At 38.0% G+C, this 72,089-nt stretch overlaps 1 protein-coding gene, 2 non-coding genes and 4 pseudogenes across 3 annotated transcripts in view; 2 read left to right on the forward strand and 5 right to left on the reverse strand.

Moving 5' to 3' along the window:
* Positions 1-6,596: 6,596 nt before the first annotated feature.
* LOC119536735 lies at positions 6,597-7,525 on the reverse strand (annotated as a pseudogene).
* A 1,616-nt stretch (positions 7,526-9,141) lies between these two features.
* On the reverse strand, positions 9,142-9,242 carry LOC119538888 (annotated as a pseudogene).
* A 10,473-nt stretch (positions 9,243-19,715) lies between these two features.
* LOC119536736 lies at positions 19,716-20,626 on the forward strand (annotated as a pseudogene).
* A 23,581-nt stretch (positions 20,627-44,207) lies between these two features.
* Positions 44,208-44,309, reverse strand: LOC119538897. The gene has a single exon (XR_005217683.1). It is a non-coding gene; the product is annotated as a U6 spliceosomal RNA (small nuclear RNA).
* A 12,751-nt stretch (positions 44,310-57,060) lies between these two features.
* LOC119538883 lies at positions 57,061-57,167 on the reverse strand. Its single transcript, XR_005217671.1, has one exon. It is a non-coding gene; the product is annotated as a U6 spliceosomal RNA (small nuclear RNA).
* Positions 57,168-64,017: 6,850 nt separating this feature from the next.
* On the forward strand, positions 64,018-65,076 carry LOC119538131 (annotated as a pseudogene).
* A 6,518-nt stretch (positions 65,077-71,594) lies between these two features.
* The window catches only part of LOC119538257 (putative olfactory receptor 5AK3), a 930-nt gene continuing 435 nt past the window's right edge, over positions 71,595-72,089 (reverse strand). Inside the window, exon 1 of the mRNA XM_037841094.1 lies at positions 71,595-72,089. This exon is cut by the window's right edge and continues 435 nt beyond it. Coding sequence (XP_037697022.1) covers positions 71,595-72,089 — 495 coding nt within the window.

A 72,089-nucleotide genomic window follows, 5' to 3' on the forward strand; every position in this document is an offset into this window, starting at 1 on the left:
GTCTGTGTTAGGTCACTCATCCTGCTCTTTGGAGTCTAGATTATAATAGCCAAATTGAATTTAAGAGACAATTCACAAGCCCTATCCTCAAATCCAAGTGGGAGATAATGGCAGCTTGGATTAGGATGTCATATGGAAAAGGGAGATAACTCTATTTAATTGTACAATTTTGAAAGTGTAGTATTTATAGGAATTGCTTCTGTATTGAATTAGAGAAGTGGAAGATGGCATTGAAGTTTGACTCCTAGATTCATGTTCTGATGTTTTCTGTGTATGATGGGGCCATTTAAGTGTGATGGACAGGATAGAATGTTGAGTAGGCTAAAACAGAGTTCAGATAAAGCAGGAAAGAACATGGCCAAAAAGAAAAAAAAAAAACCTAAATACTTGAAAAATAAAAGAGATAGAAATGGTTTTGTAAGGCATTTTCTCAAAGCTGCAAATTGCTAAAAGCTTAAAACAGGGTTCTCCAGGGTTTTGAGGAGTTGAAGAAAGGATTCCTTTGGTTTTTAAAAACTTCTCTTTGTAGGTGAGTCATGAAGTAAACACATCCATGGATCAACAGTCAGCAGCATGGGGCATTTGGCAAAAGTTGCAGTCTGTTGCAAAGACGAAGATATTCCAAGCAACACATCCTCCCCCTCCATCTGTCCCCTCAGCTGATTAAACTGCCTGGGAGATTGTGTAGAAGGGAAGCTGGTGTCCTTTCATCCCTGGTCAGTCCCTTGGAAACATGAGAACCAAGGTGCCTAATTGTCATTCCTACAACTTGGAGGGAGCAGTTGTAGCTGGTCTCCAAGCCCTTCCTTTCTGACAGTCTATAGCTTGTTATTGAGGTACCATAACTGTGTATATTGGTTGTTGTCTTCTGAAATAACTATTTGTTCACTGTCATTCTTCCTGTAACAAAGAATCTGAGGCTTGCATGAGCATTTCCTCCAAATCATTTAGTCACTCTTTGTCATCTGATAGTATACTTTGGCCTCAATTCCTAGAACATTTTCTTTTTTGGAGCATTTCTTAAATAATGTTTTCATGAATGTTTCAATAGTTCCCTGAAAAAAGAAAGCGAGATGTGTAGTAATATAATTTTCCTGGTATTCATGTCTCCTGATTTCTAATCACCAAGAGATTAGGGACAAATTATCTGTTTCTTTGCCTTTTTTTTTTTCAAATTTGAAATTTACTTTATTTGTCACATTAAAAAAAAAATCCAAACAAAACATATCAAAGAAATGGGAAAAACAAATATCCTGAAATAACTTCATTCCTTCCAATATACACCTACCATACAGAAAGAAAATTAGTGAACCATAGTCACAACTGAGCATTCCCATATCATTGAGATCAGCCTCAATATCTTGTCTGTTCTTATTAGATTATTGTTCCCCCTTCACTAGCTTCTGTCTATCTCTATGCCCCTTATATTCTACAATATAATATTCTACAATATTATATATATTCTACAACATAGGATACTTATTTTACAGTTTCACAGAGTGGTAACATACAGTCCTTTTGTGTCTGGCTTATTTCACTCAGCATACTCTCCTCAGTATTCATCCATGTTGTCATATGTTTCATGACCTCTTTCCTTCTTACTGCTGCATAGTATTCCATTGTATGTATATGCCACATTTTGTTTATATACTCAAGTGATGGAGGTAATTTAGGTTGTTTCCATCTCTTGGCAATTGTGAACAGTGCCACTATGAAATATCTGTTCATGTCAGTTGCTTTCACATCCTGTGGGTAAATACCAAGAAGTGAAATTGCTGACTCATAGGGTAGCTCTAATATCTAGTTTTCTGTGGAATCACCAAATTGTCTTCCAGAGTGGCTGAACCATTATACAATCCCAACAGCAATGAATAAGAGTCCCAATTTCTCTACATTCTCTCCATCATTTGTAGTTTCCTGTTTGCTTAATGGCAGCCATTCTTATTTGTGTGAGATGATACATCATTGTGGTCTTGATTTGCAGCTCCCTAATAGCTAGCAAAGAAGAATATTTTTTCATTTGTTTTTTAGCCATTTGTATTTCCTCTTCAGAGAAATGCCTTTTCATATCCTTGTACATTTTATAATTGGATTGTTTTTACTATTGTAATTGAGTTGTAAGATTTCTTTATATATACAAGATATCAATATCTTACCAGATACATGGATTCCAAACATTTTCTCCCATTGATTTGGCTGCCCCTTTACCTTTTTGACAAATTCTTTTGAGGTCAGAAGCATTTAATTATGAGGAGTTCACATGTATCTATTTTTTTCTTTCATTGCTTGTGCTTTGGGTGTAAGGTCTAACACTAGTCCTTGAAGATGATTCCCTAGATTATCTTCTAGGAGTTTCATAGATCTGTCTCTCATATTGAGATGTTTGATCCATGTTGAGTTAATTTTCATGTACGGTGTAAGGTAGGGGTTCTGTTTCATTCTTTTGGATATAGATATCTAGCTCTTCCAGACCCATTTGTTGAAGAAGCTGTTATGTCCCAGTTCAGTGGATTCTGGGGCCTTATCAAAATTCAGTTGATCACAGATCTGTTTGTTTGCCTTTTGCGGAGTCTAGAGGCTGCCCACATTCCTTGGTTCATGGCCCCTTTCCTCCTCCTTCAAAGCCAGGACAGTTGCACTTCTCTGACCATTCTCCTGTAGTCACCTGGCCCTCCACCTCTGATCTCAGCTGGGAAAACTTCTTTATAGGAATATTCTGATTAGGCAGGATCTACCTGGATAATCCAGGATAATCTTCCCACCCCAAGGTCCTTAACTTTATCGCATCTGCAAAGTTACTTTTTCCATGTTAAGTAACATTGTCCCAGATTCAGGGTATGAGAATGTGGACCTCATTGGAGAACCATTATGGTTCCTAATACAGAAATACACCTATGAGTGAAGTGGTTGGATCTTTATGAAAATATTCTGCATTAAAAGATAATGCAATTTATTTGCTGAATTAGTTTTAATGCTTTATACTAATAAAAGCATTGTATAGTGGGCATTACTAAGACAAATATTTTTATTATTGTCAGAATTTTTGTCATTTGCCAATTCAAAATATATGAATTGGTATTTTACTATCATCTGAATTTTCATTTCCCTGGTGATAGTAATGTTGAGAATCCTTCAAATATTTTTAGCCAAATGATTTACCTTTTTGTGATGTTTCTCTTTATATTGTTGATTCTATGTCATTTTGCTATGTTGTTGATACAAATCCTACATTAGTTATCAGTGTTGCAAAAATTCTTTAGTAAATACAAATTCTCAGTTTGGAATGCTGGAGTTTATCCAGTTTTTGTCCTTTGACTTAAAACTTCTCTTACATGGAGGTGTGAAACTAGAGTATAAAAGTTTGTTTCAAACATTTACATTTGTATTCCATTTGACCTGTTATAGAAAGAGTTTGACAGCTCCTGCTCTAGAGCTTTAGAAATCTTCAAGAAAGCTCCTCTCTTTGGGCTTGCAAATGACTCAACATGATGTTTTCTGGCAAAATTACTCTCACCCAATGGGATCTGTGGAATCTTAAGAGCAAGGTGCAAGCTTCTCTCATACTAAAGCTTGGATATTCTTTGGAGCCCTCTTTTATTCTTGTTCCCAACTTTCAAGCCACCCAATAACTGGTTTGGAGCAGAATTCTCAAATGTGTTACATGCTGCCTTTAAAACCCAGTGATGCCTAAAAAGAACTCTGTGTCTTTCATAGTGGTAGGAATGTCCAGCCCTAATATGTAATTTGTTATCCAATATCTATTATTAAACTATCCTTAGGGAGTTTCTCTTTTAGTAGTTTCATGCCTGAAATGGTAGTACCAGTCAGTGGCTTCACAAACTGTTACAGTATTAGACTCTCCTTGGAAAATTTTAAAATTTCCCCTTATTAAATGTACAGTTTCCAAATCCCCAGGAACTGTTATCAGAGTTCTGTTCTTTTAAAAATTCCCCAGATGATTGTTGCAGTCAATACAGATTGATATTTGGGTAAAATGGTCACTGTCCATGTGATTGCTTCTACCACATATTGGTTGCTAAATATCTACTGAGGGTGAAATTAAGTACTAGGTGTAAAAGGGCTATAAAATTTGATGTCTGGGATGTACTTCAATACACATCTATTTCAAACCTATTAAGCCTATGACCTTAATGCTGAGACCATTGAAATTCTGCTGCTTATTTCCTTATGGTTTGTTATATTCTGGAACTTTTCTGGGTCATTCAGAGCCAAATGTACCCAGATATTTGACATGGTGTGTGTATCTGTGAAAGTTAAATTCAAGAAAAGGGAAACATACAAGTTGTTTCAAACAGAAAAAGATTTAATAAAGGAAACTTTATATTTAAAAATATTTGCAGTTGATGGAAGAATAGGCATCAGGAACACATCAAGAGTGCAGGGACTGAAGGGTCAGGAATCTGCATCTCATATTCTGAGGTCAATAAATAGACCTTGGAATCCCCAGTCTGGCAATTGAACCACATCTAACCACTCATGTCAGTACTGCTTTGCTGGCCAGAAAGAAGAGACAGCATTTGGCTCATCAGGAAATTTAGTTCTGAACTTTCTAACTTCATCAATTAGAATTAGGTTGGAATGGAAGTGGAAAGGCACTTTTCAGAATATTTACCCCCCAACATGAGATAAAGATTTTGCTGGTTACTACTTAGTAGGGTTCCTGACTGATGGTTTAGCTTTGGGCTTCTGATTCAGGCATATTTTCTCAGTCTTCATCCTGCCTTCCCCTCCTGCTACCTTTCTAATTCATTATCTCAGGCTTCTGGCTTCTCTTTGGGTCTAGGAACGAGTCCTACAAACAAAATATTACTTCTTTTCTTGGGAAATAGAGGTTTATTTTTTTTTTTTTTTTTTTTTTTTGAACAATAACTCAGGTGTTTCTTTAGGATCTCCCTAGACATACTGTCTATTTCAATACAGTGGACTCACTGTGTGCCATCAGTAAATGTTTGAAACTGCACTAAATGAATGAATAAAGAAATGATCCATTCTCACTTAGGCTATATTTTTCTTCCTTCTCCTGTACCCAAATAGCCTAAAAGTGTAATGATTCATGATAATGCATAATTATTCAAATTCAGAACTTCCTATTTTACAGTAGTAGAAAGGAATGCTCTCTCTTTAATATAGGCTAACAATTGCTAATGAACCTCAAGCCAGAACCTACCACAATTGATTCCACCTTCAAATAAGCCTCATAGATGTGGCTACTTTTGTCTGTTTGTTGGAGATCCCATTTTCTTGGGATTTCCTTAATGTCATTATTGAATGCAAAGCACTATATGACATTCTATTCCCATGGTTGCCATTGGATGTTTACAGTCTTACATGAAGAAAAGGTTTTTTTAATGGAACACAGATTTTTTCCTACAGGGCCTAAGTTCATCTTTATTCTACCTTTCTAATGACCCTTCAGTAGTGTCTGGAGGTTCTGGGCATTGTAGATATTTGGACCCATCCTGGGCTTGAAGTTCCTTTCTTTTAAAATAACAAATTCTTTTGGGAGGAGAGTCTATATTGAATTCAGGTTGTTTTTTCCCCCTTTTATTTTATGAGGGATTTTATATTGAAAAATTTATATTTTTCTCTCACACAACTCTCCTCATATTTTTACTTATAAGTAGGCTTTTTGGTAGTTCAATAGCCTACCTTGTGTTACTTTGATGGGAAACTTGTTCTTTCAACCAGTTAGCATGGCATCTATAATATTCAAGTGGGGTTTTCTATTCCCTGCCCTCAATCTACTTGCCAAAGCTTTTCTGTCAACACTTCTTCCTGATTTAGAGAGCTCATGGACCTCATTGGAGTTCCCACTGACTTTCTGTAGTTTAAACTGTCTTAATAAAATCATTAGTGTGTATCTCATAATGGATGATGACTGTTTAGTATTATAGAGCCATCTACAGTCTAGATTTTCTATCACCATTGGAGAGAAAAAAGAGAAAACTGTTTCACCACTTCCCCTTCGCTAAGCAAGAAAGAGATAGATTCAGATCAAAGGGGGTAACTAATGAGAGAAATCAGGGTTTTCAAGTGTTAGGAAATGTCATTAACATGGGCATAATGTATAGAAGATAGTCTGAGTCATAAAATGCTTTTTAAGTAATAAATGTGCTTTAATTTTAGGTTTGTGAAATCTTGAAGACAATTTAAAAGAGCTTCATTTTAGATGGTTAAAGGAACTTGTAATTAATGGAAAATAATGATGTTTTAATTCTCTTTATTTAATCTTTTAAATATTTATTATATACAACCAAGGGCTTACTCTTTAAGAGTATATCTGTAATTTATTTGAAGTATTAATAATTTGTAAAATTTCTATATTCTTTAAAATTTAGATAGCCTTAATAAAGTTCTTTTCCAAAAGTCATGTCAGATATGTTTCTCAACATTCTTCTAGGCTTAAATAATTCCAGGAGATGTTTACTGTATTTCTCCCATTCTGATATGTTTCCTTTTGGGGAAAGTATCACTTATCTAGAGAAGAACACACTCTCAATTTCAGAAACATTAAATTACATGAATTCATGTCTTGGATGCTGTGAGATACTGAGCTTTAATAATTTGGTTCCAATCTAACACAAAGTCTTCCCTATTACTTTTAGAGGTCCTTTTACTTCCTTATTTCTCAAGCTGTAGATGAGGGGGTTCAACATGGGAATCACAATTCCATAAAATACTGAGGCAACTTTCATATTCTCCTGGGAATTATTAGAATGAGGCTATAAGTACATGTAAGTGAGAGTTCCATAGAAAATGGTAACTGCTGTAAGGTGGGAGGCACATGTTGAGAAGGCTTTTTTCTTCCCTGCAGTAGAAGGCATCTTTAAGATGGCAGATAGGATGTATATATAAGAGAAGATGACAACTGACATAGTGAATGTCAAGTTAAATCCCACAAAGACAGCAAGTAGCATGAGGTTGATGCCAATGTTGGAGCATGAAATGGCAAGAATTGGGGGAGCATCACAAAAAAGTGATTAATGGTGTAGGACTTGCAAAAGGACAGTGAATATGTAAAACCTGTGTGTACAGAGAAGTTTATTGAGCCAATGACATATGAACCAGCTACCAGTAGGATGCATACTGTATGGAACATGACTGTGGAATAGCAAAGTGGTTTACAGATGGTTACATAACAGTCCACTGCTATAGCAGCCAGGAGGTAACAGTCATTTGTAGCAAATGTTGCATAAAACCGTGATTGCATTACACATTCCATGAATGAAATTGACTTATTCTCTGATATGATATTATGCAACATCTTGGGAATGATAGCAGAGGTATAGCAGATATCAACAAATGCCAAATGTTGTAGTAAAAAGTACATTGGTGTTTGAAGTCTGAAATCAGTTTTGATGAGTAGGATCATTCCAATGTTACCCACCATGGAGGTCACATAGATCAGTAGAAATACAATGAAGAGGACATGCCATAACCTGTGCTGGGCAGCAAATCCCAGAAGAAAGAATTCAGTCACTTCAGTGCCATTTCCTTGTGTCATGGCTGCCAATGTTTAGGATTGTCCAAAAAAAGATGGGAGATCTTTGTAATGTCTGAAAATCAAAATATTCTCAAGTTTCAACTTACTTTTTTTGACTTGGATTTTCAGTCAAACACTCACAATTTTTCAATTATTTTGATTGAAATCACTGAGTAAGCAATTACAGTTTAGCCATGGATTCATTTTCAAAATTAAGAATATTTTCACAGAATAAGTCTGACTGCTAATTATGTGTGGGATTAAGAAACATATATGAACACACATTCCTGACTATGTTAAACACATGTCCAAGCTTGCATCAATTAATATGCAAATATGATTATGTACTGTTTAAAAAACTTATAATTTTTTTCAGCTATTTACTGCCTTTAACCTCATCCAAGCTCTTGACATTACTACCCTTAGTTACAGAGGAATTTTCCCTGAGGTATCTTTAAGTGTCACCGGAGGTTCCAGGTTCTCCCTAGCCAACCAGAACCAATTCCCAAAAGATTTTCAACCCCCTTACTTCTTGTTCTAGGGAAACTTTGGAAGCCTTATTTTAGATTTACTAGATGATTTATGCAACACCCAGTTAAATTTGAATTTCAGAGACACTACAAATAATTTTTTAGTGTGTTGCCTAAATATTGCATGGGGTACTTTTAGTGAAAAATTACTCATCATTTCTTGAAATTCAAATTTATCCAGGTGTCTTGCTTTTATACTTGCTAAGTGGCAACCTTACATGTGTTTCCATGGCTCTCTCCTTCACGCTGGGTTCCTGAATGACCATGGGCTAGAATGCTACTGCCCTCAACCCCTTCCTTTTTTGGTATTTTTTTAATATACTTTTTTTAATTAGAGAAGTTGTAGGTTTACAGAAAAATCATGTAAAAATAGTGTTCCCATATAGTCCTCTAATGTTGACACTTTGCATTAAAGTTTTACCTATATTACAGGCAGTATTAGAATAAAAAAACATTACCAGTAACTACAGCGTGTAGTTTACATTAGGTATATTTTCCCCATGTAGCACCCTAGTATTAACCCCTTGTACTAGTGTTGTAAATTTGTTACAATTCATGAAATAACACTCATATTTGCTCTATTAACCATAGCCATTGTCCACAAAATGGTTCACTTGTTACACAGTCCTATGTATTGTCTTCAAATTTTCCATGTACCTTCCATGACCAAAACATCCCCTTTTAGCTGCATTCAAAAAGACGATTCAGAACTGCTAATTACATTCACAATAATGTGCTACCACCATTGTTTCCAAACATTTGTAATCAACCTAAAGAGAAATTCTGCACAAATCACCTCAGCAACCCAGTTTCTACCCCCATTCAACCCCCCAGCAACCTATATTCTAGATTCTAATTATATGAGTTTTGCTTTATATAATTGCTCATAACAGTAAGAGCATAGTATTTGTTCTTTTGTGTCATGCTTATTCACTCAGCTTAATGTCTGCAAGGCTCATCCATGTTGCCACAGATGTCAGGACTTCATTCCTTCTTACAGTTGAATAATATTCCTGTGTGTGAATGTACCATATTTGTGTATCCAATCATTGGTTGATGAACACATGAGTTGCTTCATACTTTGGGCAGTTGTGGATAATACTGCTAAAATTTATGGACTGCTTCAGAATGTGTAACCATCCTTGTGCAGGGGCCATGTTAACATTCTCTTTATCATTCCAATTTTAGTATATCTGCTGTCAAAGCAAGCACCCTCCATTGGATTTTATGTATTTGGGATCAAATATTGTGATGTCATTGAGATTTGTGGTTTATTTTTACAGTAGCCAGTCTTATTTTAACAAACTCATAACAATTACATTTTCAAATATTTATAAGTTAACTTGAGCATCCTGACACATGTAATTTCTAATACTGCTAAGGTAGGAATTAAGTCCTGTCAGTTGTGAGTATGTTTTATGTCACATAATGCACTATTTATAAAAAAAAAAAAAAATCAAAAGGGGTGAAATTGATATATTTCAATGTGTTTTTTATTCCACTTTTAATTGTGGAGTATTATAATATTTGTGAATTTGGGCAGATATGAAATTAAGCATTTAAAGGGTTCTCTAAACCTAACCAGTTCAACTGGCAAAACTGGCATCATCTAGATATGGGTGTATCTGGGAGGTGTGGTTGCAAATTTTGCAGCAAAATGAGTTTTGTCCTGTTTGATGTGCACTGGATGCAGAATATTTAATGCCAGCAGTGATGCTTTTACCAAATGGTGTTTGAGAGTTGTTATTTGCTTGAGGTTATCAAATTGTGAAGTATCTTCTTGAACATAAATCATTAGTGCCATTTTTTAAACCTTGAGATGTATTCAAAGCAAATGAGAATAAAAATGGTGGAATTACTTTTGAAAGTTCCTTCAACCTTCTGCCCCATGCTGAGTAATGTAAAAGATAGTGAGAAAACCTGGACTGCAAAACTCCTGGAAATGTAAGATAATACGTAGCAAAGGTGACTGTAAAGGAGTACCAAGTTCACAACCTGGTAGGGAAAATACTTATCAACTGCACATTGAAAAGGAACCTGCTAACCAGTGTGGAGGTCCTGGCATGAGGCTTGTGCTGCCAGAAGGACTTTTTCCATCACTGAAATCAGACCTTGGTTTACAAAGCTAATTGGGGATACAGTATGATCCTCATATACACAGAGTGTATGGATACCAATATGGTGTAGATCCTTGAGGGCTACTATCTCAGTGAAGAATATTTTAGAGAAATTTATGATGGATGACAATACAATGGCAATAACAATATAACAAATGTGCACTACCCTAGGATCCACTTTGAAGGGCTACGTTCATTTAGATACGAGTGCAGTTGACGTTGATAAGGAAAATGGTCCCAGAATGCAACAAGCTCAACAAAATAAAACAGATTTATTTAAATGAAGTCACATCTCCTTTATAGGATGCTAGAGGTAAATGGATTTTAACCATTTTCAATATTAAAAAGTGTCAGTTTTGTCCAAAGAAAATTAAGCAAACTGCACAGACTGGAATGTCTGTTATAATGGTGAATAAGTTGCATTCAGTGTCTTCAAAATATTATAGTCAGTTTTTAGGTTTATCTTCTGTGATAAAAGTCAGGGTTAATTTTTTCAAAAGAGAAATGCAAAACAAATATTGAATGGTTTAATTTAAGGAAATATCTCAAGTGGTTTCAGGATCTAGAAAACTTACTTAACCTGTGGGGCTTTTAATTTTCCTCTAGATATGTATTTGTGGTTGTACCAGGTGGAGAGCCTAACTGCCAGGGAAGGCATCTCCTGTTTGAAGAAGTAACTTGAACAAAAGGATGGTGATGTTGCCCCACAACCTAAGGGGGAGAAGCAAAATGGACCCACAATTTAATACAGTTAGGGTGGGGATGCTCTAATTTTCAGCAATTTCTACCTTAAACTACACATGAGTTTTTCTGTACTCCTTTCTGAGATATTCTTAACTAAAGCAAACATTGAATCTAGACTTGGTCTCTTTTTACTACAGACTATTAGCTGGTTATTAAGAACAATTACTTCACTAAAAATTTTACTGGGCATCAAAAATATTTGATCCATTGCTTTAGGTGCTGAATGTCTGAAGTGTTCCTAACTCACCCTATCTGCAGTTTGCTACTCTATTTCCACTTCTGATTTTCTGAAGGTGAAATTCTGCAGAAAACCAAAAGTAAACTTCCTGGTGAATTTCTCCAACTTTTGTTCTTCATTTTCCTTCATACACTACAGAAATGTGTGTCTACTTAGAAAAAACTGTAATAGAAATTACTTCTTTAAAGCCATATTCATTGAGAATATTGCATTCTATACCTGCTGCAGGAAGGTGGATCCCAAGATGATATTTTTGTATCTGCAACCAATGGGAGTTTATTTTGATGGTTGTATTAGGACTTATTCTCAATAGAATGTATACTCCTGGCTGATTTGAGTGCATAGAGGTGAGATCCTCAGTTGACATTTTTTTTTTTTTTTTTTTTTTTTTTTTAATTTAAATTTTAAGTCCTTTGGGATTTTGTTTTGGTTCATCCATGATCTTAGGGAAAATCAGTGGTTTGGGATTCTGAAAGCATAGTTTGGAATCCTGGATCTTCTGCTCCTTTTAAATTTCAGTTTCATCATCTGTAAAATAGTCCAGTGAAACCATATGTTGTTGCCTTAGAGATGTTATAAAAGCAAGGAAGCAATGGTTCATACATGTACATTTTGATCTTGAATTGCCTTACATTTGAGCAGGATTGTCATTGTTAGGGTTCTCCAAATCTTTTGCTCCATGAGCTGTTGCCATTGCCACATTCTTCAAATATTGCCAAAGCCTGACATGTTTAAGATTGCAATGGAAGTTGAGTGCCCATCATCAGTGAAGAAAGACATTCATGTTTTTCTATCTTGGTTTATTCAGGCCTAATTTTGTTAACCCTCTGGTAGTCGTTAGCAGAAGGGAGTTCACAGGCATTGCCTTGTATTTCTAGAATTTATTCAGAGAGCTCTTTAAGTATCCTGCTTGAAATCAACTGTCAAGTGACTGCATAGGATTGAATCCCTTCTCTCCTATGGTGTAGATGCCCTGCAAAGAGTCTGGCTGAACACTAAAAGCTCATCTTAAATTCAAATTTTATTTTCTTTAATAGTATATTCTGTGATCTCTCATAGATTATCATATATTATGAAATGTCTGTCTTCCTTGATCTTCTCTCTAGGGGTATGAACCTGTTCATGAGATTCTATGGCAGAGGAGTTTAAATCACAAACTTTCAGCACCATTATGTCTGTTTTCCAGTGTTACTCCAGTGCTTATTAAATGAGTGAACATGGGACAGTTATTGAACCTTTTTGAGACTTCAGCATTAGGTTTCATGAGTTTAATAATTAAAACAATCATTCATTTATTTAATAATATTTATTAAAGTGCTCACTATTTTTTTATTTATTTCATGAAATCTAGCAAGTAGCAGACATGTTCTAGTTGCACTTTGATTGACCAAAAGCTGATTATATTAGAAGGAAATCCAGGTTGAACCATATGATTATAAACAGAGTTGCTTACAAGGTATCATATTATCCCAACAAACATCCCGTCATGTTTGACCACTTACTTTTCACGCTTATTCTTACCCCAAGTCCTAGTCATGCCTGAAGGGTAATTAAAATTCTCAGGTTTCAAAATAATGAGGCTTTGGTTTTTCTTTCCCAAGGACATTATCCATACTTCCCACAGTTCTACTTGTGGTCTTTATTCAAATGACTCACTAAAGCCAAGTTAAGTTTATTTCTCTTTCATATACTCCTTACTCTCCATCCCCATAGTCACTGTTTTACTTCATAGTAAGTCTGATACTTTGGCTGAGGATTATAACAGAAACCTATTTTTATTTTAAATTTATTAAGATTGTTCACATACCATACAATTATCCTAAGATCCAAAGTTTACAATCAATTGCCCACAGAACCATCATACAACTGTGCTTCCATCATCACAATTAATTTTTGTTTTCAATTTTTAGAAGATTTTCATTAGTCCAGACAAGAAATAAAGAAAAAAAAAATGATACTCAAATACTCCCATACCCCTAACCATCCCCACTCCATTACTCACTCATAGTATTGGTGTAGTACATTTGTTCAGTTGATGAAAGAATGTTAAAATATTACTAACTGTAATACATAGTTTGCAATAGGTATATTTTTCCCTATATTAACTTTTAGTTAAAGTGTCATATATTTGTTCTAGTTCATGAAAGAGATTTCTAGTATTTGTACAGTTAATCATGGACATTGCCCAACACAAAATTCACTGTTTTATACATTCCCATCTTTTAACCTCCAACTTGCCTTCTGGTGACATACAGGACTTTTCCACCACCTCACACAGCATTCAGCAATGTTAGTTTTTCTCACAAGGTGCTACCATCACTTCTGTCCATTTTGAAACATTTAAATTCAACCTAGTTGAACATTCTTTCATAATAAGCAACCACTCCTCATTCATTAACTTTGTTCTATATCCTGATAGCATATATTTCATGTTTATTAGTTTACATATTATAATTAGTTCATATCAGTGAGACCCTGCAATATTTGTACTTATGTGTCTGACTTATTTCACTCAAGAGAGCCCTCAAGTTTTCTTCACTAACTCATTTTTTAAGACTGTTTTGTTCACACACCATACTTTCTGCCCTAAGTAAACAATCAATGGTTCCCTGTATAGTCATGTATTTATGTATTCACCACCATCAGCACTGTCTATATAAGGCAATCTCCATTTATTCCACAAAGAAGGAGGGAGAGTCAAAGAAGGTAGAGAAAGAAAGGAAAAAGAAAAAAGAAAGAGAAGGAAAAAATGACAGCTAGGAAGCAACAACAGGAAAGATAGAATTAAACTAAAGTAGAATAAAGAGTCAGACAACATCACCAATGTCAAGAGTCCCATACCTATCCTTATGTCCCCCTCTTATATGCTTCTAGCTTCAGTATATTGCCTTTGTTACATTAAAGGAAGAATAATACAATGTTTCTGTTAACTACAGTTTCTAGTTTGCATTGATTGTATTTTTCCCCCGATACCACCCTATTTTTAACTCATTGCAACCTTGACATTCATATGTTCTCCCTCATGTAAAGCATATTTGTACATTTTATCACAATTGTTGAGCACTCTAGGTTTCACTGAGTTATACAGTCCCAGTCTTTATCTTTCCTCTTTCCTTCTGGTGTCCCACATGCTCCTAACCTTCCTCTTTCAACCATACTCACAGTCATCTTTGTTCAGTGTACTTACATTGCTGTGCCACCATCACCCACGATTGTGTTCCAGAACTCTCACTCCTGTTTTTTCTTATCTGTCTATAGTGCTCCCTTTAGTATTTCTTGTAGTGCAGCTATCTTGTTCACAACCTCTCTCTTTGTCTGTTTGTCAGAGAATATTTTAAACTCTCATATTTGAAGGAAAGTTTTGGCTGATATAGGATTCTTCATTGGTGGTTTTTCTCTTTCAGTATCTTAAATGTATCACACCACTTCCTTCTTGCTTCCACAGTTTCTACTGAGAAATCCACACATAGTCTTATCAAGCTTCCTTTGTATGTAATGGTTCACTTTTCTCTTGTTGCTTTCAGCATTCTCTTTGTCTTTGACATTTGGTAATCTGATTATTAAGTGTCTTGGCATAGGTCTATTCAGGTCTATTCTTTTAGGGTATGCTGTGCTTCTTGGATCTGTAATTTTATGTCTTTCATAAGAGATGGGAAAATTTAATTGACTCTTTTCTCCATTATTGCTTCTGCCTCTTTTCTCTTCTCTTCTCCCTCTGGGACACCTGTGACACATATATTCATGCATTTTATGTTGTCATTCAATTCCGTGAGATGTTGCTCACATTTTTCCATTCTTTTCCCTATCTGTTCTTTTATGTGTAGGATTTCAGGTGTCTTGTTCTCCAGTTCCTGGGTGTTTTCTTCTGCCTCTTGTGGTCTGCTGTTGTATGTTTCCATTGTATCTTTCATCTCTTGTGTTGTGTCTTTCATTTCCATATATTCTGCAGTTGTTTTCTCAAATTTTTGATTTCTACCTTATGTTTGCCCAGTGTTTTCATTATACCCTTCTTCTCTTTGTCATATTTCCCCCAAACTTTTTAAATTGATTTACTATAATTTGTTTCAATTCCTATATCTCAGATGAAGTGTAAGCTTGTTCCTTTGACTGGGCCATATCTTCATTTTTCTCAATGTAGCTTGTAGTTTTCTGGTGTTTAGGGATCTGGTTTCCTTAGTTGACCCAATCAGGTTTTCCCAGACCAGACAGGCTCAGGTTTTAGAAGGGAGAAATATTCAGTATCAGGTTTCCATGAGGGTGTGTCTTAGAAGACTGACATACCCTGTGAGGGCTTTAGCCACTGTGCTTTTCCTAACCTGCCCAGTAGGTGGTGCCTGTCAGCCTGTCGCTCCTGACTGTTGTGAGGAGGTGTGGCCCCCTTAGTTTCTGTTTTAGCTGTTTTCCCCCAGGTTTCTGGGTCTGATTCTGAATGGAAGGCCTGTAGTAGAGCTGGGCACCACCTCCTTCCTCTTAGAGAAGATACAACACCTAGAGAGTTATCATCTGCATTTAAATAGGCTCTTTCTCTCTCTGACTCTGCTATCTCCACCTTTGTCTGGGTCAGAGCACTGCAAACTGAAATGGCTGAGGCTTACTCCACTGAGTCACTCAGGTTGGGAGAGAGAAAAAGGGACAGAAAGTCCCCTTTCAGGGCCAGTCCTTGGACCCCCATTCTGACCTATTGGCCAGAGATAGCACATGGTATTCTGGGATCCCCTCCTGGTACAGAGGAGTCTTCTGGCTCTGTAAGGTCAGTCATCACTAAAAGCCTCAGTCTACTTATTGGGGATTCATAGCTTGTATCAAGTAGTCCATGTTTGTTAATTAAAACCCCAGTTGGAGCTGGACTGAGGTATATTCAGTTGTTCAGAGAGTGCTGCTTTCTACAACAGCAAGCTTTTGCTTTTCGGCCTGCTGTGGGGGAGAGGGCTCTCAGTGTGGTTTCACAGCTTTTCCTTACACATTTTATGCTGTGATCTCAGGCATTCCTTCAAATCCAGGTTGGTATATGATGTGTGGACAGTCACCGTTGTCCCCCAGCAGTCATTCCAGATTATTTACTAGTTGTTCCTGGTTGTTTATTAGTTGTTCCAGGGGACTAGCTAACTTCCACTGCTCTCTATGCCACCATCTTAGCACACCAACAGTAACCTTTTAAGTGTCTCCTTCTCTCAAGTCTTGCCATCTTACTAAAACATATATCAGGTGTTGTGTTTTCCTGGACTAAATTCCTTCAGTGACTACAGTGTGTTTCAGGATAAATTTCAATCACCTTGTTTCAGCTCATAACGCCCTGCACAATATGTTCACTGCTGCCAACTCCAGAATTAGCAAAAGCAGCATTGCCACTCTTCAAGTGAATGTTTTTTTTCTTGGAATGTCTTCAGAACTCATGTCCTCTGGCTTCCTTCCACTTCACTCCTGGTTAATTCATACTTATCCTTTCACTCTTGACTCAGGGATATATGTACCTGGTTTCACCCACACCTCTTGGGACTTAGATCTTCTCCTGTCTTCCAATTGTCATGTAGCTGGGCATATAAGTATAATTTTCTCTTTGTGGTAATTATATCATGAATCTCTGATTTACTCAAGATGGTGAGTTCTTTGAAGGGAGGCATACCCATTTGTTTTGATGAGGCATGTCCCTAGTATGGTGTTTGAAATCAGTATGCATTCAAATCACCATGGAACAAAAAATGAAACAAAAATGGATCAAGGCAGCATGTTCTTTGAATGGGAAATCTGGCCATCTAGATTTCATGAAAATTAATGAGTACACATAACCAACACCAGTAATTGTAATGCTGTTTCTTCTGGTCCTTGACATTTTGAGGTTCTAAGTGAAATACTATCACACGCAGTTCCTTGTTTTCCACACCAGAACTCTGTGGGTCAGACTGATAATATCTGCCTTTTACAGATAAAGGAGCTGAGGTTCATAGGTGTGTAGTGAGTTGGCTAAGGCCACATTAATAGTAAAGGCTGAAGGTTTGACTGCAATAATTGAATCTGAATTCAGAACTAAGATCTAGATCATGAGGCTGAACCAGACCAAAGACTGATATGAAACCAAATGGAGAAATCTTCAGTCTTCTTGAGGAAAATCATAAATTAAATATTGCAACAGTGTTCTATGCTAATGCAAGAGACATTCAGAACCTTCTGTATTCAAGCTACCATTCTATACACTGGGAACATAGAAGACACAGGAAAATATGGTTATGACTCTCATGGTTCTATGCATTCTAGTGTGTTTTACAGAATAGTAATAAAGACATCCCATCAGTGATCAACATAATTTGTATTGACAGGGTTAAGTGTTATACAGAAAATTAGATACTGTGGAGTAATGATACATGAGGAGACATACTGTCTAGGTCCAGAGAGATATCTATATGGAGATAGCATTTGGTCTGAGATATGAAAGATGAGAAGCATCCAGTGATTGGAAGATCTGTGTAAAATGCAAAATGAATGAGGTAAAAGATGGTGTAAAATCCATGTGGGACATTGAATGAGCTTGGCTTGTTTGCGTGTTCAAAGGATGAGAATGCAGTCTGAAGAGACTGAAGGAGAACATATTCCACATTATGTCAGAGACCCAGGCAAGGGTTTTATCATTTGGAACATTTGGTATCTTGGAGAGGAGTTTGGATTTTGTTCTCAGTGTGATAGAGTGCTATAGTAGGTTGAGTGTTGAAGGTGGCAGGGTATGTGTCAGGTCATTCCTCCTGCTGTTTGTAGTGTAGATTACAAAAGCAACAATTGATAGGGAGATTGTTCACAAGCCTCATCCTCAAATCCAAGTGGGAGATAATTGCAGCTTGGATTATGGTGGCATATGGAAAAGGGAGATAACTATATTTGATTGTAGAATTTTGAGACAGTAGAATTTACAGAAATCCCTTCTGTCTTGAATTAGAGAAGTGGAAGATGGCATGGAAGTTTGAATCCTAGATTCATGTTCTGATATGTTCTTTGTATGATGAGGCTATTTAACTGTGATGGACAATATAGAATGAGGAGTAGGCTAAAGTAGAGTTCAGATAAAGCAGAAAAGAACACTACAACAAACACTCTCAATATGTGAAAAATAAAAGGGAACAGAAAATGCTTTTTAAGGGAGTTTCTCAAAGTTGCAAATTGCTAAAAGTAGAAAACAGGGTTCTCCAGGGTTTCAAGGAGACAAAGACTGGATTCCTTCTTTATTTTTAAAAACTTCTCTTTGTAGCTATGTCATGGAGTAAAGACACCTGTGGATCAGCCTGCAGCAGCCTGGGGCATTTGGAAGACCTGGAAGTCTGTTGCAAAGATAAACACACACTAAGCAACACAAGCTCCCACACCTGCTGGCCCCACATCTGATTATACAACCAGGGGATGGTGTGGGAGGGAAGGTGGTGTCTGTCAGCCCTGGTCAGCTCCTTGGAGACATGAGCACCAAGGTGCCCCATAGTCAGTCCTGCAACTTTGAGGGAGCAGGTGTGGCTGGTCTCCAAGCCCTTCTTTCTGAAAGTCTATAGTCTGTTACTGAGTGACCATAACTAAGAATAAGGTCATATTCTTCTGAAATATCTATTTTTTCATATCCATTCTTCCTGAAACAAAGAATGTGAGGCTTATCTGAACACCTGGCTACAAATCATTTTGGTCACTCTTTTTATGTCTACTGATATTATATTTTGGCCTCAATTTCTAGACATTTTTTTTGGTGGGGCTTTTCTTAAATAATATTTCCATGAATGTTTAAGTAGTTCTCTTAACAAGGAAAGATGAAATACATAGTGGTACAATTTTCCTGGTATTCATGTCTCCTGGTTTCTTGTCACCAAGAGATTTTGGACAAATTATCTGTTTCTTTGTCATTTACAGAGTCTAGAGGCTGCCCAACTTCCTTGGCTCATGGCCCCTTTCCTCCTCCTTTGAAACAAGCAGATTTGCACTTCTCTGTCTATTCTTCTATAATCACATGGCCCTCCACCTCTGATCTCAGCTGGGAAAACTTCTTTATAGGAATACTCTGATTCCTTGGGGCCTACCTTGATATTCCAGGACAATCTCCCCACCTCAAGGTCCTTAACATTACAACTTCTGCAAAATTACTTTTTCAATGTTAGGTAACATTGTCTCAGATTCAGAGCATGAATCCTTGGGGAGACATTATTGTGCCTAATATAGTAGTACACCTATGAAAGGAGTCCTTGGTGGCTGTATGAAAATATTTCACATTAAAAGATAATGAAAATTGGGAGTGGGCAGTACTGCCACCTGGTGGCCAGGGCTGGAGATACTGCTGAGGCCGTCCAGGCTGCTTGCCATAGGCAGTACACTATAGGGGGCAGCTCCGGGGCCCATGCCTAGGTCTGATGCCCCAGGGACTGGGTTAGGTGGGGTCTTGGTCTGAGGAGCAAGGATGCAGCAGCAGGGCCCTGTCCTAGGTGGTGTTGATGCTTAGCTGCTGCCTGCTACAAGCTTTAGCAGAGCTTTAGCAGGCAGGGTCCTGGATCTCAGGGCCCAGGTGAGGGCAGTGGCTGGAGCAACCCACCCTGCAGTGCCTTATCAAGATCCTGCTGTTGGGCATGCAGGTGGGAGTGGCAGGTCTACCTTCCTCAAGCACACAGGGACCAGAGTGTGACCAGAAGGTGCTGCTCAAGTTCCAAGACACAATCTTTCACAACATCCTCAAGTCCTTGTTGATGCCAAGACAAGCTTGATATTCCTTGGCAGGACTCTGAAAATGAAAAGCATGGCATGTTCTTAAAGGCCTTTGAGATCAAAGCAGGGCTGCCAGTGGAGCCGCCACCTTCCAGCTGTTGTACCTGCTTTGAGTCCTTTCTGGAGGTAACTGGCATCAGGGAAGCATTCAGCCTGAGAAGTAGTACCAGCTGGGTGAATTACTGAAGTACTTTTGTATAACTTGGACCAGATTGGCCAACTGAGTTAATTTCCTTGTAAGCAAGACATCCTGATGGCTAGGATAGCCAACAAGGGAATTGTGGAACATGATTTCATGTCAAAAAAATCCCTTTTAAGATGGTGCATGTGGGTGGCCAGTGGTCTCAGAGCCAGAAGTGGTTCCAGTGTTTTGAGAGGATCCCGTCCATCCTGCTTATGGCGTTCTCTAGTGAGTAGACTAGGGCCTCATGGAGGACAGGTGCACCAACCAGCTGGTGGAGTTGATGAAAGTCTTTGAGAGCATAGTCCACAACAAGCTCTTCTTCAAAGTCTTCATAATTCTGTTCCTCAACAAGATGGACTTTCTGGTGGAGAAGGCGAAGATGGTCAGCATCAGGAAGCACTTCCTGGATTTCAAGGGTGACACCCACAGGCTAGAATATGTGCAGTGCTACCTAGTCCAGTGTTTTGACAGATACAGTATAAGCCATGGTAAGCCACTCTCCACCACTTCACCATTGCCATATGCTTCATGTTTCATGCTGTGAGGGACACAATCCTGCAAGAAAATCTGAATGATATTATGTTGCAGTGAAAGAGAAAGCCTACTTACCTTTATCATCCCTGACAGCCTCAGTGGATATGCGCGCAGATAATCTATGTGGTCCTTGAGTTGGTTTCCTAGGATCCTTGCCAGTGGCCCCATGCCTTACTGGAAAGCCAGTCAGACAGATGAGCTCTAGGCAGAAGGATGGAGAAACTGATGTGAGCTACTGAATCCTGGGGACTGGTAAAACTACTGAGAGCCAAGGGATCACTTTGGTATTAATTTGCGACACCAAATAACACAGCTTTCCTTCTTTTTACATAAACTTTGTTCCTTTGCTGACATAATTAAATTTGAGGCTTGTATGTATGTGTATGCATGCAGTAATGAGAGCATGGAAACCAAACTGCATTGCAGGTGGCTTCTCTAACTTGCAAGCCTTTGGTGAAGCAAACTAACTTGAAAGTGTTGCCTGACAGTTGTTTGGAGGATATCAAATGCATGCTGATGTTGCTAAACTCATGGGGCATGAGCTTGGCATCCACCCCCAGACATAGTGTGTGAATGCCACCTCCCAAAGTAAATGCCTTGCCTTTAAAACCTGTGCCATTTCCTAAGGGCCAGGAGTCTCAGTCTACTAGGTGGAGCCAAGTTGCCATGCCCTAGGATTCCCCTGCAGTTCTAGGGAATGTGACATAATGTTGTGCTGGCATCATCCTGCTTTAACCCTGGTGCCCCACATGAGGTCTTTCTTGCCTCATAGAATTACATGGAAACAGAGCATATAATTAAATGGGTGGAAATGGCATGCTGATGGTGAATGTTCCTCTCTGAAGGCATGCAGTGATGTGTTTAACTTCTCTCCCACCCCTTTCCTCCCTTCCACCCCCCCCCCCATGGCAAAGACATTTAGGCTAAGTATCCTTGCAGATGACTTTTTTGTTTTAATTGCCAGTCGTCTTCTGGCACCTACAATTGAGCTGTCCTTGTTTTGGAAATAGTGTGGAGCTTTGTATTACTCTTCTGGAGCTTCTGAATGCCTGCAGGATTACTGACAAAGCTCTAACTAATATAGCAGCTGGTTTGTGAGTGCCTCACAGTTCCCCTTTTAGGAAGTCTGCAAGCTTGGGAGGAATTGGATTTTCTCCAATTGCAGCTACCCCACCCTTGGACAGCTGATCCTGTTTTAGCCCCTTTAGTCTGTTTTATCCCCAGGTCTCTTCCTTCTATTAGCATTTACACACTACAGGTGAACACCACCAGGCAGAGCTTCCCTCTGGTGGGAGAGGCAGTTAATGTTGATGTGAACTGGTAAATCTCAAGCTCTGTTAACTGTCTGGTTACTGCCAGATGTCTTTCACTGTGTTTAAAAATATGTTGCATTCCAAATGGTTCCCAATTTGTATTACTCTACACTAAAGTCTGTCTGGTTTGACACTTTTCCTAGCATTAAAAAAAAAACAAGTATGTTCCTCCTGTAACTGGTACCACAAAGTCACTGCAGCTGACTAACATGCCCTGTGCCCCTGCCAGTGTTTTCCCTCACATCTTTTATAGTCTCACTTTTAACTGGCCAGGTAAACACCCACCATGTGGCACATGCTGACCCAGGAGAAGAGAAGGAAATATCTGCTGCTCAGTCATCCTTGTGATCCCAGTGTTTTCTAGTAGGAGACACCAGGGAGTTCTCTTTCTCTTTGGTGCTCAGGGGTTTGTGCCAGTGCATGCTAGGGTTTGGGCTCTTTTTTAATTTTGGCTGGAAAAAAACAGCTTTTCTGTGGCTCCTCAGAAGTTGAAAATATGTGACTTGGAATCAGTGCCAAGAGCTGAGTCTGAAAGGAGAAAGACCACCCCTGCTGGGACTCTCAGCTGGCACACTCCTGCTACAGCCAGGGGAACAAACTGTACCACCCAGATCCACTATTGTGTCTTCCAACTTTGCTAAGTGTCAACCCTGGAGGAAGTGGATGGTGTTTGTGGCCTGCTGGAGAAGGCCTTACTCATCATTGTGCAACTGGTGGGATTGTTTGAAACCTTTCATCATGGATCTTAGATCTGTCTTGCCACTGAGCATGTTTCCCTTTAGAGAGTCAGGTGCATTTACTCTTTCCCTTTCAAAACCAGAGCCTGTGAGTAAAGGGAATCCACAATTGTGACTAGAAGATGGGGTGGGGTTGCCAAAAGTCCTGGGTGCCCAGAGAAGCTTGATGGCTGCTCTGGGAGGGTCACAGAGACACCTAGCTTTGCTGAGCTTTTGCTGCCTCCTCTTGTGTAATGACCAGGGTAAATTAGAAGGTCCTTAAGGAACCCTCCGGCTCTATATACTGTGATTTATTTTTATTGCTGAAGAAGATAATTACTTGCAAGATGAAGCTAAAATTCTGTGCAACTTTTCTATTCATAGTTTGTAGCCACTTTGTCTCTGAAGCCTTGGGCTTTGTTTTTTTTTTTTTATTTCACTGTTATCCATGAATATTGTCTTTTTTTCCTTGAGATGTTGGAGAAGCAGGAGATAGTTGTGCCTCATTATACATATATATATATATATATATATTCAGTTTTACTGAGAAATATTCTCATACTGTACAATCATCCATGGTGTACAATCAACTGTTCACAGTACCATCTTATAGTTGTGCATTCATCACCCCAATCTATTTTTGAACATTTTCCTTATACCAGAATCAGAATCAGAATAAAAAATAAAAATTAAAACATTAAAAAAATTAAAAAATGAAAACATCCAAATCACCCCCCCATCCCACCGTACACTTCATTTAGGTTTTGTCCCCATTTTTCTACTCATCCATCCATACACTGCATAAATGGAGTGTGATCCACAGGGTTTGCACAATCACACTGTCACCCATTGTAAGCTATACTGTTATTCAATCACCTTTAAGAGTCAAGGCTACTGGGTTGGAGTTTGGTAGTTTCAGGTATTTACTTCTAGCTATTCCAATATATTAAAACCTAAAAAGTGCTATCTATATAGTGTGTAAGAATGCCCACCAGAGTGACCTCTCAACTCCATTTGCATTCTCTCAGCCACTGAAACTCCATTTTGTTTCATTTTGCATTCCCCTTTTGGTCAAGAATATATTCTCCAGCCCATGATGCTGGGTCCAGATTCATCCCTGGGAGTCATATCCTGCATTGCCAGGGAGATTTACACCCCTGGGAGTTCAGATGCCACATAGTGGGGAGGGCAGCCAGGTCACACACCAAGGTGGCTTAGTTAGAGAGGGCCACATCTGAGCAAAAAAGATACACTCAGGGGGAGACTCTTAGGCACAATTATAAACAGGGTTAGCCTCTCCTTGCAGCAACAAGCCTAATGGGGGCCAGCACCAAGACAGAGGGCTCAGGACATCAAGCTGTCTGTCCCTAATGTTTGTGAGAATATCAGCAACAATCCTAGTGGGGAATTCCAACACCTCTGCATCCTCCCCCAGCTCTTCAGTGGGACCCTGAATATATATTTTAATTCTCCACTCAAATTACTTTAGGATGTGTTGCTGTTCCATTCAAATCTATACAGACCTACCATAGCTCACTTCCTATTCAAAGTTCCATGTAATTATAGTGTTTGAGCAAACTGACTGTAGAAGTTATATTGTTTAGAAAATATAGATCCTACACCAAATAAACATCTCTTCCCTTTGTCTCACATAGAAGTTGAAGTTTGAACACAATCAGTTTCAACCTTTACCTTTTGGCCTGATTTGCTCTAGTCTTTACCAGATCTGCTTTATTCGTATCTCTAATTGAAGTCTGGGATCTGTTTCAGCTTTTTTTTTTTTAACAGTTGCTGTATGAGTAAATACTGATATTCATATCGGCCAAGCCCTAGCTCTGAGTTTCAGGTGTAACACATACCCAGTGTTCTAGAGACCAATCAGGTTATACATTAAAGGATCAACATCTCAGAGTTTGGAGATAGCCAATACAATTCAGGAATAGGTTTGACTGCTATAAGAGTTTACAATCTAGGGACTATTACAATAATCATTTCCCTGTTAGGCTGTGCTCTAAGATTTAATTCTGAGTTTATACATTGTAGTTAGTCCATATTGGTGAGGCATTATAGTGTTTGCCTTGGTTTCTGGTGTACTTCACTCAACATGCTGTCTATGGGATCCATTCAATCTTATTGTGTGTCTCACAGCTTCACTCCTTCTTGTAGTTGCTCAATATTCCATTGTGTGCATACATCACAGTTCAGCATTCTGTTCCTCAATCAGTGTACCCTTAGGCCAACCCCACCCATTGCAAATCATGAACACTGCCTCCACAAACACCAGTGTGCAAATGTCCCCGCATGTCTTTGTTACCCGGTCCTCCAAATACATACCCCACAATGAGGTCACGGGACCACATGGCCCCACATACTCAGCTTCGTGTGGAGCCATCACAGTGACCTCCAGAAAGGCTACACCATTCTGCCTCCTCATCAACAGTAAATAGGTACATCCCTCTCTCAACATTTTCTCCAGCACTTTTACCTCTATATGTATTCCTACAATCTTATAGACATATATTCACATAACATACAACCATCGAGAGTGTACAATCAGTTGTCAGTTGTTCACAGCATCAACACATAGTTGTACATTTATCACCACAGTCAGCACTTGAACATATTGATTATTATGAAAAAGTGTTTTCTTTTTTTTTGGTGAATAATAAAAAAATAATAAAAAGGAGAATAAAAATATGCAATACAATATAGTAGTAAGGACAAAAAATACCACTACCAAGAAACATATCCCTCCCTTATATCCCCATCTCATACACATTTAACTTTGGTATATTGCCTTTGTTACATTTAATGGAAGCATACTGGAGTGTTACTGTTGACCATAGATTCCAGTTTGCTTTGATTATGTTTTTTTTTTTTTTTTCAACACTCTGGATGGTTGACATTCATTTGTTCTCCCATGTGTGAGAACATTTTTATATTTGTACATTTAGCAACAGTCATTGGCCACTCCAGTTTTTGCCAAGTTATACAGTCCCAGTCTTCATTATCTGTTTTTACCTCTGATGTCATACATTCCCCTATCCCACCTCTTTCAGCTTTACTCACAGACGTCTTTGTTCCATGTACTTACAATATTGTGCTACCATCACACAGTATTATGCTATCCATTTCTGGATCTGTACAATCAATCCTACTGAACATCTCTGTAGTCCCTCAGCATCAAATGCCTGGTATCTACCCTCTTTCTGTCTCCTGGTAGCCTATGTTATTAGCTTTTAACTCTCAAAGTTTGCTTATTAGTGTTATTTCACACTAGTGAGAACATGCAGTATTTGTCCTTTTGTTTCTGGCTAACTTCACTCAACCTAAGGTCCTCAAGATTCATCCATGTTATTATATATTCCATGTCTTTGTTCTGTCTTACAGCTGCATAATATTCCATCATGTGTATATACCACAGTTTGTTTATCCACTCATCTGTTGATGGACATTTGGGTTGCTTCCATCCCTTGGCAATTGTGAATAATGCTGCAATAAACATCAGTTTACAAATGACAATTTGTGTCTTAGCTTTCAGTTCCTTCGAGTACATACCTAACAATGGAATAGCTGGGTCATATGGCAAATCTATACTTAGCTTACTGAGGAACCTCCACATTGTCTTCCAGAGTGGTTGCATCATTCTACATTCCCACCAGCAATGAATAAGTGTATCTCTTTGTCCACATCCTCTCCAGCACTTGTAATTTTCTGTTTTTTTGGATAATGGCTATTCTGTTAGGTGTGAGATTGTATCTTATTGTGGTTTTGATTTGCATTTCCCTAATAGCCAGTGAAGTTGAGCATTTTTTCATATGTTTTTGAGCCATTTCTATTTCCTCTTCAGAAAAGTGTCTGTCCATGTCTTTTGCTCATTTTTTAATTGGGTTGTTTGTCTTTTTGTTGTTGAGTTGTAGGACTGCTTTTTATATTTTGGATATTAAACCCTTATCTGATATGTAATTTCCAAATATTGTCTCCCATTCTGTAGGCTGCCTTTTTACTTTTCTAACAAAGTCCTTTGTTGTGCAAATGTGTTTGATTTTGAAGAGATCCCATTTGTCTATTTGTTTTTTGGTTGCTCACAATTTGGGTGTAAGGTCTAGGAATCTACTTCCTATCACAAGTTCTTTAAGATAGTGCCCTATGTTTTCTTCTAAGAGTCTTCTGGTCTTAACGCTTATGTTTAGGTCTTTGATCCAACTAGAGTTAATTTTTGTATAGGGTATGAGGTAGGAATCTTCTTTCATTCTTTTGGAAATGGATATCCAGTTCTCCAAACCCATCATTTATTGAAGAGGCTGCTCTGTCCCTGTTGATTTGGCTTGACTGCCTTATCAAAGATCAATTGTCTGTAGATGTGAGAGTCTATTTCTGAATGCTCAATTTGATTCCATTGGTCAGTATCTGTGTCCTTTTGCCAGTACCATGTTGTTTTGAGCACTGTAGCTTTCTAATATGCTTCAAAGTCAGGTAGTGTGAGATCTCCCACTTCATTCCTCTTTCTCAAGATATTTTTGACTATTCGGGGAACCTTGCCCTTCCAAATAATTTTGGTTATTGGTTTTTCTATTTCTGCAAAGTAAGTTGTTGGGATTTTGATTGGAATTGCATTAAATCTATAAATCAGTTTAGGTAGAGTTCACATCTTAATTATATTTAGTCTTCCAATCCATGAACATGGTGTGTTCTTCCATTTTTTTAGGTCCAGTTCAATTTCTTTTAGCAGTTTCTTGTAATTGTCTTTGTATCAGTCTTTTGTGGCCTTCATTAAGTTTATTCCTAAATTCTTGATTCTTTTGGCTGCTATTGTAAATGGATTTTTTTAGAAATTTCTTCCTCTTGTTGCACATTACTCATGTATAAGAGCACTATCAATTTTTAAATGTTGATCTTGTAGCTTGCCACTTTGCTGTATTCATTAATAGCTTTGCTGTAGATCTTTCTGGATTTTCTACATATAGAATCAAATCATGTGCAAACAGTGAAAGTTTTACTTCTTCTTCTCCAATTTGGATGCCTTTTATTTCTTTTTCTTGCCTGATTTCTCTAGCTAGAACTTCCAGAACAATGTTGAATAACAATGGTGACAGTGGGCATCCCTGTCTTCTTCCAGATCTTAGAGGGAATGCTTCCAGTCTCTTCCCATTGAGTACTTTATTAGCTGTGGGTTTTTCATATATTGCCTTTATCATACTGAGAAAATTCCCTTCTATTCCTATCCTTTGAAGTATTTTCATCAAAAAGGATGTTGAATTTTGTTAAATGCCTTTTCTGCATCACTCGAGATGATCATGTGGTTCTTTTGCTTTGATTTATTGATGCAGTGTATTACATCAATTGATTTTCTTATATTGAACCAGCCTTGCATACCTGGAATAAACCCCACTTTATTGCAGTGTATAATTCTTTTAATGTGCTGCTAGATTCAATTTGCAAGTATTATGATGAGGATTTTGGATCTATATTCATTAAAGAGATTGGTCTATAATTTCCTTTTTTTGTATTATCTTTGATTTTGGTATTACGGTGATGTTGGCTTCATAGATAGAGTTGGGTAGTTTTCCCTCCTTTTCAATTTTTTGAAGAGTTTGAGCAGGATTGGTATTATTTCTTTCTTGAATGCTTGGTAGAATTCACATGTGAAATCATCTGGCCCTGGACTTTTCTTTTTGGGGAGCTTTTTGGTGACTAAGCCAATCATTTTACTTATAATTGGTTTGTTGAGGTCCTCTATTTCTTCTTGGGTCAATGTTGGTCATTTATGCTTTTCTAGGAAGTTGTCCATTTTATGTAAGTTGTCTAGTTTATTAGCATATAGTTGCTCATAGTATCTTCTCATTATTTCCTTTATTTCTTTAGGGTCAGTAGTTATGTTTCCTTTCCCTTTTCTGAATGCATTTATCTCCATCTACTCTCTCTCTCTCTCTCTCTCTCTCTCTCTCTCTCTCTCTCTCTCTCTCTCTCTCTCTCTTTTGTTAGCCTAGCTGAAGGTCCATCAATTTTGTTGATTTTCTTGAAGAACCATCTTCTACTTTTGTTGACTCTCTCTATTGCTTTCCTGTTCTCAATTTCATTTATTTCTGCTCTGATCTTTGTTATTTCTTTCTTTCTGTTTGCTTTGGGGTTTATTTGCTGTTCTTTCTCTAGTTCTTCCAGGTGGACAGTTAATTCCTCAATTTTCACTCCCTCTTCACTTTTTTAAATGAATTTCTGGGTTCTTATTTTATTCTGTATTATAATCAGTTTTAAATTATTATTTTTTAATTTTTATTGGGATTGTTCAGATACCATACAATTATCCAAAGATCCAAAGTGTACAATCAGTTGCCCCTGGTACCCTCATACAGCTGTACATCCATCACCACACTTAATTTTTGTTCAATTTTTAGAACATTGTCATTACCCCAGACAAGAAATAAAGTGAAAGATGGAAAAAAAAAAGAAAAAAAGAAAGAAAAAGAAAAGGAAACTTGAATCCTCCCATATCCCTAACCAACCCCCTTCAATTGTTGACTTGTAGTTTTGGTATACTACATTTCTTACTGTTAATGAAAGAATGTTGAAATATTACAAACTGTAGTATATAGTTTGCAATAGGTATGTATTTCTTCCCTATATGCCCCTCTATTATTAATTTCTAGTTGTATTGTCATACATTTGTTCTGGTTCATGGAAGAGTTTTCTAATATTTGTACAGTTAATCATGGACATTGCCCACCATATGATTCAGTTTTATACATTCCCATCTTTTGACCTCCAACTTTCCTTCTGGTGACATATATGACTCTGAGCTTACTGTTTCCACCTCATTCACACACCATTCAGCACTGTTATTCTCATATCTTGCTAACAACACTTCTGTTCATTTTCAAACATTTAAGTTCATCCTAGTTGAACATTCTACTCATACTAAGCAACCACTCCCCATTCTTAAGCCTCGTTATGTATCTTGGTACCTTATATTTCATGTCTATGAGTTTACATATTATAATTAGTTCTTATCAGTGAGACCCTGCAATATTTGTCCTTATGTGTCTGGCTTATTTCACTCAGTATATTGCCCTTGAGGTTTTGACATCAACCCATTTTTTTTAAGATGGTTTTGTTCACACCCCATACATTTCATCCTAAGTAAACAATCGATGGTTCTCTGTATTGTCACATATTTATGTGTTCACCACCTTCACCACTATCTATATAAGGGCATCTACATTTCTTCCACAAGGCAGGAGGGAGTGTCAAAGAAGGCAAAGAGGGAAAAGAAAGAGGAAAAAAATGACAGCTAGGAAGTAGCAAAAGGAAAAGTAACTTTAAATCAAAGTAGGGTAAAGAGTCAGACAACACAACCAATATCAAGTGTCTAACATGCCTTCCCTATCCCCCCCTCTTATTTGCATTTACCTTGGTATATCACCTTTGTTACATTAAAGGAAGCATAATACAATGATTCTGTTAGTTACAGTCTCTAGTTTACATTGATTGCATCCCTCCCCCAATGCCTCCCCATTTTTAACACCTTGCAAGGTTGACTTTTGCTTGTTCTCCCTTGTAAAAGAACATATTTGTACATTTTATCACAATTGTTGAACACTCTAGATTTCACCAATTTACACAGTTCCAGTCTTTCTCTTTCCTCCTTTCTTCTGGTTTCTCACATGCTCCCAACCTTACTCTCTCTACCATATACATTGTTATCTTTTTTCAGTGTACTTACATTGCTGTGCTACCATCTCCCAAAACTGTGTTCCAAACCATGCACTCTTATCTTCTCCTATCACTCTGCAGTGTTCCCTTTAGTATTTCCTGTAGGGTGGGTGTCTAGTTCACAAAGTCTCTCATTGTCTGTTTGTCAGAAAATATTTTGAGCTCTCCCTCACATTTGAAGGAAAGCTTTGCTGGATATAGGATTCTTGGTTGGTGTTTTTTCTCTTTCAGTATCTTAAATATATCACACCACTTCCTTCTTGCCTCCATGGTTTCTGCTGAGAGATCTCCACATAGTCTTATTATGCTTCCTTTGTATGTGATGGATTGCTTTTCTCTTGCTGCTTTCAGCATTCTCTCTTAGTCTTTGACATTTGATAATCTGATTATTAAGTGTCTTGGCACAGGCCTATTCAGATCTACTCTGTTTGGAGTATGCTGCGCTTGTTGGATCTGTAATTTTAGATCTTTCATAAGAGATGGGAAATTTTAATTGACTACTCTATTATCGCCTCTGTCCCTTTTCCCTTCTCTTCTCCTTCTGGGACACCGATGATACGTAGATTCTTGTACTTTGTTTCATCTTTAAGTTCCCAGATACGTTGCTCATATTTTTTCATTCTTTTCTCCATCTGCTCCTTTGCATGTATGCTTTCAGGTGTTTTGTTCTCCAGCTCTTGAGTGTTTTCTTCTGCCTCTTGACATATGCTGTTGTATGTTTCCATTGTGTCTTTCATCTCTTGTGTTGCACCTTTTATTTCCATATATTCTACTGGTTGTTTTTTTGAACTTTCAATTTCTGCCTTACATATGCCCAGTGCTTTCTTTACAGCCTCTATCTATTTTGTGAAATATTCTCTAAACTTTTTGAATTGATTTAACATTAGTTGTTTAAATTCCTGTATCTCAGTTGAAGTGTATATTTGTTCCTTTGACTGGGTCATAGCTTATTTTTTCTTAGTGTAGGTTATAGTTTTCTGTTGTCTAGTCATCTGACCTCCTAGGCCACCCCAATCAGGTTTTCCCAGATGAGAACAGGTTCAGGTCACAGAAGGAGGAAATATTCAGTATCTGGTTTCCCTGATGGTTTTTCTTAGAGAAATAATACACCTGTGCTTTTCTGCTTGGCAGGTGCAGCCTGTCACTGCCTGTGTAAGAGGGTGTGGCCTGTGGCTCTCCTACCCCAGGCTTTGGAATCTGGTTCTGGAAAGGTGGGCAGTAGAGCTGGGCCCCTTCCTTTCCTCTTGGGAAGCTATGCCTCTTCAAGAGAGGTCACTGCATATCAATAATTTTTTTTCTCTGACTCTGCTGATCCAAGTGTTTTGATTTTGAAATGGCTGAGGCTGTATTACTGCAAAATGCTGCAGGCTGGAAGTGGCTGTGGTTTTCTCCACAGAGAGAGAAAGGGACAGAAAAGCTCCCAGGTTCACCCATCAGCCTCTGGGCTCTCAGTCCTGAGACAGATATGTCCCCCGACTCTCCCAAGGTCAGTTGTCACCAAAAGCCTCTGTCTGCTTGTTGAGGATTCACTGTCTGTATTGAGCAGTTAACATTAAAACCCCAGTTGGAGCTGTGTTGAGAGAGTGCTGCTTTCTAGCATTGTGAGGCTTCTGTGAGGGAGGGGCTCTTGGCTCTTGGCTCTCAGTGTGGGTGCACAGTTTTACTTACTGATTTTATGCTGCAGTCTCGGGCATTCCTCCCAATTCAGGTTGGTGGATGATGAGTGGACAGTTGTGATTGTCTCCCAGCAGTTATTCCAGATTATTTACTAGTTTTTGTTCATTTATGAATTGTTCTGTGGGGGACTAACAGTCTTCCACTCCTCTCTATGTTGCCATCTTAGGTCCTCCCCCTGCTTCTCTTTTAATATAGGCATTTAAGGCAATAAATTTCCCTCTCAGCCCCACCTTTGTTGCATCCCATAAGTTTTGATATGTTGTGTTTTCATTGTCATTTGTCTCAAGGTATTTACTAATTTCTCCTATAATTTCTTCCTTTACCCACTGGTTTTCTATAAGTGTGTTGTTTAGTCTCCATATACTTGTGAATTTTTCAATCTTCTGCCTGTTATTTGTTTCCAACTTCATTCCATTATGATCTGAGATAGTGTTTATTATAATCTCACAAATTTTAAATTTTTGAGGCTTGGTTTGTGACCCAGCATGTTGTCTATCCTAGAAAATGTACTATGAGCACTCAAGAAGAATGTGTATCCTGTTGTTGTGGGATGTAGTGTTCTATAAATATCTGTCAAGTCCAATTCATTTATAATATAATTCAACATCTCTGTTTCATTGGTGATCCTCTGTCTAGATGTTCTATCCATTGATGAGAGCAGTTTATTGAAGTCTCCAACTATTATTGTGGAATTATCTAGTTCTCCTTTCAGTGTTCTCAGTGTCTGCCTCACGAACTTTGGGGCATTCTGGCTTGGTGCATAAATGTTTATGATTTTTATGTTTTCTTTTTGAATTGACTCTTTTATTAATATATAGTGCCCTTCTTTGTCTCCTTTAATTGTTTTAATTTTGAAGTCTACTTTGTCTGATATTAATAAAGCTACTCCCACTTTTTTCTGTTTGCTGTTTGCATGAAATATCTTTTTCAACCTTTCACTTTCAGCCTAGTTTTTTCCTTGTGTCTAAGATGAGTTTCTTGTAGATGGCATATAGATGGGTCCTGTTTTCTAATCCATTCTGCCAGTCTGTGTCTTTTTATTGAGGAGTTTAATCCATTAACATTTAGTGTTATTACTGTAAGGGCAGTACTTTCTTCTATTATTTTGTCTTTTGGGTTTTATATGTCATGTCTTATATTTCTTCTCTCTCTTTTTACCCTTCCTGATAATCTTCATTTCTACACTCTTCTCCAAACCTCTTTCTCCTATCAGCCTGTAGCACTCCCTTTAGCATTTCCTGTCATGCTGGTCTCATATTCATGAACTCTATCAGTGTCTGTTTGTCTGAAAATATTTTAATCTCTTCCTCATTTTTGAAGGACAGTTTTGCTGGATATAGAACTCTTGGTTGGCAGTTCTTCTCTTTCAGTATGTTAAACATATCATACCACTCTCTTCTCACCTCCATGGTTCCTTCAGAGAAATCTGTGCATAGTCTTATTGAGCTTCCCTTGTATGTGGATTGCTTTTCTCTTGTTGCTTTCAGAATTTTCTTTTTGTCTTTAACATTGGACAAGCTGATCAGTAACTGTCTTTGAGTAAGTCTATTGGTGTCTATTCTGTTTGGGGTATGCTGTACTTCTTGAATCTCTAATTTTCTGTCTTTCATAAGAGTTGGGAAATTTTCAGTGATTATTTCTTCTATTATTCTTTCTGCCTCTTTTCCCCTCTCTTCTCCCTCTGGGAAACCCATAACACATATGTTTGTGTTTCTCATGTTGTCACTCAGTTCCCTAAGACCCTGCTCTTACTTTTCCATTTTTTTCACCATCTGTTCTTTCATGTCTGTGAATTCAGATGTCTGATCTTCCAATTCACTGACCCTTTCTTCTGCCTGTTCAAATCTACTATTGTATCTCTCTTTTGTCTTTTTCATCTCCTCCATTATGCTCTTCATTTCCATAAGTTTTCTCATTTGTTTTATTCAAGTTTATGATTTCTTCCTTATGGTCATTCAGTGTCCTTCTTATATCCTTCATCTCTTTTGCTATGTCTTCCCTCAGTTCATTGACCTGATTTTTTAATTGATTTAGATTTGTTTGAATATCTCTAACTAGTTCTTCCTTTAGCTCATTGAATTTATTAACAATATTTGCTTCAACTCCTGTATCTCAGTTGAACTATTAGTTTGTTTCTTTGGCTGATCCATATTTTCATGTTTCCTAGTATGGCTCATTATCTTAAGCTGTCTAGGCATCTGACTTTCTTGATTAGTTTATTGTGGAGTTTGTTTTCACTCTTTTACCTAGGATTTTCTTGTTGGTTGGCTTTGTTCTCTAACCTTTGGTGTTTAGTTCAGCTTATTCTAGACTTTTAACTTAGTTGATCAGAGTTTTTTACCTCTTGTTTTTCTCTTTCTTGCCCTGCCTCTATGTAGCCTTTTTGTGTGGTGACCTCCTCAGATATTGTCAGTGCCAGTCAGAGTTTCCTAGTCCAGAGAGGCCCAGGTCTTGGGAGGAGGCTATGGAGTTTCCTTGAAAATGAGACCCTTCTGTGAAGCCTTTAGACTCTGTGCTTCTTCAATGCTTTCCAGCAGGTGACACTTGCCAGCCCATAGTTCCCCAACAATATAAGGACATGGGGAGCCTTTAGTTCTCCAGGTGACCCTAACCCAAACTGTGACCTGGCTGACTGAAGCTAGTTAATGAATTCCAAACCCTGGGATCCGAGTTCCCAAAGTGGCTGGAAAGTTACAGTGTTTAGTGAATTTTCTCCACAGCTAGTCTTATTGCTTTGTCTCTCAGAGCTATCTTAGCTCTGCTCTTGCCTGGGCCCAAATTGCAAGTCTTTGAGGCTTTCTGTAGTGGGCTTCTTAGAGTACTTGTTTTAGAAAAAGAGAAAAGAGAGAGAGAGAAAAAAATGAAGGTCCCATTATGGATGATTTAGGGTCTTGGAGATCTAATGGGCTATTGAAATGCTAAAAGACCAGGAGTTGAGGGTGATTAAGGAGCAATCAAGAGAGCAGAGAAGCTGGCTTTTGAGACAAATGCTCTCCCTCCCTGGATTTGCATATGTGTCTGATTCTGTATGAGCCCTGGCCTTTCCCATATTATGTTTACCTGACTCCAAAAAGTCAGTTTTTATTTTGTTTTCTATTTTTTGCTGTTTTGCTAGCCCTATCTCCTCTCTGCTAGGCTGACTGCTCCCAGATTTTCTGGTGTCTTCTCTCAGTTTGCTCTCAGTATGGTTGCAGCCTTTGTTCTCCCTCCTTGTTCCCAGCATGGATGGCCCCTCCTCCCTTGGGATTGTGCCTGGCAGGAAGGGGCATGGTACCCCTGGCCATGGAACTTACAGATTTCACTGACCTCATCTGTTCCACACATTCATGGGTGTTGTATGAAGTTTATCCAATCCCAAATTCCTCTGTGATGTAGGGTCCACACAGTTCCTGGCTTTCTACCAACTGCCCAGGAGGAGTAACTACAACCTAGACCTCACCACTCCACCATCTTGCCCTCATATATTTTTGCAAAGATGTGACTGTAAACTCCCTTAAAATGTGATATATCCTCATAGTACACTATTTGCACATTAAAAACACAGGTAGGTTTTTGACTGGAATATATTTTTAACTCAAGTGTTTGCAGAGTAACTGTTTCAAAGATCTTGTGTAATATCTTTGTAATTTACAGAGATCTCTAGAATTATTCTTGTAGTTTATTAGTTTCTTTGTGAAAAGACATATGAGTTCATTTATTTTAACTCCAAGATCAAAAACTGGTCTTGAACTGAGATATTTTGTTATGACTGCCTGATGCACTCTGGGTTCCTGGGAACAGACACTGATGGAGTGTAAGTGTAAGATGGGACTGTGCACCCTTCACTTCATCCTTTGCATTAGCAGTGCCTGGGAGGTTTGAAGATGTGACCACTGGACTCTCCAGACATTTATTAAGATGAACCCTAGTTTTTCTCTGCTTTGTATAAAAGTTCACTCAGCATTCAAAACCAAACTCAAATTAATTTTTAAGTAGAATTCAGAGCAAATAACTCTCATTCTAATTTTACTTGAGGATTCCTTAATAATGGCAGCTTTTGTTTCCAAGCACTAAGTGATACCTGGCCCCCAAGAGACACATGCAAATGTTATTTCTGGTTTTGGATGGAAGCCTCTGGAACACTAAAACAGAAGACACAGCAGCACACACACCCAGCCAAGGGAACCCACTGTTCCAGGACCCAGAGAACCCCCAGGAGAAGTACCTGGCAGGATTGGCACCCAAAGTCCAGAGACATGTAGGAAGGCCAGTAATGCTGGGCAGAAGTTCTGTGTGTCATGCTTATTCCACCATCAGGTGAGGAGTCATGAACAATGAGCACTGTTCCCAAGCATTGACCCAGCTCAGGGCTCCTCCAAGGACCCCACAGGGACTGAATCTGCAGGGATGCACATGGCTACCCTTTCCATGTGGCATTCACTGGCCCTGGGCCACATGCAGGGCTTGATATGTCCACTGCTGGGCAAGGAAGAAAATGCTCCAGAAAAGTGTTAGCCAGGGTCCAACCTTGCTTTTAGCTACCCATGTGGCTGTGAGCTAAGCTGTATGCATCTCTGTTTCTTCATTTGTAAAAGTTCGCTGAGATCAGAGTGCTCAGCTCAGGCTACCCAGTGGGATCGCTTGAGGAGCTTCCAGAAGTGGCCTGTGCCTCAGCCAGCCTGGACCCATCAAATACCAATGTGGTGTATATGCAAAATTTTGTTTTTAATCCTAGGTGATTTTAATGTCCAGGCAGTGTGGAGAGCCACTGGAGTAGATGATATTCACAGCCCTTCAGGTGTGTGGGATCCTGGGTTCAGCATGGACCACAGAAACTGTCCACACCATGACCCAAGCTTCCCTAAGATACAGTGGTCATGGGCTTTCCTCTGATGAAAGTTCTGCTAAACCTTTTGCTGTTTTGGGCAGTGCTTTCAGAACTTTGATGCCATCTTCTGTCTCAGATACACCAGATGTGCTTAGCATTGTCATTCTTAAATGATTCCTTGGAACTTAGGTGGCTTTGGTTTGAAGAAAATGACAAACCATTTGGGCAAGGGGCATCCTTAACTCCTGCCCAGCTGCCCTAGGGAGATGAGATGAGGGGACCAGCTCTGGTGCTGCTGCTGTCCTTAAGTGTGCACCACTGGCATTTCCTTTAGGACCTGGCATTTAGGGGAAATGGCCCTGGGCTGTAAGTGGTGGCCAGGTTTGTTCTTGGAGGGCTGAGTGTTTATATGAAGGTGGCCCCAGAGAAGAGAATTTGCACAACACTGCCTGAAAGGGGATGGTATTTCTGAACTTTGGTTTTCATCTCTAGCTCCTTTTCTGAGGCACCATTTTGGACCTTGAAGACCCAGGTTTCATGTTCACAGAGGAAAGGAGCTGGTTAGATTCCATTAAATGGCTCAGAAGTGAAACCCTCTCTGTTAACAGGAATTTAAAGGCAGATGACCTTCCAGCTTGTGTTCAGAGAAAGAGGTTAAGGTCAGACACTTAGACATAGTGTGTCTGTGGAATCCCCTGCCTCAGTGTACCACAGCACAGTGTCCCTCTTTGGTCATTCTACTGAGAGAAGACTCCAGGTCACTAGACATCTGCTCACAGGAGTCTTCAATGTTTCACTGCTGTGGCTACCTTCAGAATTCTCTAGGACTTGGCTGTATTTTGCTGTTTGGGTTAGCCTATTATAATAGGTGGATTTGATTTCCAAGCTGCAGTGTTGCAGCATCTTCCACCTGCAGACATTCAGTGTGGACCTCCTGCCTGTGTGAAGCACTGCAGGGCCTTTCCCACATGTGGGTCATGTCAGGGGATCCCCCAGGTCCCCTGTACTATCTCTGAGGATTGCACAGTCACTCAGAACTGTGTTGCATGGGGGTTGCTTAGCCTGCACCCAGCTGAACCAAGCCCTGGAGGACTGAGAGAGATCCACTCCTTTCAACATTTGAATTTTCCAGGTCTCAGCAGGAAAAAACAGGATGTTACCACAAATAAGTGTGTTCTCAAGTGTTCTGGCAGGATGGATATTCCTAGGAATGGCTATTTGTGTGTTGTGAGGGTAAGGGAATGGGGTGGAGTTCAGAAATCAGTCCCAAAGCTGATTTGGATCCTGTGTGACTAGGGACAAAGCTGAGAATGGCTCTTATAGTTAATCCTGACCTTTGGAAATAAAAATCATTTTCAGCAGTGTTCACCAAAACCAAAACCAAAACAAAAAAAAAAAAAAATAGATAATGCAATTTATTTCCTAAATTTATTTCCTAAAAGCAATATAAATTTCATCTTACCAATACAACTACTTTTAATATTGTCAGAATTCTTATCTTTGCAAATTAAAAGGTACAAATAGGTATTTTGCTATCATTTTAATTTTCAGTTCCATTATGATAGTAATGTTGAGAATCCTTCAAAGTTCTTAGCCTTATGATTTGCCGTTTTTGGTAATGTCTGGTCTGTTTCTCTTCATATTGTTGATTATATGTGTTTTTACTATATTGTTGATACAAATCCTATATTAATTTTCAGTGTTACAATCATTTTCATAGATACAGATTCTTAGTTTAGTATGCTTGAATGTATCTAGTTTTTTATCCTTACATTTAAAACTTCATTTACGAGGAGGTATGAAACTAGAGTTTAAAAGTTTGTTTCAAACATTACATGTCTAATCCATTTGGCATGTTATAAAAAATGTTTGGCAGCTCCTGATTTGAAGCTTTAGAGGTCTTCAGGAAAAGTGTTCTCCTTGGTATTGCCAAAGATTCAACTTGGTGTTTTTCCAGCACACTTAGTCTCACTCCATAGGATCTTTCAAATCTTCAGGCCCAATTGGGAGCTGCTCTCATACTAAAGCTTGGACATGCTTTGGAGCTTTCTTTTGTTCTAGATCCCAACTTTCAAGCCCTCCAGTAAATGGGTTTGAGCAGCATTCTCAAATGTGTTATATGCTGCCTTTAAAAAGTAGTGGTGCCCACCAACCATTGTGTGTCTTTCATAGTGATAGGAATTTCCAGCCCTAATATGTAATTTGATATCAAATATTTAATACTGAAACAAAACTAGGGAGTTTCCCTTTTAGTAGCTTCATGCCTGATATGGTAGAGCCAGTGGCTTCACAAATTGTTACAGTGTCAGTATTTCTGGGGAAGCTTTTGAAAGTTCCCCATTTTAGATGTTCAGATACCAAATCCCTAGGAACAGCTCTCAGAGATCTGTTCCTAAAAAAGTGTCCAGGTGATATGTTTGCAATCAGTACAGATTGATATTTGAATAATATGGACACTGTCCATGTGATCACTTCTTTTGTATATTACTTGCTAAATAGCTACTGAGGGTAAATCTCAACAATAAGTGCAATGTGGACTATGAAGCTTGATTCCTGGGGTCTACTGGAGTGTACTTAAATACATGCCTACATCAGGCCTCTTAGAACCTTTGGCAATTAATGATGAGACCATTGGCTTCTGCTGCTTATTACCTCATTGTTTGTAATTTTCTTGCAATTTCTGGGCCATTTGCAGCAGAATGTAGCCACAAATTTGACATGGTTTGTGTATCTTCCAAAGTTGAATTCTAGAAAAGAGAAACATACAAGTTATTTCAAGCAGAAGATTTTCTAGAGAGAAGTTTAAAGTTAAAAATATTTGCAGTTGATGGAAAAATAGGCATTAGGAACACATCAAGAATTCAGGGATTCAGAGGTCAGGAATCTGCCTCTCACTTTCTGAACCCAATGAATAGATCCTGGAATCCCCAGTCTGGTGATGAAACCACATCTAACCACTCATGTCTCTACTGTTTTTTCACACTAAAGATGACACTATTTGGCTGACTTCTACATTCCAAATCTCCCATGAGTGAATCTGATTTCCATCCATAATGATAGGTGCAAGGACATCTGTAAATGTGTGTCTGAATGTTCTAACTTCATCAATTAGAAGTAGGGTGGAAAGGAATTTAAAAGGGACATTTCTATTACAGTTCACCAGTGGACTTATGAGGGGTATCAGTAAATGTTCAAATCTGCACTAAATAAATGAATGAAAGAAAAAATGATTCATTTACACTTGATCTATATTTTTCTTTCTCCTTCTGGACCCAAATAGCCTAAAAAATGTGATTGATGATTTATGAAATAGGGTGTAATTATTAAACTTCAGATCTCCCTATTTTATAGTGGTAGAAAGAACACTCTCTTTAATATAGGCAAAAAACTGCTAATGAATCTCAAGCCAGAACCTACCACAACTGACTCCACCTGCAAATAAGCCCCATAGATTTGGCTAGTTTTGTTTATTTGTTGGAAAGCCCATTTCCTTGGGGTTTCCTTTTTGTCATTATTGAATGCAAAGTGCTGTGACTCCTATTCCTATGTTTAACCTTGAATGTTTACACTTTTACATGAAGAAAAGTTATTCTTAAGTGGAACATAGCTTTCCTCCTACAGTGCTTGAGTCCATCTTAATTCTACTTTTCTAATGACCCCCCAGCAGTGTCTGGAGTTTGTTGGCTTTGAAGGTACTTGGACCCATCCTGAGGGTGAAGGTACTTTTCTTTTAAAATAAAGAATGTTTATGGAGGGGAGTCTACAGTCTACATTGACTTCAGGTTATTTTTGTCTCTTTTGTTAGAATTTATGAGGGATATCATATTGAAAAACTTATCTTTTACTCTTGCCCAATTATCCTCATATTGTTACATATAAGTACTTTTTTTGGTACTTCATTAATCCACCTGGTATTATTTTGATGGGAAACTTCTTTTTCAATCAGTTATCATGGCATCTATAATATTTAGGTGGGGTTTTCTATTGCATGCCCTCAACCTACTTGCAAAAGTTTTTCTGTCAACATTATTTTCTTCTGATTTAGAGGGCTCATGGCCTACATTGGAGTTCTCAGTGATTTTCTGCAGTTTAAACCACCTGATGTAAAATGATTAGAATATAGCTCATAAATGGATGACCACTTTTTAGTATTTTAGATCCATTTACATTCCAGATTCTCTATCTCTATTGGAGAAAGAAAAAGCTGTTTCACCACTTCCATTTTCCCTAAGCAAGAAAGAGTTAGATTCAGATCAAAGAGGGTAACTAATGAGATAAGTCAGGGTTTTCAAGTATTACGAATAGTCATTAACATGGGCATATTGTGTAGAAATTAATCTGAGTCTTAAAATGCTTGTTACAGTAATAAATTTATTTTACATTTATGTTTGTGTAAAATCTGGAGAGCATTTAAAGAGCTGCATGGTAGATGATTAAAGCAACTTGTAGTAAATGGAAAGTAATGAAGTTTTAATACTCACTACTTCATAATATTTAACATTTTTGTATATAAATAAACATGTCTGTATTCCTTAATAATATGTTTGAAATTTATTTGATGTATTAAATACTTTGAAAAAATTTTATATTCTTTATAAATTTAGATAGCCTTGATAAAGCTCTTCTTCCCAGGTAGTGTCATGTAAATTTCTCAACTTATTCTAGGACAAATGAGTTCCAGGACATGTTTACTGTGTTTCCCCATTCTAATATCTTTTCTTTTTAGAGATGAATCAATGATCTAAGAGGAGAACTTGTTCTCAATTTCAGAATAATTAAATTGTATGTATTCATGTCTATTGGATGCTTTGAGTTGCTGAATTTTAATAATTAGGGTGCAGTCTGGAAGACCTTCTCCCCTTTTACTTTAAGAGCTTCTTTTACTTCCTTAGTTCTCAAGCTATAAATCAGGGGGTTCAACATGGGAATCACCATTCCATAAAATACAGAGGTAAATTTCATATTCTCCTGCAAATTTTTAGAATGAGGCTGTAAGTACATGTAACTGAGTGTTCCAAAAAAATAGTGACTGCTGTCAGGTGGGAGGCACATGTAGAGAAGCCTTTTTCCTCCCTGCAGTACAATGCACTTCTAGGATCAAAGACAGGTTGAATATGTAAGAGAAGATGATAAGTAATATAGTGAATGTCAAGTTAAATACCACAAAGGCAAGTAGCATGAGGTTGATGCTAATGTTGGAGCAGGATAGGGCAAGAATCGGGGGAGCATCACAAAAAAAAGTGGTTTATGGTGTGGGACTTGCAATAGGACAGTGAAAACATTAAACCTGCATGTACAGAAGAATTTATTGAGCTTATTATATATGAACCAGCTACCAGTAGGATGCATACTGCATGGGACATGACTGTGGAATAGCAAAGTGGTTTAGAGATAGCTACATAATGGTCCACTGCCATAGCAGCCAGGAGGTAACAGTCATTTGTACCAAATGTTCCATAAACACATCCTTGCATTACACATCCCACAAATGAAATTGATTTATTTTCTGATATGAGGTTTTGCAAGGCTTAGGAGTGATTGCAGTGGTATAACAAATATCAACAAATGCCAAATGTTGTAGGAAAAAGTACATGGGTGTTTGAAGTCTGGAATTGGTTTTGATGAGTAGGATTATTCCAACATTACCCACCACAGAGGTCATGTGCATCAGTAGAAATACAATGAAAAGGTCATGCTGAAACCTGTGTTGGGCAGCAAATCCCAGAAGAAAGAATTCAGTCACTTCAGTCTCATTTCCATGTGTCATGGCTGCCAGTGTCTAAGACTGTCCAAGAAAAGAAGGAGATGCTTGTAATATCTCAAAATTAAAATACTCTTAAGTTTCACTTCACTTCACTTTTTTGACTTGAATTTTTATGGCAAACATTCATAGTTGGGTTATTGCTTTTCAGACATCTTTTGCTCTTTCTTTGATTTGAAATTGCTGAGTAAGCAGTTACAGTTTAGTAATTGATTCATTTTCAAAATTAGGAAGATTTTCAAAGAATAAGACTGACTTTTAATTTGTGTGGTTTTAAGAAACATAGATGAAACAATCTCCCTACCATGTTAAACACATATCCATACTTACATCAATTAATATGCAAATATGATTACATACCATTTCAGCAACTTATATTCTTTCTCAGGTATTTGCTACCTTAATCCTGGTCCAAGTTCTTTACAGTAGTAGTCTTAGTGAAAGAGGAATTTTTTCTGACATATCTTCAAGGGTCACATGTGTTTCAAGGCCCTCCCCTGCCAATGAGAACCAATTCCCAAAAAGTTTTCAGTTCCTTTTTTCCTCATCTTTTGAGTGAATATTGCACTACAGAAACTTTGGAAGCCTTATTTTAGATTATCTAGAAGATATATAGGATTCCCAGTTAAATTTGAATTTCAGATACACCACAAATAATTTTTTTATGTGTAAGTGTGGCCTAACTTCTGCATGGGATACTTATAGTCAAAAATTACTTACTATTTCTTGAAATTCATAATTAACTAGTCCCCGTGCTCTTAGCAAGTGGCAACACTACATGTATTACTGTGGCTCTCTCTTGCTTGCTGGGTTCCTGAAAGCCCATGGACCAGAGTCTCCTTCCTGCAAGCCCTTCCACCAATGGTTTTTTAGCATACTATTTTTTTAAATTAGTTGTATGTTTGCAGCAATGTATGTGAAAAATGCAGTGCACCCATACAGCCCCCGAATGTTCACACTTTGAGTTATTTGCTGCCTATGTCAAAGTGATGAAAGAATATTAAATAATTACTATTAACTATAGTCTGTAGCTTACATTAGGTGTATTTTCCCCATATGGCACCCAAGTATTAACACTTTGCACTAGTATTGTACATTTGGTATATTTCATGAAAGAACACTTGTATTTGCAGTACTAACCACAGGCATCATTCACAGCAAGGTTCTCTTGTTATATGGTCTCATGTTTTCTCTTAAAAATTTCCTTCTAGTAACTTATATGACCAAAACTTCCCCAATTCAGCACTCTTAATTACACTTACCATAATGTGCTACCATAACCACTATCCATTTCCAAATATTTAATTTCAACCTAAATAGAAATTCTGCACAAATTATATCAGCTCCCTAGTTTCTTTCTCCATTCAACTCCCAGTAACTTAAATTCTAGATTCTAATTCTATGAGTTTTGCTTAATATATTTAGCTGGTATCAGTGAGATCACACAATATTTTTCCTTGTGTGTCATGCTTATTTCACTCAACATAATGTCCTCATCATTCACGCATGTTGTTGCATGCATCAGTACTTCATTCCTCCTTATAGCAGAATAATATTCCATAATGTGTTTATAGACCAGAGTTTGTGTATTCAATCATTGGTTGATGGGCAATTGATTTGCTTCCATTTTTGACAGTTCTGAATAATGTTGATAAAAATTATGGAATGCTTCATAATAGGTGTGCCATCCTTGTGAAGGGGCCATTATAACCTTCTTGGTGTCATTCCAATTTAGTATATCTGCTCCAGAAAAAAAAACCCTCTGTTTGATTTGATGTAATTGGAAACAAGTATTGTGATAAGTCATTGAGATGTGGGGTTTATTTGTTACAGTAGCTAGTCTTATTTTAAGCAATTCTCATTAAAATTATTAACTTGAGCCTCCTATGACATGTAATTTGTAATACTGCTAAGACAAGATTAATGTTCTGTGAGTTGTGAGTCTGTTTCATGTCTCAGAATGCTCCATTTAGTAAAACAAAGAAAAAAGTGGGGTGTAATTGATATATTTCAAAGGGCTTTCTTGTTTTTCCTCTCTTCATTGTGGAATATTGTAATATTTGTGAAATTGGGCATATATGATATTAAGCATTTAAAGGACATCTCCAAACCTAATCAGTACAACTGGCAAAAAGCATCACCCAGAGGTAGGTATCTGGAAGTGTGGTTGCAAATTTTGCAGCTAAATGAGTATTTTCCTGTTCAAAGTGCTCTGGATACAGAATATTTATTGCCAGCAGTAATATTTTACCAAATAGTGTTTGAGAATTCTTATTTATTTGTTGTTTTCAAAATCTGAACTCTCTTCTTGAATATGTCAGTAGCGCCATTGTTTAATCCTTGAGAGGTATTCAAAGCAAATGAGAATAAAAAGGCAGCATTACTTTTGAATACTTCTTCAACCTTCTGCCCCATGATGAGTAATGTGAAGATCATGAGAAAACCCAGATTACAAAGCACCTGGAAATGTAAGATAAAATATAGCAAAGATGATTGTAAAATTGTCCAAAATTCACAACCAGGTAAGAAAATACTTATCAACTGCACATTGAAAAGGAACCTGCAAACCAGTGTGGAGGTCCTAGCATGAGGCTTGGGCTGCAAGAAGAACTTTTTCTGTCACTGAAATTAAGACCTTGGTTTAAAGAGCTGAGTGGGGATATAGAATGATCCTCATATATACAGAGTGTATGGATGCTAATATGGTGTAGATCCTTGAGGGCTACTATCTCAGTGAAGAATAATTTAGAAGAAATTTCTAATGTATGACAATACAATGGCAGTAATGATATGACAAATGTACACACTTTGAGCACACATTTTGAAGGGGTACTTGTATTTCAATATGAGTGCAGGTGAGTTTGATAAGGAAAATGGCCCCAAAAGGCAACAAGCTCAGCAAAATAAAACAGATATAATTAAATGAAGCTTCATCTCCTTTACAGATGTTAGAGAAACAAGAGTTTTTACCATTTTCATGTTTTAAATGTGTCAGTTTGATCCCCCAAAATTAAGCATATGATATGTTGAAAAAAATGTTCAGAGAATGTCAAATCTGTTATGATATGTGACATTAAGATTCTTCAAGATATTGTAGTCAGTTTTTAGGTTGATTTTCTTTGATGAACATCATAGTTAATAGAGTCCAAAGAGAGATGCAAACAAATGCTGTTTGATTTAATTTAAGGAAATATCTCAATTGGGTTGGGGATATAGAAACCATGTTTAAAATAAGTGTATTTTGATTTGACTCTAGACACATATCTGTGATTGTACTAGTTTAAGACCATAACTGCCAGGGAGGGATACTCCAAGTTGAAGAAGTAACTTGGGGAAAATATGGTGATTTTGCTCCACAATCTAAGGGGTGGATGAAGGCAAAATGGGCCCACACTTTTATTGATTTAGGGTGGGAATGCTCTAATTATCAGCAGTTTCTACATAAACCACAGATGACTCCATTTAGAGATATTCTTAACTAAAGCAAACATTTAGTCTAGACTTGGTGTCTCTTTACTATAAACTGTTAGCTGGTTAAGACCAATTATTTCACTAAAAACTTAATGGGCATTGACAATATTTGAGCCATTGCTTTAGATGCTGAATATCTGAAGTGTTCCTAACTCACCCCATTTGAAGTTTGCTACTCCATTTCCACTTCTGATTTTCTGAAGGTGAAACACTGCACAGAAACAAAGATTAACATCCTGGTGAATTTCTCCAAATTCTGTTCTATATTTTCCTTCCAGACACTACAGAAATATTTGTTTACTTAGAAAGAAATGCAAAAGGAATTACTTCTTTAAGATGTGTTTATTTCAGAATACTCCTTTATACACCTGCTGCAGAGAGGTGGCACCCAAGGTGATATTTTTGCATTTTCTATAAATAGGGCTTTGTTTTGAGAATTCTGTTTTTAGGGTATATTGCCAAGAGAATTTAAGACTACTGCAGTTGATCTGAGTGCATATAGGTGAGATTCCCATTTGAGACTTTTTTTTTTTTTTTTAATTTCAAGTTTCTCTCCTTTGGGATTTTGTCTTGCTTGCATTCATTAGCTAAGGGACAACTGGTAGTCTCAGACTCTGAAAACATGGTGTGGAATCTGGATTTTCTTCTGCTAAGCTTCAATTTCCTCATCTTTAAAATGGGTTCAATGATACCTGACATGGTTGCCTTAGTGATGGTGTAATAACAAGGAAGGAAGGTGCATGCATGTGCATTTTGAACTTGAAGAGCTTTGCATGTGCAAAGGATTATCATTGTTAGGAGTCACCAAATCTGATGACCACATTTGCTGCAGTAGCCATTGGCTTCGTCACGTACTCCAAGGAATTTCCACAGCCTGAGGGGTCCAAGACTGAAACTGAATCTATATCTCCAGCATCAGTGGAGAAAGACATTCACATGCTTTTCTAACTTCGTTCATCATTGCCCCACTTTGTTGCCTACCTGGTAGTCATTAGCAGAAAGCTTTTGAAATGAATATTCATGTAGTTCTAGACCATCTGTTCAGAGAGCTCTTTAAGTATCTGGCTTGTTCTCAACTGCCAAGTGACTCATGGGTTTGAATCCCTCCTTTCCCATGGATTAGATGTTCTGGCAAGGTCTTTACTGAACACTAAAAGCACTTCTTGAATTTATAGTTTATTTTATGTTCAATTATAATTGATGATCTCTGAGTGGTTACATGAAATAAGAAATAGCTATGCTTCTTGAACTTCTTTCCAGGGAGATGAACTTGTTAAAGAAACTCAGTTCCAAAGGCATTTAAATCATGAACTCTCTGAGTTTTCCTGTCTGGGTTCAAATCCTGTCTCCCCTGCTTATTAAATGAGTGAATATAAGCCAGTTATTGAAGCTCTTTGAGACTTCAATCTTTAGGTTTCATGGGTTTAATGAGAGAATCAATCATTCTCTTGTTTCTTTAATGTTAGTTGAAGTGATCACTACATTTGAATTTTTTCTCTCTATTCCTACCTAGTAACAATGCAGTTGAAGTTGCACCTTGGTTGACAAATTCAGACTATACTACAAAGCAATGTAGGGTGAACCTGATGGTGGGAATCAGAGTTGCTCATCATGTATCATCCCATCACACAACCCACCATATTTGGAAAACTGACTGTTCACAGTCACTCTTACACAAAGTTCTAAGCAAGCCTAAGGGGAATTAAAATTCTCAGTTCGAAAACTAATGAGGTTATTCATTTTTATTCACAAAGAAACTTGGCTACACTTGCCAATCTTCCACCTGTGATCTTCATACAGATACATCACTAAAGCCCAACTAAGTCTATTTCTCTTTCACGTGCTCACAGCTCTCTATCCTCACAGACACTGTCTTACTTCATAGTAAGTTTGTTCCTTTACTCAGGATTACAATGGTAACCTCCTAATGACCTCCTCACAGTCTCACTGTCTTACTAAAATGCCCATCAGTTATTGTTTTTCCTGGGCTAAATTCCTTCAGACTCCCCATGTCTTTCTGGGTAAAGATCAGGAATCTTGGCTCAGCACAAAAGGCCTTCACAATATGCCCACTGCTGTCAGCTCCAGCCTTACCACAGGCAACACTGACACTCTGCAAAGGCATGCTGTTTCCTGGATACCTTCAGAAACTCTCTGACTCCTGCTTCCCTCCATTTCCCTCCATTCACCTTTCTTCTGGTTAATTCATACTTATCCTTTTACTCTTGACTCAGGGAAATGTGCATCTGGTTCTTCCCCACACAACCTGTGACTCTGATCTTTCCTTCTCAGTTCCCATCACCCATGGGGCTGGGCATATATCTAGTTTTCTCTTATGTGTTAACTTAACTGGGAATCACTAGCTTTTGTAGAAGATGGTTAGCTATTTGAAGGCAAGCACACGTATGGGTTTATTGATATATTTTCCTAGTAGGGAGTTTGATATCAGTATGCATTCAATTCCTCAAGAAATAAATGAATAAAAAATATGAATGAAGGGGACTGCTCTCTGATAGGGAAATCTAGCCCTTCTAACTTTTGGTGATAAGTAATAAGTGCACAAATCCAACACTAATAATTGTTACTATCTTTGGGTGCCTTGACAATTTGAGGCACTGGGTGAAATATTTTCACCCAGTGACTTGTTTAATCTGCACCACCACCCTATGTGTCAGTACTGTTATATCTGAATTTTTCATATAAATGAGCCAAGGCTCTGAGAGATGAAGTAACTTGCTATGACCACACTGATAGTACAGGATGAAGATGGATTGAAATAAGCAAGCTTCAATGTAGATACAAGGTTAGTGTCACTGCTGAGACAGACCAAATGACTGATAAGAACCTAAATGGAGAAATCTTCAGTCTACTTGGGTAAAGGCAAGCATCCAGTTATGGAACTATGCTAATGCAAGATCAATATTAAGTACCTTCTGTGTGCCAGGTACTGTCTTATACGCTGAGAACACATAGGAAACAGGAAAGATGGTTATGACTCTATGGTTCTTTGCATTCTAGTGTGATTTTCAGGAAAGCCCATAGATGAGGCAACCCATCAATGAGCAAGATAATTTATGACAGTGATAAGTTCTCTACAGAAAATAAAATACTGTAGTGTCATGGTGCCTCAGGAGATGCCACATCTAGGTCAGGAAGATGGAATTTGAATATGGAGATGGCATTTGAATTGAGGTATGAATGATGAGAGGCATGCACAAATGCAAAGATCAGTACAAAAGGCAAAACAATTGAGAGAAAGAGGATGCAAAATCTTCAAGGTGAGAAATGGAATAAGCTTGGTTTGCTTGTGCATACTAAGAATGAGAAAGCAGGCTGGAGTGACTGGAGGAAAACATATTCCACATTAGGTCAGAGACCCAGGGAAGGGTCTTATCATTTGGAGCCTTTGACACCTTGGTGAGGAGTATGGATTTTGTTCTAAATGTGATAAGGAGCCATTGTAGGGTGAGTAGAGGAGGTGACATTAGGTCACCCATGCTGCTGTTTGGGGTTCAGATTATAAGAGAAAAAATGAAATTTGGGAATCCATTCACAAGCCTCCTCTTCAAATCTAGAAGGGAGAGAATAGCAGCTTGTATTACGGTAGTAGAAGGAAAATATACATAACTTTACCTGCACAATTTTGAGATGGTAGAATATAGGATTTGCTTCTTTATTGAAAGAAAGAATGAAATATGACTCCTTGATTCATCTTCTGATCTTTTGTATGAATGAATGATGGTGCAATTTTACTTTGATGGAGAATGAGCAGGAGGGTACAATAAGGCTGAAAAATAGGTTTTCCTAGGGTCGCTGTAGTATTCCCTTAGTCCTTTTAAGAGACAAAGACTGGAATCCTTTAGTTCTTTTAAGAACATCTCTTTGTGGCTGAGTCACAGAGTGAACAGTTCAGTGGAACACATCTCAGAAGCATGGGATAGATGGGGTCCCAGGGGTCTGTTTGAAAGTAAAACAATGACAGCTCCCAGGGCACTGCTGCTCAGCAGCTTGAACAACTGTGGGACTGGGTAGAAAGATGAGGTTGGCTGAACCTGGTCAGACCCTTGAAGACATGAGCAGGTGCCCAAAAGTCAGTCCTGCAACTTTCAGTTAGTAGGTGTAGCTGGTCTCCAAGAACTTCCTTTCTGAATGTCTATAGTCTGTTATTGAGACACTGTAATTATGTTTATTGGTCATATTCTTCTGAAATATCTTTTTATTCATAGCCATTCTTCCTGCAAAAAAAAAAAAAATATGTGAGGCTTACCTGAACATCTGGCTACAAATCATTTTGGTCACTCTTTCTGTGTCAACTGATATTACCTTTTGCCCTTAAATCCTAGGACATTTTCTTCTTGGGGCCTTTCTTAAATAATATTTCCATGAATGTTTCAGCAGTTGCATGAACAAGGAAAGGTGAGATACATATTGGTATAATTTTCCTGGTACTCATGTCTCCTGGTTTCTAATCACCAAGAGGTTTTGGACAAATTATCTGTTTGTTTGCATTTTACAGAGTCTAGAATCTGCCCACCTTCCTTGTCTCTTCCTCCTTCAAAGACAGCAAAGTCGCAGTCGTCTGACCATTCCTCTGTAATCATGTGGCTCTCCCCCTCTCATCTCAGATGGGAAATCTTTATAGGAATACTCTGGAATTAGGCAGGTGCTACCTGGATAATCCAGGATGATGTCCACCTCAAGGTCTTTAACTTTATCACATCTGCAAAGGAACATTTTCCATGATAGGTTACATTGTCCCAGATTCAGGGCATGATGATGTGGACACCATTGGAGAGCCATTGTTGTGCCTAATACAGAAACATACCTATGAGTGGACTGGATGAGGCTGTATGAAAACATTCCACATTAAAGTATAAAACAGTTTAATTACTAAATAGTTGTTATTGCTATATAGTAACAAAAGCAAATTATAGTGAGTCTTACTAATAAAAATACTTTTAGTATTGTCAAAATTCTTATATTCTGTCAATCAAAAATATGTAAATTTGTATTATATTGTCATTTTAATTTTCATTTCCCTGATGACAGTACTGTTGAGAATCCTTCAAATATTTTTAGCCATATGATTTACCTTTTTTTGGTTTGTCTGCTCTGTTTCTTTTTATGTTGTTGATTGTGTGTATTTTTGCTATATTGCTGATACAAATCCTAAATTAGTTATCAGTGTGGTGAACATGTTAATAAATAGAAATTGTTAATTAATTAAATAGAAATTCTTAATTAATGTGCTTGAGTTTATCTAGTATTTTTTTATCAGATTTAAAACTTCTCTGACATGGAGGTGTGCAACAAGAGTTTTAAAGTTTGCTTCAAACATTTAATTTCTCATCTATTTGGCAGCTTCTGCTCTACAGATCTAGAGTTCTTCAGGAAAAGTCTTCCCTTTGGTCTTGCCAAAAACATAACATGGTGTTTTCTAGCACAGATCCTCTCACCATATGGAATCTGTGTAAACTGAAGGTCAAGGTGGGAGCTGTTCTCATACTAAAGCTTGGACATTCTTTGGAGCCATCTTTTGTTCTGGTCCCCAACTTTCAAGCCCCCCAATAAAAGGGTTAGAGCAGCATTCTCAAAAGTGTTATATGCTGCCTTTAAACCCCAGTGATGCTTACCAAGTGTTGTGTTTCTTTCATAGTGTTATGAATTTACATCCCTGATATGTAATTTGATATCTAATATCTAATATTGAAAGGTTGTCTTTTAGTAGCTTCATTTCTGATATAGTAGAGACAGTGGCTTCACAAACTGAGTGTCTGACTCTCCTGAGAAGTTTTTGAAAATTCCCCATTTGGATGTTCTACATCCAAATAACCTAAAAACTACTATTGGGGATCCATTTTTAAAAAATTTCCCAGGTAATACTGTTGCAGTCAGTACAGTTTGATATTTGAGTAATATGGACCCTGTCCATGTGATCACTTATATGGAGTATCACTTATATCTACTGAGGGCAAGATTCAGGACTAGGTACAATGTGGCTACAAAGTTTGATGCCAGGGGTATGCTTAAATGCATGTCTACATCAAGCCTCTTTAAAGCCAGTGACCATTAATTCTGATATCATTGGAGTTTTGCTGCTTATTTCCTTATTGTTTCTTTTTTCCTGAAACTTTCTGGGTCATTCAGAAAAGAAGGCAGCCAGATATGTGATATGGTGTGTGTATTCTCAAAGTTGAATTCAAGGAAAGGGGAACATTCAAATTATTTCAAGCAGAGAATGATTTAATAGAGAGAATTTTAGTGTTAAAAATATATACAGGGGATGGAACAATAGGTGTCAGGAACACATCAAGAGTGCTGGGATTCAGAGGTCAGGAAACTGCCTCTCATATTCTGAAGCCAATGAGTAGACCCTGGAGTCCTCAGCTTGGTTTTGGCACCACATCTAACCACACTTGTCTCTACTGCTTTGCTGGTCAGAAAGAAGACAATATTTGGTTCACTTTTACTTTCCAGTCTCCCATGAGTAAATCTGATTTTCAGCTAGACTGATTGGTGCAAGGACATTGGAAAGTGGAATTATGAACTTTCTAACTTCATCAATTAATCAAAGGGTGGAATGGAATTTAAAGGGGGCATTTCACAATACTTATCCTCCAAAGACCAGAGAATGATTTAAGTGGTTCCTATTTCTTAGAAGAGTTCCCTATTGATGGTTGAGTTTGGGCTTCCATTTCAGGGATGTTTTCTCAGTCTTCATTCTGCTTCACTTTCAGCTACCTTTCTCATTTTTCTCTCAGTCTTCTGGCTGCTATTCAGGTCTATGAATGAGTCCACATTACAGTCCCTCTTTTCTTGGGAAACAGAGATTCTTTTGGAAAAAGAGCTTGGTTGTTTCTTTAGTCTCTTGCCAGACATAGTGTCCATTTCAATTACACATCTCCAGTGGACTTACAGGGGCCATCAGTAAATGTTTGTAACTGCTCTATTAAACAAATGAATAAATGATTAAATCCTAGTTGGTCTATATTTTCCTTCCTTCCTCTGGACCCAAATATCCTAAAAGTGTAATTGATAATACATGAAATAATGTATAATTATTCATCTTCAGACATTCCTATTATACACTGCTAGAAAGTAGCACTCTCTATTAATATAGGCTAATGATCACTAATGACTCTCAAGGCAGAACCTACCACAACTGATTCCACCTTCAAGTAAGCCTCATAGATGTAGCTACTTTTGTCTATGCATTTGAAAGCCCATTTCCTTGGATTTTCTTTACATCATTATTGAATGCAGAGCACTATATGACTCTCTATTCCCATGTGTGACATTTGATATTTATATGCTTACATGAAGAAATGTTTTTCTTAAGTGGAATACAAATTTTCTCCTACAGGGCCTCTGTTCATCTTCATTCTACTTTTTTATAACCATCCAGCAGTGTCTGAAGGTCCTGAGCTTTGAAGACATTTGGACCCATCCTAGGTTGAAGGTCCTTTCTTTTATAATAAGTGTATTTTTGGAGGATAATCTCTACTGAATTCATATCGTTTTTTCCTGTCTCTTAGATTTTATGAGGGATAACATTTTGAAAACTGTATCTTTCTCTCTTGCCCAATTCTCTTCATATTTTTACTTATAAGTACATTTATTGATAGGTCATTAGTCCACCTGGTGTTACTTTGATGGTAGACTTGTACTTTCAACCAGTTAGTGTGGCATCTATAATATTTAGGTGGGGTTTTCTATTGCCTTCCCTCTATCTACTTGTCAAAGCTTTTCTGTCAACCCTTTCACTTCCTGATTTAGAGGGCTTATGACCCCCATTGGAGTTTGCAATGACTTTCCACAGTTTTAACAGTCTGAACTAAAATGATGGGTTTTTATCTCATCAATGGATGACCAACATTTAGTATTTTAAACCCATCCATGTTCTACAATCTGTATCTCTTTCAGAGAAGGGAAAAGAAAATTGTTTCACCACTTCCTTATCCCTAAGCAAAAAAGAGATAGATTCAGATCAAAGAGGGTAACTAATGAGACAAATCAGTGTTTTCAAGGCTTAGAAAATGTTAACGTGTGCATATTGTGTAGAAAGTCTGACACATGAAATGATTTTTAAGTAATCAATATATTTTACATTTATGTTTTTGTAAAATTTGAAGACAGTTTAAAGAGCTTCTTTGTAGATGGTTAAAGAACATGTAATTAATAGAATATAATGAAGTTTTAATTCTCACTATTCATATTTAAAATATCATTATATAAATAAGTATGTTTGTAGTCTATAAGTATATTTGGAATTTATTTGAAATATTAAGAATTTGCAAAATTTATATATGCTTTATATATGTGGGAAGCTTTGATAAAGCTCATCACCACAGGTAGTGTCAGATACAGTTCTCAATCTTATTCTGAGATAAATTATTTCCAGATGTTTACTATATTCCCCATTCTTGTATCTTTCCTTTTGAGAGAAGTATCACTGATCTAAGAGGAGAACATGTTCTCAATTTCAGAAAAATTAAATTGTATGAATTCATATATATTGGTTGTTTTGAGGTTCAACATGGGAATCACAATTCCACAAAATATGGGTGCAACATTCATTGTCTCCTGGGAATTAGTAGAATGAGGCTGTAAGTACATGTAAGAGAGGGTTCCATAAAAAATGGTGACTGCTGTCAGGTGGGAGGCACATGTGGATAAGGCTTTTTTCCTCCCTGCAGTAGAAGGCATCTTTAAGATGGAAGCCACAATGTATATATAAGAGAAGATGACAACTGACAATGTGAACATCAAGGTAAATCCCACAAAGACAGCAGGTAGCATGATGTTGATTTCAGTGTTGGAGAAAGAAATGGCAAATATTGGGGGAGCATCACAACAGAAGTGATTAATGGTGTGAGAATTGAAAAAGGACAGTGAAAATAATAAACTTCTGTTTACAGAGGAATTTATTGAGCTCATCACATAGGAACCAGCTACCAATTGGATGCATATGATATGGGACATGACTGTGGAATAATGGAGTGGTTTACAAATGGCTACATAATGGTCCACTGCCATAACAGCTAGTCATTTGTACCACAATTCCCATAAACCCATGCTTGCATTACACATCCCATGAATGAAATTGATTTATTTTCTGATATAAAATTTTGCAACATCTTGGGAATGATAGCAGTGGTATAATAGATATCAACAAATGCCAAATGTTGTAGGAAAATATACATGGCTGTATCAAGTTTGGAATCTGCTTTGATGAGTAGGATCATTCCAATAATATGCACCATGGAAGTCATGTAGATCAGTAGAAATACAGTGAGAGGACATGTCAAAACCTGTGCTGGGCAGCAAATCCCAGAAGAAAGAATTCAGTCACTTCAGTGCCATTTCCTTGTGTTGTGGCTGCCATTGTCTAAGATTGTCCAAGAAAAGAAGTGAGATCTTTGTAGCATTGCGAAATTAAAGTATTCTTTCATTTCACTTTACTATTTTTGACATGGATTTTTATGGCAATTATTCACAGTTGGGTTCATTGCTCTCCAGACTTTTTTTTCTATTTTCTTACATGAAATCCCCGAGTAAGCAGTTACAATTTAGCCATGTATTCATTTTGAAAATTCAGAAGATATTTTGAGAATAAGACTGACTTCTAAAGTGGATGGTTTTAAGAAACATAGATGAACACATTCTCTCTACCATGTTAAACATATATACACTCTTATGTCAGTTAATGGCAAATATGATTACATTCCATTTAAACAATTATTAATTTTTCCCACCTATTCACATCCTTAATCCTGGTCCATGCTATTTACATTGGTAGACTTTGAGAGGAATTTTCCCTGAAATATCTTTAAGGGTCAAATGAGTTTCAAGCCTTCCTCAGCCAACCAGAACCAATTTCCAAAATATTTGCAATTCCCTTTCTTCATAATAAGTTGGTTGATGATCACTCTAGGGAAACTTTTGAAGCATTATTTTAAATTTGCTAGATGATTTATAGGACACACAGTTAAATTTCAATTTATGATATACTACAAATTAGGTTTTTAATGTAAGTTTTGCCTAAATATTGCTTTGGACACTTTTGTCAAAAATTAATTACTGTTTCTTGAAATTCAAATGTAACTTGGTGTCTTGCATTTATACTTGCTAAGTGGCAACCCCACATGTATTGCTGTGGCCCTCTCCTGCAGACTGGGCTCCTGAGTGACCTTGGAGCTGAGTCTCCTGCCAGAAACCCCTTCCTCCATTGTTTTTTCAATATACTTTTTTTTAGTTAGAGAAGTTGTAGTTTTTCATAAAAGTCACCTTAAAAATATTGTGCTTCATAAAATCACCCCAATTTTTACACTTTGCATTATTGCGATACCTATATTGAAGTGATGACAGAATATTAAAACATCACTGTTAACTATAGTCTGTGGTTTGCACTGGGTATATTTTTCCCCATAACGCACCCTAACAATAGCACCATGTTCTAGTGTTGTACATTTGTTCTAATTCATGAAAGAACACTCATATTTGCATTATTAATCATAGGCATCATCCACAAGAAAGTTCAATTGTTATACAGTCCTATGTTTTATATTCAATTATTCCTTCTAGTAACTTCCATGACCAAAACAACCCCTTTAACCAGATTTACAAAGACAATTCAGCACTGTTAATTACACTGACAATAATGTGATACCATCAATGCTATCCATTTGTAAACATTTAAATTCATCCTAAGTAGAAATTCTGCACAAATTATATCAGTTCCACATTTTCTACTCACATAAAATCACCCAGTAACCTATATTCTAGATTTTAATTCTATGAGTTTTGCTTAATATAATTAGCTTGTGTCAGTGATATCATACACTATTTGTCCTTTTGGGTCATTTTTTTTCACTCAACTTTAGGTCTTCAAGGTTCATACACATTGTCAGGACTTCATTGCATCTTACAGCTAAAAAATATTTCATTGTGTTTATATGCCACAGTTGTGTATCCAATCATTGGCTGATGGACAAATGTGTTGCTTCCATCTTTTGGCAGTTGTGAATAATGCTGCTAAAAATTATGGACTGCTTCAGAATGTGCATGCCACCATTGTGCAGGGGCCATGCTAACCTTCTCAGTAGCATTCCAATTTTAGTATATCTGCTGCCAAAGTGAGCACCCTCCATTGGATTTTATGTGATTGGAACAACTATTGTGATGTCATTGAGATTTGGGGTTTAATTGTTACAGTATCTAGTCTTATTTTAACAAACTCATAACAATTATGTTTTCAAATATTCTTTAACTACCTTGAGCCTCCTGCAACATGTAATTTGTAATACTGCTAATGTAAGACCTGAATCCTGTGAGTTGTGAGTCTGTTTTATGTCTCAGAATGCACTATTTATTTAAAACAATCAAAAGGAAATTCAGGGAGAGGGGAATTTATATATTTCAATATGTTTTCTTATTTTTCCATTCTTCATAATGCAATATTTAATACATGTGAATTTTAACAGATATGCAATACAAAACATCTGTAAATGTAAAATAAAATATTGCAAAGATGATTGTAAAGATGTGCCAAATTCACAACCAGGTAGGGAAAATGCTTACCAACTGTAGATTGAAAAGGAACCTGAAAACCAGTGTGGAGGTCCTGGCATGAGGCTTGTGCTGCCAGAAGGATTTTTTCCATGACAGAAATTTAGACTTTGGTTTTAAGAGCTAAGTGGGGATACTTAATGATCCTCGGATTCACAGAGTGTAGGACCTAGATATGGTATAGATACTTGAGTGTTACAAGCTCAGTGAAGAATATTTTAGAAGAAGATTCTGATGGATTACAATACAATGGCAGCAATGATATAACAAATGTGCACACCCCAAGGATCTGCTTGGAAGGGCTACATTCATTTAGAAATAAGTGCAGGTGACTTTGATAAGGAAATGGCCCCCAAATGCAGCAATCTCAATAAAAATAAAACAGATTTATTTGCTTGTTAATAAGACCAATTATTTCACTAAAAAGTTTACTGGACATGGACAATATTTGAGCCATTGCTTTAGGTGCTAAATGTCTGACACATTCATAACTCACCACAACTGCAGTTTGATACTCCCTTTCCACTTCTGATTTTCTGAAGGTGAAATGCTGCACAAAAACAAATGTACACTTCCTGGTGAATTTTTCCAACTTCTGTTCTTGCATTTTATTCATAAAGTACACAAATGTGTGCCTATTTAGAAAAAAACTGCAATAGGAGTTACTTCTTTAAAGCCATATTCATTTAGATTACTCCTTTCTACACCTGCTGCAGGAAGGTGAATCCCAAGGGGGTATATTTGTGTCTGTTATGAACAGGAGGTTTATATTGATGGTTGTAGTATCATAATTTATTCTCAAGAGAATTTAGAATCTTCTGGCTGACTAGGGTGCATAGAGGTGAGATTCCCAATTGAGACTTTTTTAAGTTTCAAGTTTCTCTTCTTTGGGATTTTGTCTTGCTTGCATACATGATCTTAGAGATTATCACTGGTTTGGGATTCTGAGAACATGGCTTGGAATCCTGGTCTTCTGCTCCCTCTAAATTTCAGTTTCATCATGTGTAAAATAGGTCCAATGACACCAGACATGGTTGCCTTTGTTATGTTATAAAACCAAGGAAGGAATGTGCATGCATGTACATTATGGACTTGAAGGGCTTTGCACATGACAAGGATTATCACTGTAAGGATTCTCCAAATATTTTGCTGCATGAGCTGTTGCCATCGGCATATTCTTCAAATATTGTCAAAGCCTGGTAGGTCCAAGATGGCATCTGAAGCTGTGTCTCCTCAGTGAAGAAAGAAATTCATGTTTTGTCTATCTTGGTTCTATCCATGACTCAGTGTGTTAACCATCTGGTAGTCACTATCTGAAGGAAGTTCACAGGCATTACCTTGTAGTTCTAGAAACTATTCAGAAATCTCTTTAAATATCCTGCTTGAAATCACCTGCCAAGTGGATCCATAGTATTGAATCCCTCCTCTCCCATGGTGTAGATGCCCTGCAAGAATTCTGGCTGAACACTATAGGCTCATCTTAAATTCAGAGTTTATTTTCTCTACAAATAATAATTGGTGATCTCCCAGTGTTTATCCTGATGTATGAAATCACTGTCTTCTTCAATCTTCCTTCCAGTAGATGAACCTGTTGATAAAACTCTATAGCAAAAGAGTTCATATTATGAACTTTCAGTATCATTCTGTCTGTTTTCAATTCCTGCTCCACTGCTTATTAAATAAGTGAACATAGGCCAGTTATTGAACCTGTTTGAGATTTCCAACATTAGGTTTCATGAGTTTAATGATTGAAACAATCATTCATTTATTTAACTAATGTTTATTTTTCTTATCCTTTGTTAACTTCTATCTTGTCTGTTGCTATCCATTCCTGTAGTTTAATCAATTTTCCAAACTTCAGTAATGTCTAGACAGTGGCCACCTTAACTTGTTCATGTTGAAAAAGGGTCAACTTTGTGCAAAAAACAGATGCATGTGGTTGATGTTCTTGAAGAGGCTATTGCCTCTGGGTTTTCGGACTTAGCAGTCATAGGAGTTCTTTGAAGGATTTAAATTTCTGAAGAAGAAACATAGTGAGTGAAGCTTCCATAGACTCTCAGGGATTAAGTTATTCTTTATGTTTTGGGGGACTTCTGTTGATTTGGGTTTATCATACTGTGGTCAGTTGGTATACGTAAGTAAAATTTGCATAAATGTATCCTCCCTGACAGCCTCTTGACTCCATTTGAATTCTCTTAGCTACTGAAACCTTATTTTTTTTACTTCTTTCCCCTTTTGGTCAAAAAGTCATTCTCAATCACTCAATGAGAGTGTCGGGCTCATTCCCAGAATCTGTGTCCCATTTTACCAGGAAGACTCACTCACCTGGGGGAGGATGTTCCTGTCACACACAGGGTGAGGGTGATGAAATTATTTGCAGAGTTTACCTGAGAGAGAGAACATCCACATTTGGGCAACAAAAGAGGTTCTCTGGAGGTGGCCCCCAGATATGATTATTGGTGGCCTTATGCTCCCCTTTAGAAACATAAGTCTCACACAAGAGCAACCTCAAGATTGAGGGCTTGACTTATAATGTAGGTGGTCCCCAAGTTCACATAGTATAGGTTATGTTCATCATAATCTATCCATACCTCAGATTATCATTACTTAGTTGTTCAATACTCATCACTCTCCATTTTAAATTCTCATAACCCAAAACACCTTATAGTGCTTTTCATCCCTTAATCTTTCATCACTGGAATGTGTTTAGTACTAGTATCATATTCCTTTTAATTATTAATTAATGTTTATTGAAGTGCTCACTATTTTTGCAATTGTTTCCTGTGTATATACCTAATAGAATGTCCTGTTGTGGTTGCACTTTGATTTTGACCATTGGCTATTCACAGTGACTCTTGTCCCAAGTCCAAATCATACCTTAAGGGGAATTAAAATTCTCAGTTTCAATCTAATGAGGACTTTGGTTTTCCTTCCCTGAAGGCATTGGTCACACTTGTTACATTTCTACACATGGTCTTTATTCAGACACCTCACTAAAGACCAGTTAATACTATTTCTCTTTCATATGCTCCATACTCTCCATCCCCATAGTCAGTGTCTTACTTCATGGTAAGTTTGATGGTTTCAGCTCAGCATGACAACAGCGAACTTCTAAATGTCCTTCTTCCCACAACTCTTGCATCTTACTAAAATGCACATTGTGTGTTATGTCTTCCTGGACTAAATTCCTTCAATAATTCCCATATCTTTCAGGATAAATTTCAAACTCCTTGGTTCAGCTCACAAGGCCCTGGACAATTTTTTCAGTATACCCACACCAGCTTTAGCAAAGGCAGCACTGCAATGCTTCAAGGGCATGTCTTTTCCTGGACTGTCTTCAGAAACACACTGCCTCTGGCTTCCCTCCACTTTCCTTCATTTTAAATTCATAGTTACCTTTTCACTCTTGACTCATACTCTTGACTCAGGGATATATGCATCTCGGCCCTCCCCACACCTCTTGGGACTTTCTTCCCAATGTCATGGACCTGCACATAAGCTAGTTTTTCTCTATGTGGTTATTATATTGAGAATCACTAGTTTACTCTGTGTGGCAAATTATTTGAAGGGAGGCATGCTCATTTGTTTTGATGAGGTATGAGTCTAGCATGGTGTTTGAAATCAGTATACATTCAAATCTTCATGGAACAAAAAAAAATGTGAATCAAGACAGCATGTTCTCTGAAAGGGAAATATGACTTACTTTTTTGTGATAACTAATGAGTGCACATAACCAACATCAGTAGTTGTAATGCTGTTTATTATAGGTCTTGACATGTTGAAGTACTGCTTGTAGTGATTTGGCATGCAGTACCTTGTTTTCTACACCACAACCCTGTTTGTGGGAACTGTTATCATCTGCATTTTACATATAAAAGAGCTGAGGTTCAAATGGGCGAAGTGATTTAGCTAGGTCCACATTGACAGTAAAGGATGAAGGTGAGATTGGAATAATTGAGTTTGAATTCAGATCTAAGATCTAGATCATGAGGCTGAACCAGACCAAAAGGCTGACAGGAACTAAAATGGAGGAATCTTTAGTCTTCTTGAGGGAAAGCATAAATTCCGTATTGCAATAGTGCTCTATGCTAATGCCAGAGCCAGGAAAAGATGGTTATGACTCTCATGGTTCTTTGCATTCTAGTGTGTTTTGTAGAATATCCATAGACAAGGCAACCCATCAGTGAGCAACATAATTTCTGACAGGGATGAGTGCCATACAGAAAATAAGATACTGTGGAGTGATGGTGCTTCAGGAGAAGCATCATCTGGGTCAGAAAAGATGTTTATACAGAGATGGCATTTGGTCTGAGATTGAAGCATCCAGCCATGTGAAGATCGGTGAATAAATAAAATGAGAGAAAAGATGCTGTGCAATCTTTAAGGTGGGAATGAGAATGAACTTAGACTGTTTGTATGTTCCAAGCATGGGAAAGCAGATTGGAGGGACTGAAGGAGAACATGTTCCACATTAGGTCAGAGACACAGGGAATGGTCTTATCATTTTGGGCCTTTTGTGTCTTGGTGAGGAGCTTGGATTTTGTTCTATGTGTGATAGAGTGCAATTGTAGGGTAAACATGGGAAGTAACAGGGTCTGTGTTAGGTCATTCCTCCTGCTGTTTGGCATCAAGATTATAGAAGCAAAAATCGAATTTGGGAAACCATTCAGAAGCTTCATCCTCAAATCCAAGTGGGAGATAATGGCAGCTTGGACTAGGGTGTAATAGGAAAAAGACAGCTAACTCTATTTAATTGCACAATTTTGAAAGTGTAGTATTTATGGGAATTGCTTCTGTATTGAATTAGAGAAGTGGAATATGGCATTGAAGTTTGACTCCTAGATTCAGGTTCTGATATGTTATATGTATGATGAAGACATTTAACTGCAATGAATAAGAGAGAAGGAGGAGTAGGCTAAAATAGAGTTCAGATAAAGCAGAGAAGATCATTATTTAAAAAAAAAATAGATAACGGATTGCAAGGGATTTTCTTAAAGCTGCAAATTTTTTAAAAGCAGAAAACAGGGTTCTCCAGGGTTCTTAAGAGCTAAAGACTGGATTGTTTTTGCTTTTTAAGAACTTCTCTTTGTAGCTGAGTCAGGGAGTAAACACTTCCATTGATCACCCCTCAGCAGAATGAGGCATTTGGAAAACCTGGCTGTATGCTGCAAAGACAAATATATACTAGGCAAGGCAAGCTCCCACTCTGACAGACCACACAGCTGATTAAACAACCAGGGAAGGGAAGCTGGTGTCTGTCATCACTGGTCAGCCCCTTGGAGACACAAGCACCTGCATGTCCCATAGTCATCCCTGCAACTTTGAGGGAGCAAGTGTAGCTGCTCCCAAAGCCCCTCCTTTCTGACAGTCTATAGTGTGTTACTGAGTCACCATAACTATATATATTGGTCATTTTCATTTGCAATATCTCTTTGTTCATTGCCATTCTTCCTGCCACAAAGAATGTGAGGCTTACCTGAGCACTTGGCTCCAAATCATTTTGGTCAATTTTTTGTGTGTGTCAACTGATATTATATTTTGGCCTCAATTCCTAGAATCTTTTCTTTTTGGGCATTTCTTAAATAGGATTTTGGTCAATGTTTAAGTAGCTACCTGAACAAGGAAAGATGAGATACCTAGTGATACAATTATGTATTGATACAATTTTCCTGGTATTCAAGTCTCCGGGTTTCTAATCACCAAGAGATTTTGGACAGTTTTTGTTTTTGGTTTTTTGTTTTGTTTTGTTTTGTTTGTTTGTTTATTTGTTTGCCTTCTGCAGAGGGTAGAGGCTGCCCGCCTTCCCTGGTGCATGGCTACTCTCCTCCTTCTTAAAAGCCAGCACAGTCTCAGTCCTCTGACCACATCGCCTGCCACCTCTGATCTCAGCTGGGAAAACTTCTTTATTTAAATACTCTGATTCCCTGGGGCCTACCTGGATAATCCAGGGCAATCTCCCAACCTCAAGGTCCTTAACATTACCACATCTGCAAAGTTACTTTTTCTGTGTTAGCTAACATTGTTTAATATTCAGGTTATGAGGAAGTGGACGACATTGGGGAGCCATTATTGTGCCTATTAAAGAAATACACCTAGGATTGGAATAGATGGGGCTGTATGAAAATACTCCACCTTAAAAGATAATGCAATTTGTGACTGGGTTGCAGTGTGGCCTAGTGGCCTGGGCCTGGGGATGCTGCTTGGGGCTGTCGGGCTGCTTGCCCCAGGCCGTGTGGTGACTGTGCATCTGCCAGAGCCTGGGCTGGTTTCACAAGGCCTCAAGGTCTGGGTGCGGTGGGGCTGTGGCCTGACTAGCATGTTGGTAGCGATGGGGCCATGTTGGGGTGATGAGGCTGCTCACATGCTCCCTGCTGTGGGCGGAGGTGAACAGGGTCCATGAACTATGAGCCTGGGCTGCAGCGGGGATGGGAGCGGAGGCCTGGACCGAGGTGAGGAGGCATAGCCAAGACACTGATGGGCTTCTGGCCTGGGATTGGCGTGCCAGTGCGGCGCCTGGTCGAGATCCTGCTGCTCGGTGTGGGCTAGAGCAGCAAGTTCACCTTCCTCAAACCGATGTCCCTTATCCACGCTTGCAAGTTCAACCTGTAGGCGCTGCTTGAGTTCCGAGACACCATCGTCACAACATCCTCAAGGGCTCCTGAGTCCTTGTTGATGCCAAGACACGTTTCGTATTCCTTGGCAGGATTCTGAACATGAAAAGCAGAGGATGTTCTTAAGGGGCTTCCTGAAGGAAGCAGGGCTGCCTGTGGAGCTGCCACCTTCCAGCTGTTGTACCTGCTTTGAGGCTCCCTGGAGGAATTCTGGCATCAAGGAAGCATTCAGCCTGAGGACTGAGTTCCAGCTGGGTGGATCAGTGAGGTACTCCTGGAAAACTTGGACCACATTGGCCAACTGCATTACTTTCCTAGTAAGAAGGACATCATGCTGGCTAGGAAAGCCACCAAGGGAATTGTGGAACATGATTTCAAGATGAAAATAATCCCTTTTAAAATGGTGAATGTGGGTGGTCAGCAGTCTCAGGGCCAGAAGTGATTCCAGTGTTTTAAGAGAATCATGTCCATCCTGTTCATGGTGTCCTCTAAAGAGAGGATCAGGTCCTCATGGAGGACAGGTGCACCATCTGGCTGGTGGAGTTGATGAACATCTTTGAGAATGTAGTCAACAGCAAGCTCTTCTTCAACATCTTCATAATTCTGTTCCTCAACAAGATAACCCTCCTGGTGGAGAAGGTGAAGATGGTCAGCATCAAGAAGCACTTCCCAGATTTCAAGGATGACTCCCACAGTCTGGAGGATTGGCAGCACTACCAAGTCCAGTGTTTTGACAGATACAGAATAAACCACAGTAAGCCACTCTTCCACCACTTCACCACCTCCATTGACACAGAAAGCATCCCCTTCATGTTTCACACTGTGTACCACACAATCCTTCAAGAAAATCTGAAAGATATTATGTTGCAGTGAAAGAGAAAGCCTCCTTGCTTTTATCATCCCTGACAGCCTCAGTAGCTATAGGGTGCAAATGATCGATGTGGTCCTTGAGTTGGTTTCCTGGGATCCATGCCAATGACCTCCTGACTTACTGGAAAGCCAGTCAGACAGATGAGCTCTAAGCAGAAAGATAGAGAAACCAATGTGCACTACTGAATCCTGGAGACTAGTAAAACTGGTAAGAGCCAAGGGATCACTTTGGCATTAATTTGTAACACCTAATAACACAGCTTTTCTTCTTTTTGCATGAACTTTATTCCTTTGCTGACGCGATTTAGATTGAGGCTTGTTACGTGTGTGTTGGTACGCAAGTCTTCAGTGAAGCAAACTAACCTGAAAGTGTTGCCTAGGGGTAGTTTGTAGGACATCAAATGCATGCTAATGCTGCTAAATTCAGGGAGCAAGAGCCTGGCCTCCACCTCCATATGTGGCTTCTGAATGCCGTCTCCCAAAGCAAACACATTGCCTTTAAAACTGATGCCAATTCCTATGAGCCCTAAGTCTCAGTCTATTAGACGGAGCTAAGTCACCGTGCCTGAGTGTTAACTTCCAGTTGTAGGGAATATGATGTAAAGTTGCACTGGCATGGTCCTGCTTTAACACTTGCACCCCAGAGAAGGTCTTTCTTGCCTGGTAGAATTACCCAGAACCATAGCATGTAATTAAAATTGGTGGAAACAGCATGATGATGGTGAATGCTCCTCTCTGAAGGCATGCAGTGGTGCTTTTAACTTCTCTCCCACCCCTCCCTCTCTTCCTCCAGCCCCACCCATGGCATAGACATTTAGGCCAAGTAGCCTTGCAGATGACTTTTTTGTCTTAATTGCCAGTCATCTTCTGGCACTTACAGTTGGAACATTTGGGTGTGTCCTTCTTTTGGAAATACTGTAGAGCTTCCTATTCCTCTTTTGGAGCTTCAGAATGCCTGCAGGATTACTCATGAAGCTCTTGCTAATACAACAGCTGCTTGATGAGTGCCTCACAGGTTCCCTCTCAGGAAGTCCACAAGCTTGGGAGACATTGGAGTTTCTCCAATTGCAGCTACCCCACCCTTGAACAGTTGGTTTCTGCTTTCAGCCCCTTTAAATCTGATTTTTCCCCAGGTCTCTTGCTTCTATTTGCATTTATACACTACAGGTAACCACCACCAGGTAGAGCTCTCCTTTTGGGAGAAAGGCAGTGAATGTTGATGTGAACTGGTAAATCTCAAACTCAGTTAACTCTCCAGTTACCTGCCAGGTTTGTTTCACTGTGCTTAAAAATACATTGCATTCCAAACTCCTCCCCTCTATTATTCCAGTAAGAAGTCTGTCTGGTTTGGCCCTTTCCAGGCATTAAAAAAATAATTTAGTTCCCCCTGTTACTGGGACCAGAGAGTCACTGCAGTTTACTAACACCCCTGGGCCCCTGCCACTGTTTCCCTTCACATCTCATCTGTGCTCACTTTCAGCTGCACAGATAAACACCTACCACATGGCAGAGCTGACCCAGGAGAAGAGGAGAGAAAATCTGCTTTTGAGTCATCCTTGTTATCCCAGTGTTTTTAACTAGGAGACAACAGGGAATTCTCTTTGGTGCTTAGGGATTTGTGCCAGTGCTTGGTAGGGTTAGGGCTCTTTTTATTTTGGGTGGAAGAAAACTTGTTTTTGTACTGTTTCCTTTGGCTCCTCACAAGTTGAAAAGATGTGACCTGTGATCAGTGCAATGGACCTTGTCTGAAAGGAGGAAGACCACCTCTGCTAGGGCTCTTGGGGGCACACTCCTTCTGCAGCAGCTGGAGGAGCCAGGCCCATATCTGCCACCCCCATCCCTCCAGGGATCACTCTCCCACCTTCCAAGTGTGCTGAGCTTCAGGCCTGGAGGAAGGCGGAATGGTTCCTCAAGTGGCTGGAGATGGTCTTCGTGGTCTGTTGGAGAAGTCTGCACTCATGATTGTGTAACTGGTGGGACTGTTTGAATCCTTTCCTCATGGGTGTTAGATCAGCCTTTTCACTGAGCATGTTTCCCTTTAGACAGTCAGGTATATTTACTGATTCCCATTCAAAACCAGAGCCTGAGTGAATGGAATCCGGAATCATGACTAGAAGATATAGTGGGGTCACCAGAAGTCCTGGGAGCCCTGAGCAGCTTAGTGGCTAATCCTCAAGGGTCACAGAGCCACTTCCTTTGCCAAGCTTGTGTTCCCTCCTCTTGTGTAATGATCCTGATGAATTAGAAGGTCCTTAAAGAACCCTGTAGCACTAAGTTCTGTGACTTATTGTAACTGGTGAAGAAGATAACTATTTGCAGGCAAAACTACAGTCTTGTGCAACTTTTCTATTCAGAGATTGTAGACATTTTGTCTCAAAAGCCTTGGGCTTTGCTTTTTTTTTCTAATTTCACTGTTATCCACCAATATTGTCTTTTTTCCATGACTTGTTAGAGAAGTAGGAAGTAGTTGTACCATCTTTATTATTGCAAAGATGTAACAGTAAACTCCCTCAAAATAAGATATTTCCTCATAGTTATTCTGTTTACACATTAAAGACACATGTAGGTTTTTTTACTGAAATACATTTTTACATCTTCTGTTTGTAGAGAAACGGTTTAGAAACTGTGTAATAGCTTTGTAATTTATAGAAAGTTCTAGAATTCTTATTCTTGTAATTTTTTGTCTTCTTTGAAAAAAGAAAAATGAGTCAGGTTATTTTCACACCAAGATCAGAATCTAGTTGTGAATGAGATATATCACTATGGCTGCCTGAGGGGCTTGGGGATCCCGAGAACAGACATTGGTGGAGTCCAAGTGTCACATGGGACTGTCCATCTTCACTTCCCACTTCTAAAAAAGAAAAAAAAAGATAATGGTATTTATTTACTAAATGGTGCTTTTGCTTTGTACTAATAAAAGCAATGTAGTGGGTTTTACTATTACAAATACTTTCAATATTTTCACAATTCTTATATTTGCAAATTAAAAATGTATGAATTGGTATTTTATTATTTTAATTCTCCTTTCCCTGGTGATAGCAATGTTTCCAATCCTTCAAATATTTTACCCATATGATTTACCTTTTTTGGTAATGTCTCCTCTGTTTTTCTTTATACTGGTGATGGTATGTGTTTTTTGCTATATATATTGTTGATACAAATCCTATATTAGTTAGCAGTGTTGCAAAAATATTCTTAATTTAGTATGCTTGAGTTTATCTGTTTTTATCCTTAGATTTAAAACTTCACTTACATGAAGGTGTAAAATTGGAGTTTAAAGTTTGTTTCAAACATTTATATTTCTAATCCATTTGAACTGTTATAGAAAAATTTTGGCAGCTCCTGCTTTAAAGCTCTAGAGGTCTTCAGGAAAAGTGTTCTCTTTGGGCTTGCCAAAGACTCAACTTGTTATTTCTCTAGTACACTTAGTCTCACCCCATGGGATCTGTGGAATCTTCAGGCCAACTTGGGAGCTGCTCTCATACTAAAGCTTGGACATTCTTTGGGGCCTTCTTTTGTTCTGGTCCCCAAATTCCAAGCCACACAATGGTTGGAGCAGCATTCTCCAATGTGTTATATGCTGCCTTTAGAACCAAGTATTGCCTACCAAGCACCGTGTATCTTTCAGAGTGATAGGAAATTCCAGCCCTAATATGTTACTTGATATCTAATATCTAATACTGAAACCATTCTAGGGAGTTTCCCTTTTAGTAGTTTAAGGTCTGGCATGGTAGAGCCAGTAGTTTCACAAACTTTTAGAGTGTCAGGATTTCTGGGGAAACTTTTAAAAGTTCCCCATTTTAGATGTTCAGATACCCAGTCCCTAGGAACAGCTATCAGAGATCTGTTCCTAAAAAAGTCCTCAGGTAATATTGTTGCAATCGGTACAGTTTGATATTTGGGTAATATGGACACTGTCCATGTGGTTGCTTCTTTTGTGTATTACTTGATAAATATCTACTGAGGCCAAAACTCAGTAATAGGTGCAATGTGCTATGAAGCTTGCTTCCTGGGGTGTACATAAATGCATGTCTACTTCAAACCTCTTTAAACCTGGTGACTATTAATGCTGAGACCATTGGAGTTCTGCTGCTTATTTCCTTATGTCATTTTTTTGAACTTTCATGGGTCATCCGGAGCAAAAACCAGCCACATGTTTGACATGGTGTGTGTATCTGTCAAGTTGAATTCAAGGAAAGGGAAACATACAAGTTATTTCAAATGGAAAAAGATTTAATAAAGAGACTTTTACAGTTAAAAATATTTGTAGTAGATGGAAAAATAGGTGTCAGGAACACATCAAGAGTGCTGGGATTCAGAGGTCAGGAATCTGGGTCTCACTATCTGAATCCAATAAATAGAACTTGGAATGCCCTAGTCTGCCATGAAATCATGTCTAGCCACTCATGTCTCTACTGCTTTGCTGGTTAGAAAGAAGAGAGTATTTGGCTCACTTCTACTTTCCAAATTCCCCACAAGTAAATATGATTTCCATTCATAATGATAGGTGCAAGGACATTGGAAAATGGAGTTCTGAACATTCTAATTTCAACAATTAGAAGAAGGGTGGAAATTATGCTAAAAGGGGCATTTCAAACTATTTACCCCCAAAGACCAGAGAATGATTAAAGTGGTTACTATTTCTTAGGAAGGTTCCCTACTCATATTGAGCTTTGGGATTCTGCTTCAAGGATATTTTCTCAGTCTTCTTCCTGCCTTCCCCTCTGGCTACCTTTCTTATTGGTTGTCCCAGGCTTCTGGCTGTTATTCAGGTTTACAAATGAGTCTTACATCGTAACATTTTTTTTTTTAAACAAGAACTCAGGTGTTTCTTTAGTCTCTTCCTAGATATAGTGTCTATTCAATTACAGGTTGCCAGTGGACTTACAGGGGCCATGAGTAAATGTTTCAAACTTCACTACATAAATGAAAGAACAAGAAATGATTCAGTCCCACTTGGTCCATATTTTCCTTCCTTCCTCTGGACCCAAATAGCCTAAAAGTACAATTGATTATTCATGAAATAATGTGTAATTATTCAACATCAGTCCTTCCTATTTTACAGTGGTAGAAGGAATGCTGTACTTTAATATAGGCTAACAATCAATAATGAATCTCAAGTCAGAACCTACCACAACTGATTCCACCTTCAAATAAGCCTCATAGATGCAGATACATTTGTCTATTTGTTGGAAAGCCCATTTCTTTGGATTTCCATTTTTTATTGAATGCAAAGTACTATATGACTCTCAATTCCCATGTTTGACATTGGATATTTACACTCTTACAAGAAGAAAAGTTTTTCTCATGTGAAACACAGATTTCTTCCTACAAGGCCTGAGTCCATCTTCATTCTACTTTTCTAATGACCCTCCAGCAGTGTCTGGAATTTCTTGGCTTTAAGATACTTGGACCCATCCTGGGGGTGAAGGTCCTTTTCTTTTAAAATAAAGAGTCTTTCCAGGGAAGAGTCTACATTGACTTCAGGTTACTTTTTTCTCTTCTCTTAGAATTTAAGAGGGCTGTCATATTGAAGAACATACCTTTTACTCTTGCACAATTCTCCTTGTGTTGTTACTTATAAGTATATTTTTTGGTGCTTCATTAGTCCACCTGGTATTACTTTGATGGGAAACATTTTTCAACCAGTTATCATGGCATCTATAATATTTTGGTGGAGTTTTCTATTTTCTGCCTTCAAACTACTTGCCAAAGCTTTTCTGTTAACTTTTTTCTTCCTGCTTTAGAGGCTTGTGGCCTACTTTGGAGTTCTCAATGATTTTCTGCAGTTTAAACTGTCTGATCAAAAAGGATTGATATGTATCTAATACATGGGTGACCTCTGTTTAGTATTTTATGTCCATCTACATTTTAGATTCTCTATCTCTATTGGAGGAAGAAAACAAAGTTTCATCATTTCTCTTTCCCTAAGACAAGAGTTTAAAGAGGGAAACTAATGAGAGAAATCAGGTTTTTCAAGTGTTATAAAATGTCATTAACATGGGCATATTGTGTAGAAAATAGTCTGAGTCATAAAATGTTTTTACAGTAATAAATTTATTTACATTTATATTTGGGTAAAATTTAAAGACAATTTAGAAGAGCAATATTGTAGATGATTACAGGAACTTGTAGTTAATGGAAAGTAATGAAATTTTAATACTATTTCATAATATTTAATATTTTTATATACAAATAAGGCTGTTTGTACTCCTTAAGAATATACTTGAAATTTAATTGATATACTAAATACTTTGAAAATTTTATATGTTTTATAAATTTAGATAGTCTTGATAAAGCTCTTTTCCACTGGTAGTGTCAGAAAAGGTTCTCAACTTATTCTAGGGTAAATTAGTTCCCAGAGATATTTATGGCATTTCCCCATTCTGATACCTTTCTTTTGAGAGATGAATCACTTGTCTAAGAGGAGAATGTGTTCTCAATTTCAGAAACTTAAAATTGTATGAATTCATGTCTATTGGATATTTTGAGTTGCTCAATTTTAATAATTTGTGTGCAATCTAGAAGTACTTCTTCCCTATTCCTAGTAGAGCTTCTTTTACTTCCTTATTTCTCAAGCTATAGATCAGGGGGTTCAACATGGGAATCACAATTCCATAAAATACAGAGGCAAATTTCATATTCTCCTGCAAATCATTAGAATTAGGCTGTAAGTACATGTAAAAGAAAGTTCCATAAAAAATGGTGACTGCTGTCAGGTGGGAGGCACATGTGGAGAAGGCTTTTTTCCTCCCTGCAGTAGAAGGCACCTTGAGGATGGAAGCCAGGATGTATATATAAGAGAAGATGACAACTGACATAGTGAATGTCAAGTTAAATCCCACAAAGACAACAAGTAGTATGATGTTCATGCCAATGTCAGAACATGAAATGGCCAAAATTGGGGGAGCATCACAAAAAAAGTGGTTAATGTTGTGGGACTTGCAAAATGTCAGTGAAAACATTAAACCTACATGTACAGAGGAATTAATTGAGCCAATTACATATGAACCAGC

Source organism: Choloepus didactylus, chromosome 6, assembly GCF_015220235.1.
Source record: "Choloepus didactylus isolate mChoDid1 chromosome 6, mChoDid1.pri, whole genome shotgun sequence".
Lineage (NCBI taxonomy): Eukaryota > Metazoa > Chordata > Mammalia > Pilosa > Megalonychidae > Choloepus > Choloepus didactylus.